This window comes from Orcinus orca, chromosome 8 (assembly GCF_937001465.1).
Source record: "Orcinus orca chromosome 8, mOrcOrc1.1, whole genome shotgun sequence".
In the NCBI taxonomy this organism is placed as follows: domain Eukaryota; kingdom Metazoa; phylum Chordata; class Mammalia; order Artiodactyla; family Delphinidae; genus Orcinus; species Orcinus orca.
This window is the reverse complement of record NC_064566.1, coordinates 42612576-42684664: the sequence shown is the minus strand read 5'-3', so window position 1 is coordinate 42684664 and position 72089 is coordinate 42612576. Positions and strand designations below refer to the sequence as shown.

The 72089-nt window shown below is 44.0% G+C and overlaps 1 long non-coding RNA gene across 1 annotated transcript; it reads right to left on the bottom strand.

Annotated features, from left to right (window-relative positions):
• Positions 1–45338: 45338 nt before the first annotated feature.
• LOC117196369 (uncharacterized) lies at positions 45339–57161 on the bottom strand. Its single transcript, XR_004476510.2, has 3 exons — positions 55370–57161; positions 55047–55200; positions 45339–51528 (listed from the first exon to the last, which is right to left on the bottom strand). It is a non-coding gene; the product is annotated as an uncharacterized LOC117196369 (long non-coding RNA).
• Positions 57162–72089: the final 14928 nt, after the last annotated feature.

The window sequence follows — 72089 nt, the reverse complement described above, 5'->3', positions numbered from 1 at the left end:
CATGTTCCATGTTACCACTTGTAGCTCAGTGAGCCACCTGAACCACTAGCCCTGCCGCTGCCTGCAGGCAAGAACATTGATGGCTCTCTCAGGGGTCCCAGGAAGACTTTAATCTCAGATTCACCAAACACAGCTGCCTTCTTAGACTGTTTGAAACTAAGATTACATCTGTATTTAGCGTCTTTTAAGCCACTGCTCTAAACCTCTGAAGATAAACACCACAGATAAATTTATGATGCTCCATTTATCAGTCAGTCTTTTGAAATCTCCAGATTACAGATGAATTCGCTGAGTTGTGTGCCCCTTTTGGGCCCCACCCTTCCCTTCTCTCAGCCCGCAGGCTGCAGGGACAGGTGCTACATCAATTTTTTCAACAGTTAGAATGACAGAGTTGTTAGTCTTGCTAGAGTTATTTATTAATATAGGCATGGCTCCATTACAGTCTCAGTTTCTGGAGGTCAGTGGCCAAGTGCTGTACCTTTTAAAAATTCCTCAAGCTTCCAGAAGAGTCAAGAAGTGTTTCTTGTTTATTTGTTGTTTTTTAAATTAAATGCTGTCATATTTATTAAGGTGATCTGGGCCCATGGAGAGTAACATGATACCTTTGACAATTTTTGGATAGTTGCTAAGAAACCTTCCTACACAAATCTCATTGTAGAGAAAGGGAGAAAAAAATGGAGGGAGACTCCACTTTTGACCAAAATAGAGTAATAGGGATTGGATATATTCTCCTGCCTGAAACAACTAAGAAAAGGCAAAATATATAAAAGTTTTCAAGATACTGATAGCAGGCAATGAATGACAGCGATCCCTGAGATATGAGAGACAAACTTGGTGAGCCCTATGACTGCCCAAGTTTATTACCTGCCCATAGCTCAGGGAAGGGAAATCCAAGTAAAGCTCAGCATACTTCCAGAGTTGAGAAGATGAAGCTAAGGCAGCAGGGAGACTAAGGCAGCTACGATATGCAGTACAGGGAGAAGTACCAAAGAGGAGAGAGCTGCACAGAGAGAAAACCCTTAAGATCTGCATAGAGTCCCTCTCAAGTTTTAACAGGATATGATCAGCACATATGTGGGAGAAAACTGTCAAAGGTTGGAGAAAGAATCATCCAAAAAAGATTAAAGGAAGAGTTCCCAATGCACACATAGGGCCAGAAATAGTTCTGTTTCCATCAGCCACACAGGAAAAACACATAATTCATGGGGCATTGACCAGAATACTCTAGAAGTTCTTGCCTCAGTAATGGAGAATAATTACCCCTAGACTGAGTCTTGTTCTGAGCCCATCTAATGAATCAAAAAAAGCAAGATTTGAAATGATCAAACTGTTTCCAAATAAGTTAACTCTTTCCTAGAACAAAGCTCAAAAATATATTTATAGGATTATAAAAATATCCTATGCCCAATAAGATGAATTTACAGTGTCTGGCATCCATTAGAAGTTTCCAGGAATATAAAGAAGCAGAACTTGACCCAAATGAGAAGAAAAAGCAACCTAAAACTGACACAAATGTTGGAAATAGCAGAGAAAGAAATTGAGTTGTTATAATTGCATTCCATATGTTTGAAAAATTAAGTAGAAAAAGACATAAAAAACACTCAAATCAAACTTATGAAGATGAAAACTACAGAGTAAGATGAAAAATCACTATATGAGATTAACAGCAGATTAGAAACCTCAGAAGAAAAGCTTAGTAACTGTGAAGACACAGCAGTTGAAACTATCCAAAATGAAAAACTGAGGGAAAAAAATTAAAAAGTAAGAAAGAGCATCACTGATTTGTAGAACAACCTCAAGAAACCTCATATACATATGACTCTTATCCTTGAAGGAGAAGCGAAAAAGGAAGGGAGAAAGCTAAAGAAATAATGGCCGAAAAACTTCCAATTTTGATGAAAACTCTAAATCCACAGATTTAAGAAGATTAATGAACTCCAAACACAAGAAACACAAGGAAAACTATACCAAAGCTTTTCACAATCAAATTGCTCAAAATTAGTGATAAAGAGAAAAATTTAAAAACAATTGGGGGGGGAGGGAAAGATACATTATACACACACACACACACAAAACCAAGAGAAGGATGACAGCAGAATTTATCATCAGAGCAACACAAGTCAAGAGACAGTGGCGGGCTTCCCTGGTGGTGCAGTGGTTGAGAGTCTGCCTGCCGATGCAGGGGACACGGGTTCGTGCCCCGGTCTGGGAGGATCCCACATGCTGCGGAGCGGCTGGGCCCGTGAGCCATGGCCACTGAGCCTGTGAGCCATGGCCGCTGAGCCTGCGTGTCTGGAGCCTGTGCTCCGCAATGGGAGAGGCCACAACAGTGAGAGGCCCGCGTACTGCAAAAAAGAAAAAAAATAAAATAGGCAGTGGCGTAACATAAGTATTGAAAGAAAAACCTGTCAATCTAGAATTCCATACCCAGTGAAAATACCTTTAAAAAAAAAAGTAGATGGGGCTTCCCTGGTGGCGCAGTGGTTGGGAGTCCGCCTGCCGATGCGGGGGACACGGGTTCGTGCCCCAGTCTGGGAGGATCCCGCATGCCGCAGAGCGGCTGGCCCCGTGGGCCATGGCCACTGGGCCTGCGCGTCCGGAGCCTGTGCTCTGCAGTGGGAGAGGCCACGGCAGTGAGAGGCCCGCGTACCGCAAAAAAAAAAAAAAAAGTAGATGAAATAAAGATATTTTCAGACATAAAAAAAGGTGAAAGAATTTATTGCAGGCAGACCCACACTCCAAGAAGTATTAAAGAAATTCCTTCAGATGGAAGAAAAATGATACTTGATGAAATATGGATCTACAAAGGAATGTAGAGCACAAGAAATGGTAACGTGGGTAAATGCATCATTTTCTTACTATTGAAATCTCTTTAAAAGATAATTGGGGCTTCCCTGGTGGCACAGTGGTTGAGAGTCCGCCTGCCGATGCAGGGGACACAGGTTCGTGCCCCGGTCTGGGAGGATCCCACATGCCGCGGAGCGGCTGGGCCCATGAGCCATGGCCGCTGAACCTGCGCGTCCGGAGCCTATGCTCCGCAACAGGAGGGGCCATGACAGTGAGAGGCCCACGTACCTCAAAAAAAAAAAAAAAGATAATTGACTGTGTATAAAAAAATAATAACAATGTATTATGCGTTTTATAACATACATAAGTGAATTGTATGACAACGATAGCATAAAAGCCCAGAGGGAAGATTACTACTGTAAAGTTCTTATACTATGTGTTAAGCTGTGTAATATCACTTGAAGGTAGACTATGACAAATTGTTGATGCTATATTATAAATCCTACTAAAGAATCCTACTAATCCTAAAGAGTCTACTGAAATAACAAAACAAAGTTATAGTTAGTAAGATAACAAAGGAAACATAATGGAATTATAAGAAAAAATAATAATACAGAAGAAGACAGCAAAAGAGAAAAACAAGTACAAAAAATAGTTGGGACCTAAAAAACAAGTAGCAAGATGATAGACTTAAACCTAACTATCTCAGTAATCACGTTAGATGTAAACAGTCTAGACACCACCAATTTTAACTGGGAAATTGTCCAACTGTATAAAAAAGAAAAGCCTAGATACATTCTAGGTACAAGAAACACATTTCAAATATCAAAACACAAATATCTTAAAACTAAAAGGATAGAAAAATATATACCATGTTAACCCTAACCAAAAGAAAGTTGGAACAGCTATGTTAAATCAGACAAAATAGATTTCAAAGCAAAGAATGTTACCAGGGTTTAAAAAAGGTCATTTTATAATGATGAAAGGATCAACACATAAAAAGGAAACATTAACATTAAATGTTTCTGTACCTAATAACAGATTGAAAATATATGAGACAAAACTGATAGAAATGGCAAAGAGAAACATACAAATCCACTGGTAGAGTTAGAAATTTCACTACCTCTGTCTCAATAATTGGTAGAAAAAGTAGAGAGAAAGAGTGACAAATAAAAGATCAATTTTCAAAAATATGTTGTATTTTTAAGTTGCAACAATTGATTTGAAATTTAAATTTAAAATGAAGACAATTTGAAAAATGCTATCAACTGATTTGACTTAATTGACATTTGTAGAATACTCCACCCAACTACAGTGGCATATACATTTTTTTTCAAGTGTGAACATAACATTCACCAAGATACAGCATATTCTGGGCAATAAAAACAAGTCTCAATATACTTAAAAGTATTCAGTCATAAAAAGCATGTTCTCTGATCACAATGAAATTAAATTAGAAGTCAATAACAAAAATGATAACTGAAAACATTCCCAAATATTTGAAAACTTAATAACACACTTCTAAATAACCCATGGGAAAAGGAAAAATCAAAAGGGAAATTAGAAACTATTTTGAATTAAATAAAAATAAAATCACAACATATCAAAATTCATAGGATTCCACCAAAGCAGTACTGAAGGGGAAATTTATTGCACAAAATGCCTGCACTAGAAAAGATAAAATGTCTCAAATCAGTGACTTAAGTTTCCACCTAAAGAAATCAGAAAAAGAAGAGCAAATTAAACTCAAAGTAAGTGAAAGAAAAGAAATAATAAAGATTAAATTGGAAAACAGGGACTTCCCTTGTGGCACAGCGGTTGAGAATCCACCTGCCAATGCAGGGGACACGGGTTCGAGCCCTGGTCCAGGAAGATCCCACGTGCTGCCGAGCAACGAAGCCCGTGTGCCACAACTATTGAGCCTGTGCTCTAGAACCCGTGCTCCACAACAAGAAGCCACCGCAATGAGAAGCCTGCGCACCTCAACGAAGAATAGTCCCCGCTCGCCACAACTAGAGAAAGCCTCTCACAGCAATGAAGACCCAATGCAGCCAAAAATTAAAAAAGAATAATAATAAATAAATTTTAAAAAATAAATAAAGTAGAAAACAATAAACTATTGTTTCTTTATTTCCTAGAGAAAATCAATAAAACCAAAAGCTGTTTCTTTAAAAAGAGCAATAAAATTGATAAAACTCTAGCTAGACTGATCAGGAAAAAAAAAATCCATAAACATCCACAAATATTAATAGGTTAATAAAGGAATATCATGAAAAACCTTGTGTTCATAAGTTTGAAATTTTAGATGAAATGGACAAATTCCTTAAAATACACAGACTAAAACAGCTCATCCAACAAGAAATAAGTAATGTAAATAGCCCTATAGCTATTAGAGAAAATTGAATTTGTAGTTTAAATTTTTTCCTACAAAGATACTTCCAACTCCAGATGGTTTCACTGATGAATCCTACCAACTATTCAAGGAAGAAATAATACCAGTTCTACATAAACTCTACAAGAAAGCTAAAGAAGAGAAAATACTTTCAAACTTGTTTTATTTTACCTCATTACCTCATACAAAGACATTACAAGAAAAGAAAACTACAGACCAATATATCTCATAAACATAGATGCAAAAATTCTAGCTAAGATTTTAGCAAATAAAATTGAATAACGTATAAAAAGAATATGCATCATAATTATGTGGGGTTTATTGCAGTAATGCAAGGTTGTTTTAACATTTGAATACTAATTAGTATAATTCATTCTGTTAACAAATTAAAAAAGAAAAATTATATGATCATCTCAATAGATGCCAAAAAAAAAATTTCTAAAATTACAACATCATTCCTGATTTTAAAAACTCAACAAAGTAGGAAAAGAAGGGAACTTCCTCAACCTGATTAAAGGCAGCTACAAAAAAAGTATAGCTAACCATATGCTTAATGGTTAAATGCCATTGTACAGCAACATTGTACTAGAGGTCCTCGCCAGTGCATTGTGGCAAGAAAAAGAAATAAAAGGCATCCCGATTAGAAAGAAGTAAAAAAATTTTTACTCACAGATAACATGTTTGTTTGTATAGAATCTGAAGGAATCTACAAAAAAATCTACCAGAACTAATAAGTGAGTCTAGCAAGATTACCTGATACACAATGACTATTCAGAAATCAATTGTGTTTCTATGTACTTGCAACAAGCAATTGAAAATTGAAATGAAAAAACAGTACCATTTACATTTGTCTCAAAAAATATGAAGTACTTAAGGATACACCTGACAAAAGATGTGAAAGACCTATTTATTGAAAACTACAAAATTCTTCCAAGAGAAATTAAAGAACACCTAAAATAAACTGGGAGATATACCTTATTCATGGATTAGATATATCTTGTTCATGGGTTAGAATATTGTTAAGATGTCACCTCTACCCAAATTGGTCTATAGCCTCAACATAATCTCAATCAAAACTGTATATAATTAACACAGATAGAAATGTAAATGGAACAGAATACATAGTATACATATAGATCCACACATGTTTGGACAACCAATTTTTGCCAGAGGTGCACGGGCAATTCAGAGGAGAAGGGATCATCTTTTCACAAAGTAGTACCAGAAAAATTAAATATCCGTATGTAAATATAATGCACTTTTCCATACTTCACACCATATACAAAAATCGATTCAAACTGAAATACAGACCTAAATGTATCATGTAAAATTGTAAAACTTTTAGAAGAAAACATAGGAGAAAACCTTTCTGACCTTTTGCTAAATTGGACTGATCAAAGTTAGAAACTTCTGCTCTTTGACAAACACTATTAAGAGAATGAAAAGACAAGCCAAAAATTGGGAGAAAATATTTGCAAATCATATATTTAAAAAAAAAATATATATATATAGTGATCATGATTTCACAGGTATATATTTGTGTTGAAAGTTGCACACTTTAAATATGTGCAGTTTATTGTATGTCAATTATATAATACCTCATAAAGCTGTTACAAAACAATGGAAGAGAAATAAATCCTATTAATGATTTCAGTTCTTCCCCAAAGGATTTTCAGCCTAACTGCCAAGGCTACTATTAGGTGGTTGGTGGGAACAAAGAAAGAAGACATCTATTTCATCCAAATACTTGCAATCCATTGGCCAGAGGTAGAATGGATAGATGAGGATGTACATACAGAAAACAATGTGTAACTACCTAAAGTAATGTACTGATGACATGTAAGATGTCATGACAATGATTTATTTTTACATTTAAAATTTTAAATTATTTTCTTATGGAATTGTGAAATAGCTGCTATTGACTGACACCCAACAATTGTCTGTTCTAGCTTGCCTTTGAAAGGAGGCATCATTCTTAGCTAACTGGCTGTGGGACTTTTGGCTTTCATTCATTCATTTAACCAATTTCTTGAACATCTATTGTGTGCCAGGCAGAGTGCTAGACATCAGGGACATGATGGTGAGTAGAATGAGCCAGGGTTCTTCTTCTCCTTGGATTTTGCAGAGTCAAAACTCTAAGTTTATTGTGAGGTCAGCAAGTCACAACTTACCTGGGGTCCTGTAGTATGCCTGGGCTGAAGGTATGGTACAAGGAGGCATTTAGACTAGATCAGTGTCTTTCACGCTATAGCAACCCATTGGTGGGTTGTGAAATCAGTTTAGTGGGTTGAGATCAGCTCTCAAAAAAATAAATAAATGGAATAGAATATATCAGAGTGCAGCACATTCATCAAGGATAAGTGAGACTTGTTTCAATTAGGTGTTTGTGTGTGCGTGTGCGCGCGCGCGTGTGTGTGTATGTATTGAACTGTGACGTAAAATATATTTCTTATTGTAGGTCATGGTCAGAAAGTGTGAGCAATTATGGCTAAATGAATTCTTAGGTCCCTCACCTCTGTCATTTTAAAGATTTCTTATAATGACTGACTCAAGTATCTGAGGATTGTATTTGGAACCATTATTTCATTCACTGATCTGGTCCCAAATTTCCCTAACTTGGTTGGATTCAATTTTGTTCTTTGAGTGTACATTTTCTACTCTAATTTATGAATGTAAACTTCTTAAGGGTAATTCTTATGTCTTTGTCTTTTTTAAATCCCCACTGCACCTAACTCAGAACTTTGGATACAGTAAGTTTTGAATAAATAATAGATTTTATTTCTTTGAAAATAATTTTTTGGTTTAATTTCCAGTATATATCAAGTGCCTGCTACATGAAGGATAAGTACCTTCTTTTATGCTAGACATGAGAGTACTATGAATATAAATAACTTGGCTAATCTTTATTTATAGCTCTTCAATTATACTTTCCAAATATTCAGAGCTTCCATTCAGAGTGTGAGGGTCCAGGCAGCCTCTTGGGCCACAGCACAGCTGACATAGCAATGCTACCTACTTATGGTGTACTATACAATAGCCAATACTATGAAACTGAGCAACTGGGTAATGTCTACTGTCCGGGAAGAGGACTCCTGCCTTCCCCCAAACTCCCCATCATCTGTGGCCTGCGGGAGAAGTAACACTGCCTGTTTCCCTGAGGCCCTTGACCTTCCTGACTCTGACCTTAGAGCTCGTACCTGGATTCCCACTCTGAGTTCTCTCCAGTCCTCTGTAAACTTAAGAATGCCCTCCCCTGGCCTCTCCAGCTGCCATCAGCAGAAATCAAGGGAGTGCCCTACAGCCATCCTTGTTCTCTGTGAGATGCCCTCCTCCAACCTCCATACCTTCCATTATCAGGAGTCCAGGTGGCAGTCACGAGCTCTGTGCACTCCTGACACAGCCCCTCCCTATCCCTGTGGGATAGTTAATTTTGTATGTCAACTGGACTGGATCATGAGATGCCCAGATAGCTGGTTAAACGTTATTTCTGGGTGTGGTTGTGAGGGTGTTTCTGGAAGGGTTTAGCATTTCAATCTGTATACCGAGTAAAGTAGATGGCCCTCCCCAATGTGAGTGGGCATGATTCAATATGCTGAGGGTCTGAATAGAACAAAAAGGTGGAGGAAAGTTGACTTTGCTATTTGCGTGACTGCATGAGCTGGAACAGAGATCTTTCTAGTTTTCGGGCCTTCAGACTTGGGCTGGAATCTACATCATTGGGTCTCTATCTCTCAGGCCTTCAAACTATATCACCAACTTTCCTGGCTCTCCAGCTTGCAGATAGCAGATCCTGGGACCTCTCAGCCTCCATAATTGCATGAAGTATATATTATAATAAATCTCTGTGTGTGTGTAAATATATATAATATATATTTCCTGTTGGTTTTGTTTCTCTTGAAAACTCAATTAATACACTCTGTCGACCCTTGACATTCAAGCTTTACCGCTATTCTCTTCCTTGAAACCATCAGAACTTATCTTATTAGTCCTCTTTATATCAGTCACCACAAAAGGCCCAAGGCTCCCGGGTTATTCCTCATCCCCCAGACTCTCATCCCCATGTGGCTCAGGTGTCACCTTACAGGTGAGGCCTTCGGAACCACGATAATTAAAATTTCAACACCACCCCTCCACACCACCTGGTATCTTCCTCTACTTTAATTTTCTCCATAGCACTTAACACTATTGAACACCCTATATACTACTTATGGTCTTGCTCACTAGAATGTAAGCTCCATAAGGGCAGGATGGATGCTGTATGCCCAGTATTGAGAACAGTGTCAGGCACGTAGTAAGCAGTCAGAAATTATTTGTGGAATGAGGAATGCACACTGTGTCTGCCTTTAACTGCTGAAAGTTGTGTCTACGATTTCCTCCTTCAAGAAAGGTGGGAGGCCCAGTTTTGGAACATAATCTGGCACTCAGTCCATGGGGCTGCCTCTGAATTGCTCACAAGGTGCTCTTTGGGGAAACATCTTAACAACATCTCAGGGATGATGTGTCAGCTGTCCCTGAGCACTTAGTCAGATCTACCCCCCCAACCCCTTATCCCCCTGTCAAAGTCTTCTAGAAGACCAAGAAGCTAGAATGTCCCTGTGGCCAAGGATGTTCTCCCAGATCTGCATCTCTTTCAATCCCCACCTCAGTAAATGGCACTACTCTTCACCCAGGTGCTCAGGCTAAACACTGGGAATTATCTGTGATCTCTCTGATCACTCACATTGAATTCATCTCCAAGACCTGTCTCCTCTTCCTTCCCAATACATTCTGATCCTGAATGCTTTCCTCCATTCCCACAGAGCAGACACCTTTCTATTTGTTTACTACTCATGTTTTCAAGAATATTTTAGAGACTTAGGAAATTGATGAAAAGAGCAAGATATAAAATGGAATAAACAGTACTATCCAGATATGAAAATACATGCACAGAAAAAGGGCTAGAAGGAAACACATGGGTATTTTAAGAGTAATTATCTCTGAGTAGTGGAATTATGATTTCAGTTTCCTACTTTATACTATTTAGTATTTTACTAATAGCCTACAATGAGTATGCATAGTCATTAAAAAAAACAATAAGGGGCTTCCCTGGTGGCGCAGTGGTTGAGAGTCCGCCTGCCGATGCAGGGGACACGGGTTCGTGCCCCGGTCCGGGAAGATCCCACATGCCGCGGAGCGGCTGGGCTCGTGAGCCATGGCCGCTGAGGCTGTGCGTCCGGAGCCTGTGCTCCGCAACGGAAGAGGCCACAGCAGTGAGAGGCCCGCGTACAGCAAAAAAAAAAAAAAAAAAAAAAATAAGAAAAATGCTGAGTGGTCAGTGAAGCAGCACTAATGATGGTCAAGTTTATTTAATAGATTTAGGATTTTTAGTTTAGGAATTTAATTAAAATCAGACTCAGCTCAGTTTTACAGGTCTCTTCTTGCATCCCAGTCACTGTGCTAGGTGCTTTTCTCATACTTTATTTCTGAGAAAGGATTTATTTTGGTTTTACAGATGAAAGAATGAGTTCAGAGAGGTTAAATGGTTTGTCCAAAGTCACTCAGCTGATAAGAGACATGGCAGGTGCTAAAGCCAGGTCTCTAGACCAGGTTCTTTTCACTGCCTCCCTCCCCCGTTCTCTTCCCTTACCCAAAGGCTGGGGTCGAGGCAGACATCACTGGAGAATTGTTGGGGGAGCTGAACGAAGATGACAGGAGTGAAGTTATTAGCATAATTAAGGGGAGGTTATAGTTTGGTGAAAACGTTGACAGTCAATATAAATCAAGTAACTAGAGCATCGTTTCACAGACATATTTGAACTTGAAACTTACTGGCAACATGGATTTAACTGTCACCTGTAAAAGCAGCATAAAGTTAAACCTTTACTGTTCTGCCTCCTTGCCCTATAAAAACAAAGCCCACGCTCTTGGAGTTGATGAGTCTGGAAAGAGGGACAAGGGCCTCTGGCATGTCCCTGACCATGTGAGGACAGAGGGGAGGCGAGGGGGGAAATGAGAGGGGCAGTTGTTTCCTGTGGTGCTCCTGAGAGACTAATCTTTTAAAAACAAAACCCACCACCCATTACACTTGGAATAATATCCACATGCCATGAGCCCAGTGTCCCAAGGTCCATGCACCCAAGATCCATGTGCCGGGTCCATCCTCCCTACTCAGCCCGCCTCCTCCTTCCCTTTCTCACTCTCGGTGAGGGCTCCAGTCCTTCCAGTGTCTGCTGCTTCTGGAACTCCCAAGTCATTCCCTGCGGGGCCTTCACCCTCCCTGTCCTGCTGTGAGCATCGCTCCTCCTCAGACCTTTGCACCGCGGGCTCCCTCTCATCCTTCTGATTTCAGCTTAAATATACATCTGGGGAGAAATCTTGTCTGATGACTTCATCTAAAACACCCGCCGTGCCCCATCACAATCTCTCTCCGTCCTCTTACCCCAATCTTTTTATAAGCACAACTTTTTTATTCTATAATACTGAATTAGAAGAATATATTTACAAATGTTAATCAACTATACTCCAATATAAAAAAATATATACAAAGAAAATATGTATGGAAAGAAGAGGTATGTTATAAAACATGATAATGCAATGAATACTTATGAACCCACCAACCAATTTAAGGTCTAGAATATTAACAACACTTGATATTTCTTGCATAGCATTTATTAACTATCTAAAATTATATTATGTCCTTACATGTTTATTTTCTGTCATAGCTACTGGAAGGTAAAGTCTGATGCCTGCCTTTTTCATTGCTGTGTCCCAGAGCTCAGAACAGTACCTAGGAAACAAATACTCGTAAATGAATGAATGGCTAACTGAGGGCAAGGCAGAAAGGCCAGTGGAGCGGGGTTGTTATTGGGGGCAGTCGTGCATGGCCTGCACTGTCTCCAAGCAGAGATCCGCAAGCCCGCAAGACATGACTGCTCTCTCCCCATATTTCTCTGAAATCTAGTTAATGTGTAGTTACGTATCATGAGGTACAATGTCTAGCTAGCTGTGCAGACAGAAGCACACAGGGTGGGTGATTTTGCCATTTTGAGAGTCAGTTTCTGTCTCTGGTAAAATAGGTAGTAATAGCTACCTGTACAATGCCTGGGTTAGAGCTCAAAGCATTCTCACCTCCTCCGCCCTGGTAACACCTGAGAAGGGTAGGACCATCAGGGAAAGGGCTGCTGCTGGCAGCACATAGCCTCAGACCTGGGGGGAGACAGGCAGACTCTGGGTGGGCAAAATTGTGGCAGACAGACACTCAGGCCATCCTGGAAGCGGTGGAGAACAGCTCCTGTCCCCAAATGGCCCACTGCCTGTGCTTTAAGCCTCACGGTGACGCCCAAGGCCAGGATCAGGCCCCTAGAACAATGGGATGGCCAGGCCTGGGCACTGCCTGCCTGGCAGAGGTGGGGCGTCCCTCAGAGAACATATACGGTCTTGATGCGTGAGTGGAGGATACACAGTCACTGAAAAGAAAAATGAAACATATTTTCTCTTCAGTGAATCAGGGAAAAACTAAAGTAGAGCCTGTTTTTTTTTCCCCCCTCCAATACAAGTGCCCTGTTTAAGCCAGTTTATTCTAAAATTTTATCCAAAGGAACCAGGCCTTGGAACATTCTTCAATGCGTCCCTTTGCCTGGCAGGTTAATTAATTATTTAGTTTAACCAACATTCACCAAGCAACCGGGCGAGGATGAGGAGGGTGCAAATGAACAGGTGCAGAGTAGAGCTCTCAGTGCTACGCCGGAGGAAGGAGCGGCCAGCTCTGTGGAGGGCCAGGAAGAGTGGGCACACGCTACCCCTTGCAGGAGGGAGCCTTTGCATTGTGCCTGGAGGAAGATGGAGGGACAGTACAGGCCAAGCCACGGATGGTGGGTGGAAGGCAGGAAAGGTGAGGGTATGGTGCAGCAATGGGGAGTCGTTTCAGAGATGTGGGCTGGGGCCACACCTCGAAGGCCTTGCTCACCATATCTTGAAAGTAGTAGAGCAGCAAGATCAGATCTGTGCTTCAGACAATCTTGGCAGACAATCTTTTGCCCCTGCAACCCTCACTCGCCCTTCAGCTAATCATAACATCTCTGTTTCGCTTTGGGGAGTCACCCCTCCATCACTGTCAGTTCATATGGTTCCTTCTGGTTCCTGAATGGACCTACGATTCAGGCCTGGCCAATCAGTGTAAGTTGTCCCTCAGTACCCACGGGGGACTGGTCCTCCCACCCCCACCCTGCAGATACCAAAATCCTCAGGTGCTCAAGTCCCTTATATAAAATGGCATCGTGTTTGCATATAACCTACGTACATCCTCCCGTATACTTTAGATCATCTCTAGATTACTTACAATACCTAATACAATGTAAATGCTATGTAAGTAGCTGTAAATGCAATGTAAGTGCTATGTTAAATAGTTGCTGGTGTGTGGCACATTCAAGTTTTGCTTTTTGGAACTTTCTGGAATTTTTTTTCCGAATATTTCTGATCCACAGTTGGTTGAATCTGCAAAGGTAGAATCTGCAGGCTGTATTGTGTTATTTGATTCTAAGGGATTGATTCAGAAATGGGCATACACTGCTGGTGGTCCAAGGAGACCCAACTCTTAGGCTACCATTGGCTCTGTTGGGAAGCAATCCTGTTTCTCGAAGCAGGAAGCCTGCTGACCTGTGGCTGTGGGGCCACCAGAGGGAGATGGCCAGCTTGAGAGTGAGGCCAACACAAAGGGAAACAGAGCCAAGACAGAGAGATCAAGTCCTGATGCCGCTGCTAGCGTACCTGAATCCACCTCGGCCTGACATGAGATCTACCGGGCGCAGGACGTGTTAGAGGCTTCAGCCAGGGAGACCAGTTAGTCGGGAGACTGTGCAGTAGAACTGGGGAAGCTTGTGAGGGGCTGGCTTAGAGCGAAGGCAATAGGGCTGGAGAGGAGAATTCAAGACCTGCTCAGGTGATGGAAGCGGCAGGTCTCGGAGACCTATCAGATGTGGGTGTGAGCAGATGGAGGAGTCATTCTCAAGAGCACTGGGCCTTGTTTTTCTCTAGTTTAGGATGTTTCCAGCTTGAATATTGCTCCTACCATTTCAACACAACTCAGTTCTTCTACATGAAACATCTCTGCCTCTTGATCGCATCGTCCCCTTGATAATTCTGATGCCTACTTCAAGACTCATCGGAAGAGTTACCTCTTCCAGGAGTCCTTCCCAGGCTACCCCCACGAAAAAAAGAATCACTTTCTTCTCAGTCCCTTCTTTAAGGCTCCATCGGGGCACTCATGGCTGCCTCATAATTATCTATTGACGATTTGACTCGCCCCTGGATTGTGAACGCCTTGAAAAGAGCATGTTTATCCAGGTGTCCTCTTATCCAGTACCATACCTGATTCATAGTGCATGCTCAGAAGTCGTCTGTGGAAGCAGATGGAATGTTTGAGCTAAACAAAGTCCCGCACATTTTATAAAGTAAGGTGTCACTGGTGAAGGCACGTGTCGCAATCCGAGGAGGCGTATTTGTCAGGATGAGAGTTTGGCTGATTTGGCTGAGGATTTCCAGAAAACAAAGTTATTTTCTCAGACAGGTTCCCTTGCAGGTGAACTGCTTTCCCGTGGTGCACTCTTTACCTCCCGCATCTGCAAGTTCAGCTTTCCCAGGAGCAAGCACTCAGCTGCCAGCCGCCCCTGAAATGCTGACCTCATGAGCTGTTAACACTCCTCGTGCTGCCTCCACGTCTTCCCTGCCCAGCCTGAGGGTCCTGTCAGTTACCATGACAGGGTAGTCCTGTACTACGGAAGCCATCTTTCTTACAGACAGAAAGGGTGCTTGTTGCTGCTCTGTCTACTGGGGAGTGATCGTTTTATATTACTCTGGTTGCATGAGGACCCTGAAAACAAACCCCTCTGAAAACAAATGGGTCATTCTGGAGGGATTTTCCAGTTCCTGTGATCATTCATTCATTCATTCCACAAATATTTACTGAGCATCTACTTTATGTCAAGTTTTGTGATAAGCCTGCAATTGTGAGCAAAACAAACACAAACTCTGTGCTCATGGAGGTTGCAGCCTATTGAAAAAGAGAGATGATGAACTAGTTAAAGGTAGAATCAGAAATTGTGAAGAGTCTCATGAAGGGAAAGGACAGTACCTGTGAAAATGCATTCAGAGGTACCTGATCTTGTTGGCAGTGGGGGTGGGTGGAGGTCAGGGAAGTTTTTCCCTAGGAAGTAACAAATGAAATATGAGCGAAAATAGGTGTGGTAGTTGGCTGGGGGATGGACTGGGGGTGGGGGACATTCCAGACAGAGGGAACAGCATGTTCAAAGACCCTGGTGTCCTGTCAAACCTTAGGAAGCGCTCGATCATCCCCCCAGTCCTTCCCAGATGGTAAGTGGGGAGGGGAGGGTGAGAAAGGTGGCCTTGGAATCTAGTCTTGGCCTTGCCTGGCCCTTGGGTGCAGATGCAGGACACATAACAGGCTGCTTCATTCCTAAACATCTCAGTCCCAGTACATTTTTCCACACTCCTCTCTCTTATCGTAAGCCCCACCCCACCCCCACAAGTATTTTGCACTGGTGATGGTGAGAGAAATGGGGTTTTAGCCCCCCTCAAATGCCATTCGGCCAGTTTGAAAACTCCGTTCTTTCCCCATTTCTTCTATAACAAGGTTTCAGTCAGGTTTATTCCATTATTGTAACTTGTTCAAGACCATAGTGATGATCCATTGCTTTTTCCTAATTTGGATTTAATGCTAGATATTTAATATCAAAATTTTATTTAAATAATAGACTCGTGTTTTAAAAGGCAGAGCCCACTTAAGAAACAGACCTTAGGGCTTCCCTGGTGGCGCAGTGGTTGAGAGTCCGCCTGCCGATGCAGGGGACGCAGGTTCGTGCCCCGGTCCGGGAAGATCCCACGTGCCGCGGAGCGGCTGGGCCCGTGAGCCATGGCCGCTGAGCCTGCGCTCCGCAACGGGAGAGGCCGCAATGGTGGGAGGCCCGCGTACCGCAAAAAAAACAAAAAAAACCAAACAGACCTTATATGACACCAAAAGCATTAGAGACAAAAGAAAAAATAAATTGACTTCATCAAAATGTAAAACTTTTGTGTTGTAAACAATATCATCAAGAAAATGAAAAGACAACTCACAGAAGGGGGAAAAATATTTGTAAATTATATATTTGATAAGGGGCTTGTATCCAAAATATGGAAAGAACTCTCACAATTCATAATAAAAAGACAAATGATACAAATTTAAAATGAGCAAAGGATTTGAATAGACATTTCTCCAAATAAGATATACAAATGGCCAATAAGCACATGAAAAGATGTGCAACATCATTAGTCATTAGGAAAATGCAAATCAAAACCACAAGGAGATATCACTTCACATCTACTAGGATGACTGTAATCAAAAAAACAATAACAAGTGTTGGTGAGAGTGTGGAGAAATTGGAACGCTAGAATACTGCTGGTGGGAATGTAAAATGGTGTAGCTCCTTTGGAAAACGGTCTGGCAGTTCCTCAAAATGTTAAACTTAGAGCTACCATATGACCCAGCAATTCAACTCTAAAGTATATACACAAGAAAAATGAAAACATATGTCTACATAGAAACTTATACACAAATATTCATAGCAGCATTTTTCATAATAGCTGAAAAATGGAAAAAACCCATGTCTGTTACTAATGATTGGATAAATAAAATGTGTTTTATCTATGAAATGGGATGTTATTCATCAATAAAAACGTGAAATACTGATACCTATTACAACATGGATGAACCCTGAAAGCATTATGCTAAGTGAAGGAAGCCAGTCACACAGGACCACATATTGTACAATTCCATTTGTGTGTAACATCCTGAGTAGGCCAATCTATAGACACAAAAAGACTACTGGTTGCTTATAGTGGGGAGAGGGGATTGATAGGAGGGGATGAGAGTGACTGCTAAGGGGCATACAATTTCTTTTAGGAGCGAGGAAAATGTTCTAAAATTAGAGTTGGTGATGGTCCTACAACCCTGTTAAAATAGTGAAAAACATTGAATTGTACACTTTAAATGGGTGGATTGTGTAGAAAGTGAATTTATATCTCAAAAAAAGTAGGCTAACCAGAGTAGCTCAACCAATATTGTCTGAGCCTGCTGTGCAAAGAAAATGTTACTCAAATTCCGGCACAATGCACAGGTCAGGCAGAGAAAACTTCCTGAATGGAAAAGTGTAGCAATAGTAATAATAATAGTCACATTATTAACAGTAAATAACTAAAGTCGATATGATCTTTATGGTTAGGAAAGCACTTTCACGTTTATTTGAGTAAATTCTTCCACTCATTGAATCCTATGAGGGTGGCATCACTGCACACATCTGACACCTGAGGGAACTGAGGTTCAGAGAGTTTAGAAAGGGTGAGATCATCCGAATGGTAAATGCTTGGGCTGCGATTAGAGCCCTGGTCCATCTGCCCTACATCTCATGTCACTCCACTAAGCCTGAGAGGGCAGGGGCCTTGAGCTGTCTCGCTACAATGGTAATCCCCAGTGCCAGTCAGGGTGAATGAACGAATGAGTAGTAAACTGCTTCTCTTCAGACTCTGCCACCAGGTAATACAAAGTGTGGCTCTAGCTTCTCCTAGAAAAAGGAGACCAAGAAGCGCAAGTCAGAAAGTCCACCCTGAAATGCAACGATGCAGAGTGCTGGCCAGCAGGCTGGTCTCCAGAAGTAACACTGACTTGATCCCTTTACAGGCATAGGAAACAGGCAGGAATATCTCAGAACTGCAGGCTTCACATTCCTGTGGGTCTTGTTCATGGTCCTCAGCCAGCCAGTGTCCTACTGGGATCTCCCTCAGGAGCACATGGATTACCTCAGCCCCACTCTCCAGACTCCCACTTGAATTCCTGGTCAGCATTTGCACTCCAGAAAGAGGCTGTATCCCCCAAGGCTGAGGCGTTCCCATAGCCAGTCTGTGCTGTCCAGAAGATGGGATGGGGTCCCACAAATAAGGTACAATCGCCCACCACCTGGGTTGTCTCTTACTGATGGAACTTGAATGGGACAGAGAGCTTTGCCCTTCTGCCTAACTTGTTGAGTTGGCTGATGGTTGAATTTGGGTGGTTGTATTTCAGATGGTAGTAGGAGAAGTAGCAAAGATACTCTGTTTGCTGAACTTTTCCTTTCTCCATGGACCAGATGTTTTTTTTGGAAAGAGCCTTGGATTTGGAATCACACAGATCTAGCTACAAAACATATTTTGCTATTTACCCTGGTGCCCTCTCTGAGCCCAAGTTTCTCACTTCCCCAGTGAAAATCTCACAGGGCTGTAGTGAGAGAAATAACTTAGACAAAGCCCAGAGCCAGTAAATGGCAGAGTTTTGATTTGATCCCAGGACTGTTGACTCCACCTCCACATGTGGTGGAATGAGATCATGGATGGGAAAGAGATGTCTAAAGTGCACGCACAAGTGCTGGCTGTGATAACCGCCGACACTTTCTCCCAGAGCTGGAACCTAGGAGAGATGGAAGGGAGCAGATGAGGTGTGCATTTCCCATTGGTCAGGGTGGAACATGTGCTCTGTGCCCTTAAGAGGATTTATGACTTGGAATTCTCCTGCTTGGCAGCCTGGCCATAGTAAAGGCTGGGCTAGGGTTCTGGGTGTAATGGAGATGCTGCCCAGATAAGTGTCTGCCCAGGTACATCCTCGGCCTGGTTCTGTTAATAGCCCTTCCATTTCACAACCATCGCTGTGTCCAGGCCACACCAGGAAGGGATGGGATGAAAACACTGACCCTGTTCCTCACACACAACCAGTCTGGTTTATTTAGGTCTAAAACACTCTCTGTTTCTTTGGCAATTCCATCTGGAAGGCCACACAAAAGTGAATGACTTACTTTCCTTCTGTGGGCTGTTCATCACAGGGGTGGCTACTCCTCTCCACCCAGGGATGGGAGGTTTTATGTGATTGTGGGGTTAGAAGTAAGGGCCCAGACTTTGGAATTAGACAGTCCCCCATTTCATTCTGGCCTCCTGGTTATTTCTGTGTGAACTTCAATCATGCTGCTTGACCTCTGTCTCTATTTCATTTTACATTTTCTGTAAAGTGAGGGCAATGATACCTCCTTCTAGGGCTATGAGGACTCTGCCAGGCAGTGTAATTATGTGGCTGGTGCTTGGCAGGCCTCAGGGACCAGAAGGTCTTTCCTCCTTCCTGATTCTGACTCCACTAAGTTCTCTGATGTATATCAGGGAATATTTAACTGTCTCGGACAAATCTTTGAGGGAGAAGGACTGGGAAGTGCCGGAAGTATTAAAAGCAAAGAGAGAAAAGAGACAGAGGGGGGTGTGATAGTAAGTGTAATAATAAGTAGTAATAGTGATAGTCATAGTGCCTCTTTTAAATGAACACTTACTATGTGCCAACACTCTGCTTGGAGTTTTACGTATATTTCTTAACTTATTCTTTCTCTTATCATTTCCTTTAATAGATGAAGCAACAAGTTGACAAATGTCTTGATAAGCTAGTAACTGCAGTTTAAAACTTCATATCACCCCAGAGCTCTGGGGAAGCACATGAGTAGTAGAGAGGGTGGCGTCTTGGGCTGGGCTGGCCTGGAGTTTCTCCCTTCACCCCCCCAGGAGGGAAGCTCAGGTTTTCCCTGGTTCTTGACCAAACCTGGGTGAGGCAAGAAGTACGAGGCCTCCTTGGCCAGAGGACCTGCCTCCTCAGATCAGAGGTGAGCACCTCAAAGGCAGGGCTGCATCTGCCTGCTCCCTCCAAGCAGGGGCCCACTCTGTGTTTAAAGGAAGCGGCAAACACTGCAACCTGATACACATTGTGGAGTCTACCCAAGGTGAAACAACACCTTTGAAAGGTGTGGAACCTGCCACTGTGGACAAAGCACAGCATTGTTCTGGAGACCTCATGCTACCCGAGACTCCACTCCTCCCCACTGCTGACACCAAGTCCAGCCAATTCCTCCTTTAAAGTCAGACTTCTGGTCCCTCTGCTCCTTCCCTGTGGCCACTGCCCAGATTCGGGTGTCTGCACCTGCTCTCCTCACTTCCCATCTCACCCTGCACTGAGCCCCGTTTCCCACCCAGGAGCCAGAGAGAACTTTCTTAAATGAAACTCTGCTCAGGTCTCTCCTCACTGCCCTCACCCCCTCCACAGGGCATGAGCCCTCCACAGTCCTGTCCTCGTCTCCTCAGACCCACTTCTCTTTTTCTCGCCAGGCCCCAGTTCCACCTGGCTGGTCACAGTGCCAGGAGCGACCCATGATGCCACATTCCAGAGTCACCAGGACAGGGGAGACGGACCTGGAGGCACTTTTCATTACTCCCTCCGTTATCCCCTTGCCCCTACAGACACGTCCGTCTCACCTGGTGATGTCGCAGGCCTGGCCGCATGTGCAGTAGTTTGCACCAAGGCTCCAAGGCAGGGGGTGAGGTGGAGAGCGATGAATCCCCACCCGGTTTCTCTTCAGAGAGAGAAGGTTATGGCCTGAAGGAAGATGAAGCAAGACTTGGCAGGAGACACAGTGGGGATCGTCCTCAGGCCTCTTGTTTTCTAGCTGCCATGTGGCCCCCAAAGCCTCCCAAGTAAGAAATGAACATGCAACCGTTGATAAATAATGTCACTAAAGCTAATATAATATTTGTTAAATAAAGTACTTGTATGGTACTTTCTTCATGCCAGGCACATTGTAAGCAGCCTGTGTGAATTTATATATTTGATGATTTATCCTCATGACAAGCCATTTACAGAAAACAGGCATAGAGAAATTAAGTAACTTTCTCAAAGCAACACAGCTAGTAAGCAGCAGAGCCAAGGTTTGGCTCTTGACTGTGTGCTATTAACCTCTATGCTATTTTGCCAGCTTGCTGGAGTCAAGCCTGCCACCTGCCTATGGGAGCGTCGTCCTCCTGTGGCCCCTCACTCACTGGTGCTTGAGAAGTGTCTGTAGAACATCTAGCCCCAGATGTGCCCTCCTGGCCTTATCTCACTGTGCTGTCATTTAATATTTCATCACTGTGAGGCCTCATCTGACTTCTCAGGTGGGTTTTATTACTCCCATGCTGTGGGTGAGCAAACTAAACTCAGAAGATTACTGCACGGCAGCACATCCACAGGATTGCCAGGATTTGACATTGAGCCTGTCTATCCATAGTCTATCTTCTCCCACTCCTCTGAAACAAGCCTGGGGCAAGCAGACATTCTACCCATGCCACGTGGGGCATGTTGATCTGACGTGCCGCTGAGGCACGCAGGCTGCAGAGCCTGGCTTGTGGCTCCGGAGAGAGCGTAGGGCTGGAGATGTGTTTGTAGTCGACAGAAGAGGAAGCAAAGGGAGAGGTCAGGAACTGAAAGGAACAAAAGACAAGCCTTGGGGAAGGTCTGTTTAAAGAGGATAATGGGGATGAGATACAGTATAGAAGAGCAAGCAGGGAGGAGAGAGAAAAGTGACAGTAAGTGCAAAAGAACCAAAATACTCCTATTTGTGTATCTTTTTTTTTTTTTTGCGGTACGCGGGCCTCTCACTGTTGTGGCCTCTCCCGTTGTGGAGCACAGGCTCCGGATGCGCAGGCTCAGCGGCCATGGCTCACGGGCCCAGCCGCTCCACGGCATGTGGGATCTTCCCGGACTGGGGCACAAACCCGTGTCCCCTGCATCGGCAGGCGGACTCTCAACCACTGCGCCACCAGGGACGCCCTGTGTATCATTTTATAGTTCACAGTGAGTCTTTGTGTCCTCATCTCTTATCATATAAACACACACGTGCACACACCTACACACACATCCAAAAACCACTACAGAGTCCAGTGTTGGAAGCAAGCTAAGTACTGTTATTACTGCCAGTTTACAGATATGAAAACTCAAAGAGGGTAAGGGACGTGCCCAAGATATAACAGCTAATAAACAACAGAACTGGTATGGGAACCTCTGTATCCCATAGACCCAGCTTCCACTGTGTCGGATGCCACAGAAGTAGAGGAATCAGGGAGGGAGCTGCAGTGTCAATCTGGCCCATAGAAGTCTTGTAGGAGCAGCGTGGGAGTGGGCATCCAAACTGAGGCATGGTGAGGGGGTGTAAGGAGTTGAGGGATGGGCAGTGTGGAAGTAGAAGAGTCTGGACTAGACCCTTGTTGGAGAAATTGGTGAGTAGGGAAAGGAGAACCAGGAAGCCTTGAGAGGGGTTGTGCCCTCTGCCCGTTTCCTTCCTGCCCTTCCTGCCCTCTCTCTACCTGGTGTCTTTCTCTGCCCCGCCCCCCATCCCTGCTGTCTGCCTGCCCAGGCCTCTTTCCCTGCCTGCTGTCTCTCCCTCTCTTTTCCCCTCAGTCCATCTCTCCGTCTCCATCTCTCTCCCCTGTTTTCCATGGGTTCTCCTCTGTTGCCAGGGCCCATCCTGTGTCCTGTCTCCATTCCTTTCCTCTCTTTTTCCTCTTCCCCTGCTCAACTACCTACATCTGGAAATCTAAGACATGTTTAGTATTACGTTTACGTATTGAATCAGGTTTAATGCTACTTGTTGTTAATTTAAAAAGCAGGAGATCTGAAATGTTTTTCCCTTTCTTTCTAAAAAAGAAAAACTCTCTCCAAAAGGGAGGCACCTTTAAAATATCCTCCTCGATGAAACTTTTATGGGCAAACCAGTGCTCTCAAGACAAAAAAAGCAGGCTCCTCATATCTCTGTGAAGGTGCCAGGGAAAGAGGAGAATTTCTCGATGAGCAGGAGGGGGAGGCTCCTTTCCCACTTTTGCTCTGAGCGATGCAGGCACTCATGGGCTCTTCCCTGTGATGAGATCACCCAGTATGCCTAGCAAGGTGCTAAAAAATAATTGTCCTCAATGAAGACATACAAATAAATCATTCTGCCTGGCAGAGAGAATTTGAGTGTGTCTGCAAAACGTGCAGGCAAAGGATCCCTCCAGCTGCTGTGCTCTGAGGACAACCATGCTTGACCCACCCCATGTAGATGGGGCCAGGAGCCCTGCTGCACACACACAGTGCGGGGTAGCAGACACCACCTGCTCCATGGGGAATTGTTCAGGGCAGTGCTGTCATGGGGATACCTCAACCTGTCCTTCATCCTGTACCCTGAGGGCTACGATGCCATACAGTCAGTAATAGTGGCTTTCAATGGCTGTGATTCTGCTGCCCTTCGGGCTACCTACACCCCAGTTAGAGGGCATCTTAGAACCCCAGCGGGGTTTCGCCATGAACTCATGCATCCAGTGACGGAGCAGCCTCATGGGCTTCTGAACCCTTGGAGGGAGGAATGAGCACCGCCCTCTCGCCTGCAATCACTGCTACAGCGTGCCTTTTTACTGGCTTCTATCTGAAGTCCTTAAATCATCTTTACTGATATTAAGTAATGAGTTAGTCACTTTCTTGACACAGTTGACAGAGAGATAAGAGGTTTCCCATCATCTACTAGGAAAACAAGTGCCTAGGTTTGACTGAATTTATTTCCTAAGACCAGATTCTTTCATCAGTGAATCATTTTGCTGACTTCTTTCCAAAAGACCTGAGACAATGGTTGGCTCTTTGGGGTGTGCTCACAGAAGGTGGCACGCTGGTTGCTCTCCAGGCCACTCACAGGACAGAGAAGGGAGACGGGCACCCATACCCAGCTCAGCTCCAGGCTGCGAGCTCTAAAAGGAGGAAGGAATGGCTGAGTTACAGAGCCAGGGGTCATACTCTAAATGTGAGAGGCCATGGAGAAAGAGGAGAAGGAGGTGAAAGAAGAAAGGAGAAAGAAGAGGAGCAGACAGAGGAATAAAATTCTCACCCTTTGCTGCATGTCTGCTGCTAGGTGTACGCTCTTAAAGGTGTCCTGGCTATATATAGCCTTACATTGAAAGATGCAACACAGATGTGGCATGCACCTGGGAAGACTTGCTTAGTCCTGGGTCTGAGTCTACCGGTCCTGCCAATCTGTCCACAATGTTTTCATTTCTGTCTCAGAATTGTTCTTAGTTGAGATTCCCCTAGAAGGGTACCCTGAGACAGCGTCCTGAAGCTGAGAGTTTAACAAGGAAGGAAAGGCAGCCCATAAAGCTGTGGCAACTGGAGCTTCATCCCTCTGGGGGAAGCAACTCTGGGAGCCAGTGTAGAATATGCACTTTGGAGTTATCCCACCAAGGGAGCAAGGGAAATGAGTTCTTTAGTCACTGACTCCTATCAGTCATTGGCTGCATGCTGCTCCTGGGGGAAAGGGAGGGTGTTAATTCCTAGCACCTGACCTGCTCCAGGTGTGCTCAGCAGCTGGATAAAGCCCCCAGGCATGGGGCCAGGAGTCGCAGTTGGAAGTAGGCTGGCATACACGGAGATGGAAAGGGTAGAGGCATATCGGTGGGACATCAACAGCGTTTGCCAATGTGACTGCAGCATATAAATGCCCCAAAGCTGGGCATAGGGTCCCCAGTCCAGCCAGAAGGACTGAGACCACAGAGCATTTTGGATCCATTAGATGCAGCCATTTTCAGCTTTTAGTCAGGGCTCACAAATGTCTTTGGTCTTGAGGGTCTCCTCAAGCATAACTGAGGCACAAGTAGGAAAAATGAAGAAAAAGTAGAAAAAGAGACTAGAAGAAGAGAATAGGGAGGACAAAGAGAGAAAGAAAAGCAAAAAGTATGTAACCCACAGAAAAGTAAGCATGAAATATATATCAGCAAAACTCCCAAGAGACGTGGAGTGGGCCACACAGGAGATGCAGCTGGTAGATATTTGGGAAGGTGACTCAAGGAACAACCGTGAAGAGAGAGATTTCTGAGGAGATGGTGAAAGGATTCTAGGCAGCCTTTAACCCAGGACATTTCTCTTTCTTTTTCTGGCTAAATCCAAGAAGATCTCTTAAGGTCTATTTTAAAGCGAGAGCTACACCTCCAGTATATCCATGGTGAGACATTTAGCAACTAAGAACAGAAATTGTTAGAGAATCACAATAGTCCGTGCGGCTGAGAAGTCTGGGCAGCAGCATTTCAGCTCAGAACGCCCAGTGTGTCAGACTAGCAGTGGCTTCCAGGGACTCAGATCATTGTGGGTCCCCGATGTGTATCAACAGCATATAATCACAAAGGGGGTCTGGGTGGGTCATCATGGTTACTACCAACAGTTTTTCCTTATTTGAGGATCCTGGGGAGTTGGATTTGGTAGCATAAAATGATATAAAATGGAACTCTTCCTGTTGATTCAAAATTTTGGCATGGTGAGAAGTATCCACATACTCTAGAGAGAGGTGCTTAACATATCTGTTCAGGACTTCCCAAGGGTTAACAAAAATAGGTCAGCAACCATTAACCCAACTGGGCTTATATAGAAAACAAGAGATTTGAAAGGAGCTCTCTGGAGAGTCACTGAGGTAAGGAGTTGTCAGCTTAGCTGGGAGAGCTGTGATGTTTCTCTTCTCTTTCCCATCACTCCCAAACCAAGTGAAGGGAAACTGATGAAATTGAGATTTGCAAAAAAGAGGGCTGGTATCTCACAGTCCTGGTGAGCTGCAGAAATTGTGGGTCTATCTTGAGAGGGTCATTGGGAGAAAGTGACGTTTGTTCCCTTGGAGTTTGGAGGTATATTTGAACGTGGACACTGGTACCCCCTCCTAACCTTACCTCCTACTAAATTTGGAAGGCAAGAGGGTGGCTGAAGTCATCCACTAAGGCAGGATAAAAAGAGTGAGCAAAAAGACCAGCTTTAGTGTGAAAAGAAAGCATGATTTTCCTTTGGGATAAACATGCACTGGGGAAGATAATTAGGCTTGAGATCAATTGGGACTTTGTCAGAGAGGATCGCCTACCAGTTAAGAGGTGACAGGAAAAGGCTGCACAGTGAGTTGTTGGGGGAAGTTGCTAAGAGTGTTGCAAGATGTTGACTAGACAGTGCACCCCGCCGGTTGGAGAACCTGCAGTGGAGCCAGTCTTTGAACACTTACAGTTCCCAGAAGCTGTCAACACTCAAGAGAAAAGCACCTGCAGGACAGGTAAGACACCAGACACTCTCTTCCCCAACCCTGGAGGAATCTACAGCAGGAAGTGGGAAGGAAATGAAGAAAGAGTGAAGGAACACAGCAGTCCTCACCTCCTCGTTGATGATTCCCAAGCCACACGTCCAGCCTGGGCTTAGAGGAAGGAAAGTAGGAGTGAGACATCTAGAATTGGGAGTGTTTCAAGCTCTTTTTGTTTTTGTTTTAACCAATTAATCATTTTGGTTTTTATTATTTATTTTGTTTTTTTCTTTAAATTCTTTCTGTATCCATTGCATTTCCCCCCCAGTCTTCACTTCCTCTTTATTCAGAATAAGTTCCCATCTGTGTTCTGGAAGAACCTTCTTCACCCTTGTTTATTTATTTATTTATAAAAATTGGGGTATAGTTGATGTACAATATTATATGTTTCAGGTGTACAACATAGTGATTCACAGTTTTTAAAGGTTGTATTCCTTTAAAGGTTGTATTCCTTTATAGTTATTATAAATATTGGCTATATTCCCTGTGCTATATAATATATATTTGTAGCTTCTTTATTTTATACATAGTAGTTTGTACCTCTTAACCCCCTACCCCTATATTGCTCCTCCCCCTCCCTCTCCCCACTGATAATCACTAATTTGCTTCTATATCTGTGAATCTGTTTCTTTTCTGTGATATTCACTACTTTATTTTTTAGATTCCACATATAAGTGATATCATACAGTATTAGTCTTTCTCTGTCTGACTTATTTCAATCAGCATAATATCCTCCAAGTCCATCCATGTTGTTGCAGATTTCAGAATTACATTCTTTATGACTGAGTAGTATTTCATTATATATATATATATATGTATATACACACACATACACACACACACACACACACACATCGTCTTTATCCATTCATCTGTTGATAGACACTTAGGTAGCTTCCATAGCTTGGCAATTATAAATAATGCTGCTATGAACATTGGGGTACATGTATCTTTGCAAATGATTGTTTTAATTTTTTTTCTTTCAAATACCCAGGAGTAGAATTGCTGGGTCATATGGTAGTTCTGTTTTAAGTTTTTTGAGAAACGATCACAATGTTTTCCTAGTGGCTACACCAATTTACATTCCCACCAACAGTGTATGAGGGTTCCCTTTTCTCCACCTCCCCAACATTTATTATTTATGGTCTTTTTGATAATAGCCATTCGGACAGGTGTGAGGTAATATCTCATTGTGGTTTTAATTTGCATTTCTCTGATGATTAATGAGGCTGAGCCTCTTTTCATGTGCCTGTTGCTCATCTGTATGTCTTCTTTGGAAAAATGTCTATTCATGTTTTCTGCTCATTTTTTAATCAGTTTGTTTGTTTTTCTGATATTGAGTTGTATGAGCTGTTTATATATTTTGGATATTAACCCCTTATCAGTTATAAAATTTGAATGCTTCAAGTTTTAAATTGGACTGAACCCTTTAAATACACAAAAGTGACCAGAAAGCCATGAAAGGAAGGTAGTGCAGCTGAAGGTAGCAATAAGAGAAAAACTAACCTGTTTTCTGTTTGTGCAACCATTGAATTCATCCCATTCAATAAACTGGTTTACAGAAGTTAACATCAGATGTATACCATTGTTACACTTTATTTATCATTGGTGTGTGCACACGCATATGTGTGTGTGCGTCTAGGGGTGTGCGTGTGTTTATAAACACAGTGCATAGCTCATCCCATAGTGTGGGTTTATTTGTTAGCAACAGATAGTTTTGCTGTCTTTAATTTCTGGGTCTCGGTAAAGAATCCCTCTAGGCATCATTAAGGAGGCGGACCTCAGCCAGGTGAACCCAATCAATATTACAGTCCCTGTCTGGGAGCCTCAAGTGGGCAGAGTAGGTTCAGAGCGGTCCTGAATGAGCTGCTGAGTAGGTGTGGGGGAAAGTTATGTCTTTTTGGTGTCCATGTGAGGAGAGGCGAAAGGGGCCTCCTGCAGCAGCTTTGGTTGACTTAGGTTCCTACTAGGGAAGAAAAAGCCCATATCTTTACTTTGACTCTTTGATTAATCAAACTCAAAGAACGTGGATTTTGCAGGAATCCAAGTGAACTTGTTCCCCCTGAATACTGACCTCGTCTGGTCTCCCTATCCCATTCCCATTTTGTCCTTGGGGAACCATCCTTTCTTCTGTCTGGAGCAGTAGTTCTCACATTAGAATCATTTATTTTTCATTGGTATTTAAAAAAATATACCAATGCCATAGTCTTACCCCCAACCAAGTCTAGAGGTAGAGTCTGGGCTCTAGTATTGAATCTTATTTTAGAAGCTCCTCTGGTGATTCTTGTGTACAGTTAAGGTCTAGAAGATTGAGGAGGATATTCAGCAGAGGCTGAGTGTGTCCAGTTATTGTAGGTAGGGGAGGCGAAGTTCTGTGGAGAGCATGGCTCCAGGCTGACACTGGTGGGCCTGGCCATGTGAAGTGGAGAAGTTCATGCATTCATTCATCAGATATTAATTGACTGTCTACTATGTACCCCACGCTGTGGATACAGCAGGGAACAAAACATCAAATCTGGCTCCCTTGTGGAGCTTACATTCTACTAGAGAGAGCTTTCCTGATTGGGAAACAGGTGAGACCCAGGGAAGTCCCTCTCTGGCTCTCAGGTGAGTGATGTTGGGAAGCAGCATCAGAGTACTAATAGGCTGCCTGGTTTTATACACACTTTCACAGCTGATTGTACCCTCACACAGCTGATCACATCAGGCTGGTGATCATCTTGTGTCCAGGCTGATGTGGTCTCAAAGGCTCTGAGTGGTAAGAATCTGTGACATGGCATTCAAACTCAGTATGTTCTCTTCCAGCTTCAGTCCACTGACCCAGAGCAGCAAAGGGAAGACATGTGTGGCGCAGGTGCTAACAGCCATGTGCGTTGGCATGATCCCACTGTTGTGGGATGGTGTTTCCGATGGTGATGTTGAGTGTCTCCATTTTTAGTTTAATTTAGTACCTCACATGAGGAGCCTGAGGCAGAGACAGCCTTTGAACTTGAATCTTCCATTCCCTAGTCTAGGCAGGGTCCTCTCCTGACTCTCACTATGGCAATAGTTAAGCTGACCTTCTTGACACCAGAGGAAAGAGATTCTAGGAACCTGCTTTGTGTCCTTCGTTGCCCCAGGCTTAATGCCTTGACAGATCCCTTCTACTTGTCTTCCTCAGAATGAGTGGCTAACGCTGTGTTTTGAGAGGCTAGGATCAGAGGCAACTCTGACCCACAGGCCAAGGCTAACTGCTCTCATCACCACCCCATCTGTGAAATGTGCTTCTGCTGGGAAGCATAATTAGAGCCTCGTGAAGAGTTGGAGGGCTGATGAAAGCTGGGCTAAGTGCCGAGCAGATAGCATCAGTGTGGAGCAGCAGCGTCTTCACAGCTCAGCCCTGCCCATGAGTCTTGAAAGTGTGGACGAGAAAATGGAGGAGCAGCCTGGCTTTGGTGTGCTGTCATGGCCACTTGGTCCTAGCACAGAAGAGCCTTTAGGTTTGCTTCTGCCCTGTTTGCAGGGAGGCCCATTGCTGAGTGATCCCATTCTCATTTCCTGAGTCCTTTCTACTCAGCCACTTCCCCCACTCCATCCTCTTTCCCTCCTTTCTCCTTTTCCCTGGGTTCAGCTCATACCTAGAGCCTGGGAAGCATCTGCACCTTTGGTGACCAAGAGGTGGCTGAACCCCCAGACCACTCTGCCCAGCACCTGGGAGCACAGACTCTACCCACCTCAGACCCTTCCAAACTGTCCCTTGGGTCCCGAATACTAGTTGGGGACAGGAAGGGCTGTGTGGGAAAGGGAGCATCATTACAGTTTTCAAGGATCAATGAGAAATATGTGAACACAGAACTGTACCAAAAACTGAACAGATGTCTTTTTATACCATTGCTTTAAGCTCTTTGACGGTTGTTTTTTATTGATTACTTACTGTGTGCCAGGCAATGTGCTAGGTGCTGCCTGTGTATTATCTCATTGAATCCTCACAACGGGCCAGTAAGATAGGTCTTATTTTCCCATTTTACACTTGAGAAAACTGGGGCATAGAAATTTTAACTTTTGCAAGATCATACCACTGGCAGGTGCTGGATTCTCCAAAGCCTGAGTGTCTGGACTAAGTGGCCTGGGGGCTGGAGAAACTGTCCTGATGGAGAGACTCAGGAATCCAAACCCAGGTGGTTTAATCAGCCCCAAGGATAACAGAAGGAATATGGTGGCAAACAGTTTCCAAATCCAGCCTGAGCAGTGAGTAGGGACAGATCTAACCATGTGAGCCAGGGGTATGCAAATGGAGCAGTTGGCAGGGAGGTGGAAAGAGAGTTCAGCCTGGAGGAGGAGGATTCAGAATCTAGGTCAGGAACTGGAGCCTTGGCCACTGGCAGAGATGCAGAGCAGGGCCCCTGGCCTATGGAGGAGGAGTGGCCCTACATGGAAATTAAGGAGAGGAAATGCAGGCAGAGGTACAGTCTTGGAAGTAGGCGCACACAGGAAGGGGAGTGGGTGGGTGTGGTGTGTTAGGGTATGGGGGAATCCACAGATGCCCAGCCTGCTCTCTAGTACGCTGGTTCCTGCATCTAGCGGACAGAAAAGGAGACCTGGAGCAGGGGGCATGGGAGTTGCTCTTACCTGGCAGACCCCCATCCGAAGCTGAGTTAGCAACTGTACCCTAAGCCCTGTATGTTGGAGGGGCTGAGGCCACTGATAAACGTCCTGCTTCACTTTGGACAAGCTCACGACCTGGGGTAGCACGAGGCTGCCGAGCTTGAGAAGCTGGGGAGGGCACGTCTGGGACAACGAGCAGGCTTTTGCCCACTAAGATCCCCAAAGAAGGTACTCGGAAATTCTACCTCTTTCCTCTCTAAATGACGAAGTCCCTCTGTTCCCGGCAGATCAGAAAGCAAGATGAGAAACAACCTGAATACAGCCCAGACTATCTTTGTTGACACAGAGATTTTTAAATTCATATTGTTTTATTGCCTGAAAATTATAGATTTCTTTATTTTATGGGAGGAGTGGCTGGTAACCCAAGTGGGATCAGCATAAAATAATAACTAATAGATATCAAGCAGTTACTATATGTCAAGCATAATAAAACTCCACAAATCAGGTACTATCATGTTTCCTTTCTACTCAGGAGGAAATTGAGGCTCAGAAAATTAATAATTAGGTCAAAATCATATAGCTCATGAGTACGAATTCCAGAACTTGAACCCAGGCATTAGTCTACACTCATAACCACTGTGTAATGCTATCATTCTGTGGAAGCTGCAAGCCCCAGGGTAGGGTCTCATATATAGTAGGTCACAGGAATTATATACTGAATGAATGAATCAATGAATAGATGGATGAATGTACCCTCAAAATATATTATCCAGGGCTTCCCTGGTGGCGCAGTGGTTGAGAGTCCGCCTGCCGATGCAGGGGATGCGGGTTCGTGCCCTGGTCCAGGAAGATCCCACAACAGTGAGAGGCCCGCGTACTGGAAAAAAAAAAAAATATATATATATATATATATATATATATATATATTATCCAGACCCTGAGACCCAGGCAGGCCCAGAGGGGGATAGAGTTAAAATGAAAACTGGGTGTAGGGTCCCCTCATTACATCAGAATTCACTGGGAGGATGTCCCAAGATGAGGCCAAAGTTCACACGTCTATCAGCTCCCAGTGAAATGAGGACCCCCGGCCACTCTATATCCTTTATATTTCTTGCATGTGATTCTCCTTGGAGAACATGGGCCTGGTCATTCTCAGAAACAGCAGTGTTATCTTCGTGATGTTTCAAGTCTTGTTTTCGACGTTGTGTGTTGTCAAATATGAATGCTAAAACTGGAAGCCTCTACCTGAGTCTTAGAAGCAAGTTTCTGGTTCCAGAATAGGCAAAGCAGAGGAACAACCTCCTGGATAAACTTGAGCCTGAGGGATCCTTTCTCTTCCTGGAAGTGAGATTCTGTGCTCAGACACAGCATTGCAGGAATGGTCAGCATCTGGGCCATGGGAGATAAAGAGCAATGGGGATTCAGGTAGTGGCTGAACCCTAGAGAGGCAGGAAATCAGGACCCAGTCATCAGAAGGGGGTGGGTGAGTACATGCGGGGTCTGGGATTTAGGGTGGGGGTGGAGTACCAGGTAGTGTAATTGATCTAAGGCTTTGGGAGGGAAGCACATGAAGCTCAGTCTTGTGGACTGCTACCACGTGGCAGCCAAAGGAGAGCGAAGTGCTTTGAGGCAGTGTGGTATCATGATTAAGTGTATTTGGTTTTTGCCCCATTCCTTGCACAGAGCTCCTAAAACCCTTGGAATTTCCTAAGTCTGAGAGCAATCAAGGTGTCTTTGTTATGTTAATAAGGCAACTTTTGGAAAGCACCTAAGGATGGGGCTGGTTGCCAAGAGAACCAACCAAGTGATGGAAGAGTTGGATCTTCCACCCGCTGATGTCCTGGTAGTAAAGAGGGGCTGGAAGTTGAATCAATCACCAATGGTCAATAATTTAATCAGTCATGCCTATGTGATGAAGCATCTGTAAAAACCCAAAAGGACTGAGTTGGGAGAGCTTCCAGGTTGGCGAACGCATGTTCATTTCTGGAGAGTGGTACACTCAGAGAGCGTGGAAGCTTTATACCGCTTTACCCACATACCTTGCCCTAAGCATCTCTTCCATCTGGCTGTTCCTGAGTTATATCCTTTTATAATAAACTGGTAGTTCTGTGATCCACTCTAGAAAATTAATGGAACCCAAGAAGGATGTCGTTGGAACCTCCAGTATGTAGCTGGTTGGTCAGAAGCACAGGTGAACCTGGACTTGTGACTGGCATCTGAAGTGGCAAGGGAGGCTGCAGTCTTGTAGGACTGAGCCCTTAACCTGTAGAATCTGATGCTATCTCTAGGTAGATAGTGTCAGAATTGAGTTAATTGCTTGGTGGTATGGGAAAAAAACCACACATCGGAATTGGTGTCAGAACTGGAGGCAGGTATGCGTGATGTCGGGAAGAGAAGAGAGGTACTCAGGATGGGGTCAAAGTATCACCAAGTCACAGGATCTTGGACAAGGAGGCCAAGGCCAGTAACCCATGTCTTGTCTGGGTTAGGATTCTACATGACTTGGACCTGCAGGAGGAAGATGAGGGGACCCAGCTGCTTGTTGCTGGGGTACCCTGAGGCTGCATGGGAGGAGGAGGGTTCGCCCTCTCTTATGTTCCCCTCACCATTCTTGACTCCCTCACTTTGGAGCACGTGCTCAGCCAGCTCATGCCTCAGAAACGTAGTATTCTTGATGGTTGCTTGTTCCAGGGCAGCTGTGGGATATTGCCTCTTGCTAGCTCTCTGCTGGCCTTGGGTCTCTTCTCTCTGTGGATTGAGAGACACATAATATTCTCTCTGTGGACTGTGGGACACATAATGGCACTGGAAAGGAGGTTTACCCCTCTTTAATTGGGAAGGGTCACTTCCTTTTTGGAGTTGGAGCCAAAGATGGCTTCCACCATTATACAGAACATGGCCCCTAATCCTTCCTCTGCAGGCTCCAGAGAGCCCTCAATGCCCAGAGCTGGCAACCCAGCTCCTTTCTTTTTAATAACTTTCCGGGAATTCCCTGGCAGTCCAGTGGTTAGGACTCGGCACTCTCACTGCGGTGGCCAGACACACACAGACACACACACAGACACACACAGACACACACACACACACACAGACACACACACACACACACACACACCCCTTTCCATCTAGCACTGTGTGGGGCACACCTGCCTTGCCCACTTGCTTTAGTCCGGGCTGCGTCAGAGGGAAGGTCACTTTTTTGGCTGTGCTCTTTACCTTACAATCTCTGCCCAGTCTGGGTCTACTCCCTTCCCCTCCTCCCCCTGTTGTCAAGGGCCCAGAATGCTTCAAGTTCAGTGCAGAATGGTAAGTATCAGAGAAAATCACAAGCCCCTCCAAGTGTCTCAGAGGCAGACCTTTCCTTCCTTCCCTTCTTTCACTTTTATGCTGAATGGAGGCTCTTGGTTTCTTTGCAACTTATGCAGCACTGGATTATTTGTTTGGAAACATAGCATTTGGCCACACCTTTTCTTCCCACTCTCTCTTCCACCTCCCTTTCCTCTTTCTCCTCTTGGTGTCCAGATCACCCACAAGTCTCCTCTCTAGGTTGGGCAAGGCAAAATGCAGGCCAGACAACTGTGAGAGTAAAAGCTACAACAAGGAGCTAAAGAATTTGCAAGCCTGGGATTCTTTGTTTTGTTTTGTTCTACAGCTAATCACCCATGACTTAATTGGCTGATTTGCTAAGGCTGGGTACAATCAGCATGGTTAATTATAGTTGGTGCTGTTCAAGTCAGAACACATGCAGGTAAGCAAGGTATTGGGGCAGTTGCTCTACCTGGGATCTGTTCCTGATTCCAAATCCTAGGATTAGTTTCTTAGGATTCCTGTTGGGCATTAATTCCTGGCACAGTTTTGGCAGGGGGTGGTCCTTTCCTTTTTCTGAGTCACTTTCTAACCTCAGAGGTGTCCAGTGGCACTGATGGGATCCAGAGTGCTTAGAAGAAGGTGTAATACATTCTGTGACTCTAAGGAGTCTTGACCCCATTGGCTTCATAACTCAACAGCAAATGCCTCTGTAGTGGGAGAGTGGGCACCTTGTAAATCCTTCCTATTTCTGGCTTGGACTTTCATCAGGTGGATGTGGTTAAAGAACATATGTAGCTTGGGCCACAATGCCTAGACACAGTGCTTGCATTGGTGCCCTCAGTGGCCTGGGCAGGACAAATGCCTGACTTGTCTCAGTACAAAGAGATTCCTGGCTACCTGCTAGTCAGCCTGATTCTGGCTTGACCCACTTTTAAGACTCTCTGTCCCTGTCTCTGTCTGTCTCTGTCTCTGTCTGTCTCTGTCTCTGTCTCTGTCTCTGTCTCTCTGTCTCACACACACACACACACCCCCTAGGCTACTTGTTCACATCACCAGAACCACATTCCTCACAAATATTTTCTTTCTTCACAGCCGATAAAGAAGATTGAGAAAAAACTTCTAAATATTTTTCTCTTCTCACATTTCCTCCTTCCCGCCCCCTGCACCCTCACACCTCACACTCTTTTTTCCCCACTCTCTCTCTCTCTCTCTCTCTCTCTCTCTCCCCCCCCCGCCTAGTTCGAAAGCAGTAGTAGAGAGATGAAATTGTGTCATGTGTCCGGAAGGAGAGCCAAGATGTTTGTGGACAGCCCCTGCTCCCTCTAGAATTCCTCCCCCTCCTACAGCTATGCAACTCCACCCAGCCCTCAAGAGCCCCTGGAGTCCCTTCCAGACAGCGCCTCCGTCTCCAATTCCCTTCCACCCCAGGCTGCTATGATAGCACTGTGCACATGTACCTATGGAAAAAATAGATCACTTTAGGTTACAGTTATTTACAAGTGTTGTGAGAGCTCCTCAGAGGAGGGTCATTGAATTTGTAGGTCAGAGTGGAAATCTGCTAGGATGACAGATAGATTGGGAGTGGGTGGGGAGGGAATTAGGGCAAGGGAGGAAGGAAGGCTGTCAGAGTGCAGTGACTGGACAGTTAGGGTTGGGGAGTGTGCTACTGGCCTGGGGGCTCAACCCCACTCCCTCTTGGGAAGGATGGGTGTAAAGAGTTCCCACTGCTTCAGGGATTCCCAGGGACTGCTGGATTTGCCCACTAAGTTCTGAGCCCCAGGAGTGGCCACCCTTGATCTGGGCTTTCCTACATGCTCCTGCAATCCCCAGGTGTCCCTGGCCTGGGGGCCACCTCCTCTGCCACCAGCTCTCTGTCAAGACCCGCTTCCCCTCACCAAGGCTGACTGCTCAGGACCAAAGGGTTTTCTCTTTGTCTAGCAGGTGCCAAGCACAGAGCCAAGGTAAGGTCTTACGCCTTCTAGGTACACATCTGCCTTGTGATAGAAGCTCCATGGAGACATAATGCCCTAATGTAAAGGCTTAGCTCAGTGGGAAAATTCCAGATTTGGAATCCACAAACATTTACAGAATACCTACCCTAATCTGAGGCTTGGACTGAGAACTGCCCCAAGCATTATTCTGTTTGGTACAGCAAACCATGGTAAGTCTAATTGTCCCCATTTTAAGATGGAGAAGCCAAAACTCAAACACAAATTAAATGAATCACCCAAGGATACAAAACTGGCGAGTGGGAGAGATAGGATTAAAACTCGTCTCTGTCAGACTCCAAGTCAGAAGTTCTGATTGCTTCCCCTACCCACATAGCAGCCGTGGCTCTCTCCCCAAGCCTGCACCATGCCTCAGCTTCCTGCCACCATCTGCCCACGACTGGGGCACCCTCAAGTGATGGGACCTAGGGCTTTTGATTTAACTTCAGCAAAAGTAGATGGACCACCCACTACATTCTGGTCTCCTTTCTCTCTCATGCTTTGCCTTATGTGATGCTATGGCATCCCTGTGATAGACCCATTCCACCTGGGATTTCCAAATTGGATATGCGGTGGTGGCCAGAGGGCACGTAATGCCACAGAAGAGCCATCTTACGTTTTCCTAGCCAGTCAATTTTATTTAAATATTGTTTTATACAAATTATATACATATATATTGTTATATACATATTTTATATATACATTAATATTTGTATTATAAATTATGTTTATAATATATAACAATATATTATGTTATTATTTTGATATATCATATATTATTATATAACTATACATAATATATAATTATATACTATACTATATAGTATAGTATAATAAACAATCTATATTATAAATATATATGTTATAAATTTACATACAAATTTAAATAAACATATTTTTCAAAACAAATATACAATGAAATAGACAAATAAATTTGACTGTGGTAGGCATAATTCTAAGATGTCCTCGAGATTTCCTGACCTTGGTGTATGTGTTCTGAATAATCCCCAAAACTGTGAATATGAAAAATTTTCCTCCTGGGTTTGGGTTATATGACCAGTTGACCTTAAGGAGATTATCTGGGTGGGCCTGATATAATCACTTGAACCCTTTAAAAGCAAAGCATTTTCTCTGGCTGGGTGCAGAAGGGGAAGTCAGAGAGATGTAAAGCATGAGAGGGATTCAATGTGTGGGGAGGGTCTTCATTGCTGAGGTGGAGAGGGCCACATGGCAAGGAGCCAAGAGTGGTCTCTAGCAGCTAAAAGCAGTCGCTGTTCTATAGCTAGCAAGACAGCAGGGACCTCAGTCCTATAACCACAAGGAACTGAATTCTGTCATCAACAGGGGGAGCTGGGGAATATATGTTTCCCCAGTTAAGTCTCTGAGTGAGGACACAGCCAGCTGGCACCTTCATTTCATTATGAGACTCTGAACAGAGAAGCTGCTAAAACATGCAAGCTTCCTGACCAGCGGAAACTATGAGATAAAAAATTTGTGTTGTTTTAAGCCACTGAATTTCTGGTCATTTGATATACAACAACAGAAAACTAAATACACTGACCTTTTAGAATAAAAAAGATTTCATATTAATTTTTGGTGTGCTGACCCTTGCTGGGTCAGCTGTTTGGGCCTATGTTTCATGGCCCTTTTGGGCTTGCTGTTTATGCCCCCTACAGAAAGAAACTTTAGAAGGAAAGCTTGAAACAGCCTGGCTTACTGGTATGCTTTTTTTTTTTTTTTTTTTTGCGGTACGCGGGCCTTTCACCACCGCGGCCCCTCCCGTTGCGAAGCACAGGCTCCGGACGCGCAGGCCCAGCGGCTATGGCTCACGGGTCCAGCCGCTCCGTGGCACGTGGGATCCTCCCGGACCGGGGCACGAACCCGTGTACCCTGCATCAGCAGGCGGACTCTCAACCACTGCGCCACCAGGGAAGGCCTGGTATGCATTTTTAAACAAATGTTTATTGAATGTCTGCTCTCTGTCTGGTATTAGATTAAAGCTATAGTGATATATAAGACAGGTAAAATTCCCTGCTCTCATAAAAGTTCTAGTATAAAAGAAGGGAGTCTGATAATAAATAAGGGAACAAATAAATGAACAAGATACTTTCAGGAGTGGTAAGTGCTGTGAAGACCGTAACAGAGGGAGAAGAAGGCACGACTGGGGTGGCTCTGGGGTCGCAGGTTGTGGCATTAGCTGGGTGCTCAGTGAAGGCTCTCAGGATGGTTTTGAGCTGAGCCCTGTGTAGTCAGGAGCCAGCCATGTGAAGAGTAAGAAGTGTCAGATCCAGGGATTTGTGATCCTTCCTGACGGTGGTACTGCCAGTGTGCGTCAGTGCCCAGGGTGGAGGCAGTCAGAACCCCCAGCCTGGGCCTTTCTAGCATCTCAGGGCTGCCCCCTTGAGGCTTTCCTTGGGCCATGGGTGAGCTCAGTACCCAGCACTTCTAAGGCTCTAAGGAGGCTGCCTGTACAGCCCTGGACTCTGGGCTTGTGGTCCCACCTCCAACCCCCTTTGGGATAATAGGTAAAGCTTGAAGGACTGGAGACAAGAGTTTCCAGATAATGTGCACCTTTCAGGGCCTGGAGAGTAGATCCTTGCCAAACTGAAAGTGCTCTGTCCTCACCTGTGAGAGTTTTTCTTGGAAAATGTTTTTTTCCTTGGGGCTTGCTGGTCAAGGGCCTGCAGGCTCTTCTGAGTTATCTCAGTCTCCCCATGTATTCAGGCCAGGTTCCCGTCAATCTTCCCAAATCATTACAGGGTCCGGTTTTCCCATTGTTTGGGGAGTCCCCCCTACCTTTTTGAATGAGGAACAGGAGGCGGTGGTAGTGCCAGGTCTATGCAGGCAGGCTCCTCTCGGCTTCCTATCCCTCATCACACTCCCACCATTGCAGGACCTGGGGAAAGAGCACAAACGGAAGTCTGCGTACCATATGTCTAAATTCTTGAAAGTTATGCATCAGGCTGGCAAACTGTATATAAAATGCATTTTATCATCTGACTTAGACATATCGAACTTCATAATGACCTACAAGGCCAGATCTGAATTTGGACTTCTCAGACTCCTTGGAGTTCCACCCTGAACAGGTGGTGTGGGGAGAAGGGGCCTCTGGCTCCCACCCTGCAGCCTGCTCCCTTCTCTTCCCACTCCTGGCTCCATCCTGCAGTGCAAGGGCTGTCCCCTGAATGCATATGGTTACCCGGCCCGCACATCCTAGCTTCATGCAGTGCGCCCTGCAAACATCTGTCACTCAGGGATGTACACCGCAACAGCATGGTCCATTCTTAGGAAGATGGACCCAGGCAACAGGCACACACAGGTCTGGAAGTGGGCTCTGCATTATATGGCAGGGAATTCCAAGTTCTGGGAACTTGTAGAATGCTCTAGAATGGGATTGATGGGCCCTGAGGGTACATCCCTTTGGCCCTGCAGCCTTCTTGTCCTGTTGGGAGGGGCGCAGCCAGAGAGGGGTAGGATATGGCCCTCTAAACTGCAAGGTGCAGGGCAGGAGCCCCTCTTACCTGGATCTTCTAAGGGTGCTACTATTTAAAAATGAGAATCAGCTGGCACTTTCTACACTGCTGCCTCTCATATGCTTTTCAAAAAATTTATACTTAAATTTTTTTTTAACATTTTACTCAAAATATTTTAAAATTTATGGAAAAGATGCGAAAAGAGTTCAATGAATTCCTTTTTGCTTTCTCTATATATACATACATAGATATATACCTACAATAACTTTTGCTGAAACATTTGAGAATAAGTTACAGACACTGTGATCCTTTACTTCTAAATACTTTTCAGTGTACATTTTCTGTGAACAAGGACATTCTCTTAACCACAGCACAATGATCAAACTCAGGAAATGTAACATGGAGTCAATATGATTTTATGTCCATATTCAGATTTTGCCAAATGTCCCAGTAACGTCCTTTAGAGCATTTTTGAAAATGTGGCATTTGATTGTTAAATTCCTTTGATCTAGGATCCTTTCTCAGCTTTTCTTTGTCTTTTATGATGTTGATATATTTGGAGAGTACAGGCTAGACTGTCCCTCAGTTTGAGTTTGTCTGGTGTTTCCTCCTGATTAGATTCGGACCATATATTTTAGGCAGGAATACTTCCTGAGTGATGTTGTGTTCTTTTTGGTACATCTCATCAGGAGGCCCATGATGTCAGTTTGCCCCATTACAAGTTTGCAGGTTGGTTTGCACGTAATATTAAACCATAAAAACATCCTGTCACATGATATTGCTTGAAACCTACTTTTCCCCATCTTGTAACTTTTATCAAGACTAGTGTTGTCCCATAGATATATACTGTAAGCTATATATTAATTTCAAATATTCTAATAGCTATGTTAAAAAAGAAAGAAAAATCAGGTCAAATTATTAATATACTTTATTTAACCCAACATGTTCAAAATGTTATCATTTCAACATATAACCAACATAAAAAATTGCCAAGGGGATATTTTAAGTTCTTTTTTTAATTCCAAGTCTTCAAAACTCCAGTTTTTTTCATATCTATACCTCATCTCAATTCAGACTAGCCACATGTCAAGTGTTCAATAGTCACATGTGGCTAGCAGCTACCATACTGAATGGCACAGATCTAGAACATGTTTTCAAAGTATGATACATGTACCGTAATTTGTTTAACCATCCCCCATAAATAGAAGTTACAATTATTCTTTAAAATTTGCCATTATAAATGATGATACAATTAAAATTTTTGTACATAAATCTCTCTGTGCATCTGATTATTTTCTTAGGATATCTTCTTTGGCATGGAATTGATATATCAAGGTATTCAAAGATATGACAGTTCAGTTTTTCTCCACTGGATTGTTGCAATAGAAATGATTCTTGCCTCCAACCTTTCCTTCATGAAGCCATCATCTACTCTGCAACCACAGTGACCTTTCTTAAATTCAAATATCACCCTGTTGCTCTCCTGCTTACAGACTTTCAGTGGTTCTCTTCAGCTTTAAGATGAGGCTTGGTGTCTTTGGTTTAGCTCACAAGGCTCTTCTTTATCTGGCCAAGACCAGTTCCTGCTCCCTTTGCTCCTTCTTGATGGAGCTCCTTGCAATTTCCTGGACATAGCACGCTGTTTCACGCCTTTGTGCATTTGCTAACATTGCTTTCTCTTCCCAGTAAGCTCATTCTCCTATTTCATCCAGCTAATCACTCCTTGCCCTTCAAAACTCAGCTCATACAGACTCTCTGCTGTGAAGATTTCCTTGCTTTTATCCTTGCCCTATGCAAAACCCACAGTCTCCATCTGCCTGTGAAGGGAATTTGGGCAAAACAGCAAAACTTTATTCAGTGCCTACTATGTGCCAAGAGTTGTGCTAGAGACAGAGTTTACGTAGCTTCTCTTAAAAACTTACGGTTTGGTAGGTGAACCAGAAGGGAAAACAGATCATTTCGTCAACATGGGATTGTTGAGATATATATTTGGTGCTTTTGGAATACAGAGGTGGAAGCCTGAATAAATTAGAAAAGGTGTGACAGGGAAGGTTAGGGTTGAACTGACCTTGAAGGAGGTTTTGGTAAATTTGGAGCAGGAGGGGCCTGGAGAGGTTGGCAGGAGCCATACAACAGGGAAGTTAAGGCTATACTCTGGGCAGTCACAGTGAATACCTGTATTTGTGACACCACTTCTCCCTTCCCCATTCATACAGACCTCTCAAATCTGTGACACTCAGCTCAAACATAGACTCAGGACTCATCTGCATACAAATGCTCCAGACATCAACAGTTGGTTGATCCCAGTGCATTCGCCAACATCCCTCATCAGATTTGCATTTGAGAATAGATCCCTCTAGCAGCCATGGGGAAGGTGGATTCCTTATAAGCCAAGGGGCCGTGGTCGGCCTCAGTCTTAAAACACTACCTTAGGCATCGGGAATGTAGGTTGTGAGCAGCTGCCATGATAGTTACTGCAGACAGTTGGTCTCTGCAGAAAAAACCTGAGCCATGGCGCTCTGGAAGTGGATTGCCCCATTCTCATATTATGCCTCATCGCTGAGTCAAGGTCAACCAGAGATTGTCATGAGAATTTGCGGTCATCTTTGTCCTGAGATGGATTTATTTTTCTTACTTAGGATCAAGGAAGATCAGCACTATTCATTTGCCAGTTTACTTGGGCTGATCTTTCACAGTCAAGGTAACTCAAAGGAGTAAAATGATCTGTTTGTACAGCGAGATCGTTATAAGGAACCTCAGCTAAATACCAGTGTCCACTGGGCTTTGTACAGAAGCTCAGAGGACACATTCCCCAGGATCCTGTGGTCTCTTTTTCAGCTACCACCACACATTTTTTCAGATACAAGGAGAACTATTTCCTTTCAGTGTAACTTACAAGGCAGTGTTACATTTCCCTTTCATTGTAGGGTGAGGACAGAGAAAGGAGATTACTTCATACAGCCTGCTCACCTTAATACTTTCCTTTTAAAGAGCCTAAGAAGGGACTTAGGAAACCTGAAGAGATTTCTCCTCTGTGCTAATGAGCAGAAAATGATGAAAAAATAATAGGGTTAGAGGATTAAACTATTGCCCTTCAGACATCAAGGCTGGTGCCCAGCAGGGCCTGGAAACTGTCTAAAAATGTATTTGTTCCAGTGAGTTCCATTCTAACTTAGGTTTTTGTTTTCTTTTTTAAACATCTGTCCTTTTTTGTGGGCTGTGTACATTAAGACAACTTGCCTTCTTCACGATGACCGTCATTCCTCAAGGGCTACTGGCTGCCTACATAATGCTGGATCTTTCTTTTTTCTTACTTACTAGTTGCCTCCCAACAGCTATCCTTTTCCCCTCTCCCTTAGATTAGGGGTCCACGAACTTTTTCTGTAAAGGGCAAGATGATAAACATTTTTAACTTTGAGGCTGTATGGTCTGTTGCACCTACTCAATTCTACTGTTGTAGCAAAAGCAGCCATAGACAATATGTAAATGAATGAGTGTGGCTGTGTTCTAATAAACTCTGTTTATAGAAACAGGCATCAGGCCTGTGGTCCATCCTTTGCCAGCGCTTCTTTAGTATGTTCCATGCAACAATGTACCCTTTTAGAAATTGTCACCTTCTTAGACTCCCTTGCACTTAGGGGTAGTTATGACCAATAAGACATCAGCAGACTATTATGATGGAGTTCTGGAAAAGCTTCTGTTTTCCTAGTAAAGGTGTTACCGGTTCCTCCTTCCTTTTCCTTTTTCTTTTTTCCTTGAACATGAGCATGAATCCTAGAGGAACAACAGCCATCTTCTGATGATGAGGTTACAGTCATGAGGATGAAAGCCTACATCTAAAACAGAAAGTGTGTCTCTGACAGCATTGTGACACTGGCTCAGCCCAATGACTTCTTTTTCTTTTATTTTTTTCTTTCTTTTTTTAAATACATTTATTTATTTATTTATTTTTGGCTGCATTGGGTCTTTGTTGCTGTGTGCGGGCTTTCTCTAGTTGTGGTGAGTGGGGTCTACTCTTCATTGCGGTGCGTGGGCTTCTCATTGTGATGACTTCTCTTATTGCGGAGCACGGGCTCTAGGCACACAGGCTTCAGTAGTTGTGGCACGCAGGCTCAGTAGTTGTGGTGCACAGGTTTAGCTGCTCCGTGGCATGTGGGATCTTCCTGGACCAGGGCTTGAACCCATGCCACCTGCATTGACAGGTGGATGCCTAACCACTGCACCACCAGGGAAGTCCTGACTTCTTATTTTTGAGACAAATAAATCCCTATTTTTTTTAAACCACTGTTAGTCAAATATTCTATTTTTGCAGCTGAACATATTCCTAATAGATACATAAACAAAAGCAACACGTGTACTATAGAAAATTTAGAAAATTCAGAAGAGCTGAAAGGAGAGGGGAAATCATATACAGTTTCACCACCCATCAACATATCATGTCACAGAATTAGGAGGACATCTTCCCTTACCCTCAGTCTCAACTTGCTTGGACCATCGTGAGGTAACTGTGGTTATATTCCCGAGTACAGAGCACAGAAAGGTTGAGTTTGACTTGCTCCCATCACCTCCTTGCAAGAAATCTGGACGTTGCAAACCAAGATTCTTATGACATTGGAGCTACAGCATTCCTGAAATTCCTGCAGTTTATGGAGTATGCCTGTTGCTTTGCTCCCCAGTTCTTGGCACGTGTGGCCCTTATCATAAGTATTCTTAAAAAGTGGGCAGCCTTCTGATAGCCCAGAAAACCTTTCAGACCTGAAACTCTACCCCGGGATCAAACCCCACCCATCTCTATCAGACACACACACACACACACGTATGTGTGTGCATGCACAGCCTTCCATGTGATTGGGCGAGTTGCCCTAGAAGCAGGAAGAGACTGATAGATTGGAAAAACAGACTAGAAAACCTGGAAACGAAAACACAAATGACAGGAAACCTAGTATAATACAGCAGAGGAGATATAACAACCAAGCGTGGGGACTTTCCTGGCAGTTCAGTGGTTAAGACTCTGTGCTTCCACTGCAGGGGGCACAGGTTCAATCCCTGGTCAGGGAACTAAGATCCCACATGCTGCAAGGTGCAGCCAAAAAAAATTAATTAATTATTTTTTAAAAACCCAAGTGCAGAAAGGAAGAATAGTCTCTAAGTGGCTTGGGGGCAATTGGATTTCTAAGTGGAAAAAAGTGAAATCAGACTCCTACTTCACCCTTTATCCAAAGTAATTCCTAGGAGGATTAAAGACACAAATGTAAAACACAAACCTTTAAACCTATTAACAGAAAATATATGTTATATCCTTATATTATATCTTTATGTCCTTGGGGTAGGGAAGAATTTTTTGACAAGACCTACCATGAGGAAAAGAGTTATAAACATGACTATATTAAAATGAAAAGCTTTGGTACATCAGAAGACACATTTTTAAAATATGAAAAGGTAAGCCACATGATGGGAGACATGTTTGCACATGTTACAAAGTATCTGTATCCCAAGCATAAAGAAAGCCTACAAATTAAAAAGGAAAAGACTGCAACCCAATAGAGAAATGGGAAAAGGCATAAACAAGTAAGGCACAGAAAGAGAAAAATTGAATGGAGAGTAACATATGAGAGATACCTTCATTATTCAGTCAGGGCAAAGCAGATATAAATAAGTTACAAGTTTTCATCATTTGTGCAAGGATTTTAGAAATGATAGTGATGGCAAGGGTATGGGAAAATAGGAACTCTGCAGGTGGGAATGTATGTTGGGTAGTAAATCTATAGTGAAACCTTTATTGAATAAGCTGAACTCAATTGGGTACAGGCAGAGATCAACTTTTATTCTTCCCCATGTCTCCTCTTTTTTTTTTTTTTTAATTTATTTTATTTTTGGCTGTGTTGGGTCTTCGTTTCTGCGCGCGGGCTTTTCTCTGGTTGTGGCGAGCTGGGGCTACTCTTCATTGCAGTGCACAGGCTTCTCATTGCGGTGGCTTCTCTTGTTGTGGAACATGGGCTCTAGGTGCACGGGCTTCAGTAGTTGTGGCACACGGGCTCAGCAGTTGTGGCTCATGGGCTCTAGAGCGTAGGCTCAGTAGTTGTGGTGCACGGGCTTAGCTGCTCTGAGGCACATGTGATCTTCCTGGACCAGGGCTTGAACCCGTGTCCCCTGCATTGGCAGTTGGATTCTTAACCCACTACGCCACCAGGGAAGGCCCCCCCCATGTCTCCTCGTGACTCTGCTCTGCTGAACAGTTCTTTCTCTGTTCATACTATCTTCAGATACTATGAAATCCCAATAACAAGCCTAATGCTACGGACTGAACTGTGCCCCTTGCGCCCCTCACAATTTATATGTGGAACCCCTAACCCCCAGTGTTACTCTATCTAGAAACAGGGTCTTTAGAAGGTAACTAAGGTTAAATGAAGTCATAAGGGTGGTGCCCTAATCCAATAGGATGTGACCTTATAAGAAGGGGAAGATTTCTCTCTCCCCACCCTCAATCACGTGAGGACAAAGCAAAAAGGCAGCTGTCTGCAAGCCAGGAAGAGAATTCTCACAGAGACCAAATCGTCCAGCACCTTGATCATGGACTTTTCAGCCTCCAGAACTGTGAGAAATAAATTTCTGTTGTTTAAGCCACCCAGTCTGTGGTATTTTGTTATGGCAGCCTGAACAGACTAACATACCCAGTAACAAATGTGTATGGCTTAATATGGAGAAAACAATAAATCTCTCTGAGAGCTATAAAAAATGACCCGAATAATCCTAGATTGGGAGGTTCAGTATTGTGAAGATGGTGATTCTTTTCCTAAACAATAGGTATTTAATGCAATCAATCCTATTCAAAACTACAGAAGGTTATTCTTTTACCCTTACAAGCTGATTCAGTAATGTCCAAGAAATCATCTGAAAATAACAAAAATTTTTGGAAAGCACAAAATCAGAAGTGGGTGGGGCTGTCTTCCCACATAGCAAAACACAACGGAGTTGATGACTTTGGTGTAGAAATAAACATATAGTGACCCAGAAGAGAAGCAAGTCCAGAGACCCACACATGTGTGTCCGTGTGTATATGTGCACGTGTGTTAAAAGTGGCATTTTTAATAACAAAACCATAACTTAATCAATAACTGGTATTAAAATTAAGCAAATAATTGATATTCATTAAGCAAATAATTTGATATTCATTAAGGGGGTGGTCTTTACCTAGCACCACGCGCAAAGTAATTTCAGGTAAAGAGTCAGACATGAAAAATTTCACAAAGAGTTCGTGGTGATCATTGTGCTTGACCACCCCCACCAGCTGTGCACCCCAAAGGATTAATCTAAGGTATTCACAGTCACCACGTTTCCCTGGGCCAAGACATGAGGGGAAGTATTTTGAAACTTTGGGAAAAGATTTTCATGTTTCCAAGGAAGAGAAACATGGGAATTCCCTGGCGGTCCAGTGGTTAGGACTCTATGCTTTCACTGCCGAGGGCCCAGGTTCAATCCCTGGTTGGGGAACTAAGATCCCACAAACTACGCGGCCAAAAAAAAAGGGAAAAAAAAAAAAGAAAAGGGAAGAGAAACAGGAAAACACAATCCCTTTTGTTCCTCTGGATTTGCTATGAACTCTGCATATGAAATCTGCACCTGCACTAGCCATCTTGTTGGCAGCCTGAAATAAAGCCAGTATCGACAATGGAATGAAAAGAAGTCAAGTTCAGGAAAATGTCATTGGGCCACTGACCATACCAGCCTAAATCCACCTTACTTCTGGACATCTTAAGTGAAATAATACATTTCTTTATTGGGAGAACATATAGGAGAAGACTTCAAATGATTTGGAATTAAGTGTTTTTTAATCAGGATACAAACCCTAAAATCTGTGAAGGAAAAGATTGACATAATTGATTATATCTATTTGATATTCCAGATAACAGATTTCATCATAATAAAGTAAAAATAGCAGCACAGGGGGAGAAAATATTTGCAGTGTACATAATGGGTCGACAAACTATTATCCTCAACACTAAGGAAATCCACAAATCAAGAAGAAAAAAACACTCCAATGGAAAAATGAGCAAAGGATATAAAAAGGCAATTCACAGAAGAAATGTGATGAGCAATAAACATGATAAGTTAATCAACCTCTCTGGTAATCAAGAAAGTGGAGATGAAAACAACTTACCAAATCAGCAAAAATGTATATAATGATAACAATACCCATTTTGATGAGGAAGCAAGTATTAATGGGACAATAAACTGGTATGGTCTTGGTGGAGGACAATCTGCTAGTTCTACCAAAGTTTTAAAGGTGCTTATACTTGAGAGAGCAAGTTATCTATTCTAGAAAAACGGCACACAGATGCTCCATAAGAATGTGTAAAGTGATCATTGAAGCATTTTGTCATTGCAAAAAATAATGGAAATAACCTAAATATTAAGTTTAACATTTAAAGAAAAGAACTAATAAATGATGATACATGCAAGTTATGAAACACCATGTAGCATTTTTATTGGGGTAGATAGTTATGACGTGAAATAGAACAATCTACCAAGTCATATCATTAGGAAAAGAAATAAAATGACAGAAGATAATATTATAGATAGACAAATAAGAAAACCCTTATATAAAGTAAGTCAATTCTTATAAAAATACGTTAGAAATAAATCCATTGTTAAGATTCAAATATTTTTTAATATCTAAAATTGGGATGCATCTCACAGTTGCTAGCATGTCATAATTTAACTCATAGTGTTTTCCTTTCTTGGATGTACAGGAAATAATGGAACTTTAAAAAATAGATACATCTTAGAGTCAATATAACATAGATGATAGATATATAATCAATAAATGATAGAAGACTAAAAGGATAAGCAGCAAAATGTTATCAGTGCTTACCTTTACCTCTATTTAATTCTGTATTGTTTGGACTTTTTACAATGAGAATGTAACTAGGTGTCTAAACGTTCTAAAAATTCTAATTATCCTGTTTAATCTTTGTTACATTAAATTCTTTTTGATTTCTTTTTGTTTATGTTTGCATGACATGTCCATACCCCATCCGTTTATTTTCAATCTTTTAGTATCATTTTAAGTCATCTTTGGTAAGCAGTCATTGAATCGCTTTGTTGTTTTTGCTCCAACCTGAATCTTTGCCTATTTTTAAAGGGGTTTAAAAGTGTTAATGTTTGTTGGCGTAACTGTTATGCCTGATGTTACTTCTGACATCTTGCTTTATGCCTTACGTTTTCTGTTTACTTTCTATTCTGTTTTTTGCTATAGGGAGAGTATTTTGTTTGCTTTTATCTTCTGCAATGATTTGGAAATTAGATTTCCTGCTTTAAATTTGAGTGGTGACTAAATCATGAAGTAATTCTTAAAGTCAAATGTATCACTAGGCTTCAGTCAGGAAAACCACTGTCTAGGTATTCCAGGAATGAAAAGTTTAAAACAGGAACTAGGGCTGGCACAACTTTGGAAGAGCAGGGCTGGGAAGGTCAGTGAATCCATACCAAGATCTGAGCCTGAAGGTCTAAAGCAGGTGATTCTTGGGACTCACTGGGAAGCCACTGTGAAGTCACAGGACTACCCACTTTTGTGGTCACAAAGACCTCTCCTTCCAGACTTCTCAAGAGCATCTCTCCTGGGCAAAATCTAACCCAGAACCATTCAGGGAGGGTGATTCTAGGAAAGGTAGTTCCTGGCTTCTCTGCAGCCATGCAGAATGACAGCAAGTTGATAACAGACAACCAGAAGAGCATATTTATTATTTTATTTAAAAGTAAACATTTAATTTTTTTACTCCTCTTTACATGGAATGAGGAACCAAGTGTTCTTTCTTTCTCATCTATTTTTCCACATTTCCAATAATTTTAACTGAATAATTGGTTTTAATATTTATTTATTTGGCTGCGCCAGGTCTTAGTTGTGGCACGTGGGATCTTTAGTTGCGGCATGCGGGCTCTTAGTTGTGGCATGTGGGATCTAGTTCCCTGACCAGGGGTTGAACCTGGGCCCCCTGCATTGGGAGTGCATAGTCTTTTTTTTTTTTTTTTTTGTGGTACGCAGGCCTCTCACTGTTGTGGCCCCCCCCGTTGCAGAGCACAGGCTCTGGATGCGCAGGTTCAGTGGCCATGGCTCACGGGCCCAGCCGCTCCGTGGCATGTGGAATCCTCCCAGTCCGGGGCACGAACCCATGTCCCCTGCATCGGCAGGCGGACTTTCAACCACTGCACCACCAGGGAAGCCCCAAGGAGTGCATAGTCTTAACCACTGGACCACAAGGGAAGTCCCTTAACTGAACAATTAAAAATATAATTATCCATTCAATTTACTTTTTATATTCAAGCTCCCATAAGCACATTGATAATAATTGTGTGTGTGGAAAAACAAAACAAAACAAAACTACAATCATCCTTTCCTCTGGGAGTTCCATGGTGGCCTAGTGATTAAGATTCCAGGCTTTCCCTGCCTTGGTCTGGATTCAGTCCCTGGTCAGGGAACTGAGATCCCACAAGTCGTGTGGTGTGGCCAAAAAAAAAAACCCAGGGTAATTGTGTGTGTGTATGCTGGTACTGGTTTCAGTACTTATTTCCAGTTCTTTCCTCCTTCTTGTCCTAAGATCTTACTTTGGACTCCCCTCATGATTTTCTGGTGGACATTCTCAGGAACCTTCAGGAGGAGTGATGAAATATACATTTTCATAGTTCTTACATTTCTGAGAACATCTTTCTATTGTTGTCACAGATAACAATTTTTTCTGAATTTGTAGGTAATAACCTCCTCTCTACATATCTCTGTAGACATTTCTTCATCACCTTTCGGCATTCATTGTGATGGGAAGACCTAGGAGGGTCATTCTTTTGTTTTCTCCTGTCAATAGCCTCTTTCTTTTTTTAAGATAATTCCTTCTGTTTTAAATTTTTTTAATTGCCAATATTTTTGTACCTGTTAATATTTTGGATAAAACGCACTGAATACACACTCAGTTAGGTTGATTTTGTTTGTAAAGTCAACAATATTTTCGCTTATTATTGCTTCAGCTTTCCTTTCTCAGTAGAATTAATAAGATAGATCCTGGGACCTGTTTTCTATACTAGCTATTCTTTATCTCTCATTTACATATATATTTTTTCTGTTCTCTAGTATAGTTTCTTCAGTTTATCCTTTCATTAATATAGTTTTCTACAGTGTCATATTTATTATTTTTCTATGCCCAACATAGATGCCGAATGGTACTGCACTTTAAATTCCACAAAGTCTCTTCTTGTTTGGCTGATTGTATTTTCAGTACGTCCTGTTCCTGTTTAGTAGGAGAATTTCAGTAGTAGCTACTAAAAACACAAGGCGAAGAGTTTCTAAGAGTATTTTGATATCATACAAAAAAATCTACATCAGAGAGTGAGAAATCTACATTTGATTCCAGAATATTGGGCCATTTTTCTCCTTCTCTTGTATAAAATAATAGATTTTCACAGGTCTGTGTTAATTTTTGTCTCTTTGATCATCTCTTTAGAGTGAGAGATGAGCCTATTCAGGAAAAGGCTGGAGACAAATATAATGCATCCAGTTCCAGGCTGGAAAGAAAGAGGATAGTAAGTTTTCTGTTCAGTGAATAAGCAGGCACCAAATAGGAACCATATTTGTACATTTTGCCTACTTTGAAGACCTCTTAGTGTTACAAATAGATGCTTAGGGGAAAGGAAATGGATTATGAAGCACATAATCCACTAAATGCTCACAAGTCAAATGGTGGTTTCTGTCCTGGAGTACAAATGAAAATATCTGGAGTGACTGGAGCTGGAAATCTGTGATACGTGGCAGGCAGTGAGGCATTGCGAAAGAACTTGCTGTTGACTGCTGAGAGAAGCTGAATGTCATTCCTGACTCATTGTTAAGGCGATTACTTCATTTTCTCCAGAATCTGGAGAATGCATACCTCTTGCTCATATACAGCATAGACAGGCTGAGGTAGTAAGTGTCTAAATTTTGGGGGGTCAAATGCGAAAAAGATGTGATTACCCTGGAAGAAATGGATGGCCATTTATTGGCGCTCCTAGAAATATGAAAGAAAGACAAATAGGATTAAAAACAAAGTGGAATCACTTCCAGGCAGAGACTGAGCCAGGAAAGGGCCCAGGTCCTCCCTTTTACCCAGAGCACCTTTGGCCTTGGCATCTGGTCCCTTGAATCGGAGTCATTGTCTGACTCTAGTGCAAACCGTGGCTCCATTGTGATTCTGCAGAGAGGCTGCCCCACATGCACTGATTTCCACCCACCTGGGGCTTCTTTGGGCTTATCCCACTGAGCTGTGACTCCTGCTGCCAGCCAGGAGGGCCTCTATCCAGGGTGGTATCTTGAGATTTGTGCTTATTTATCGCACAAGAGCTACCAGGTAAATCCCTTTGCCATCCCATGGGAAATGTCAAGTCAGAGGCAAAGTTTGGGTGCTCCCTGTTTGAATCCAGGGTTTTGGGTCAGAGTGGATGGTGGCCAGGACCTGCATGCTTATTTATATCTGCCTTTGAGGATACTTGGATGGACCTTAAACTACCTGGAAAGTTCTAGAAAAGAAATGTAGGTTCTGCATATCAGGTGTTCTAAGGGATTTTCATGAAATCTAATGGAACAGAATAGTCTGAAATAGACGAGGTTCATAGGGTAGCTTAGTGCAACGCTTCTCAGACTCACTGTGCGTTAGACTTATCTACGGAGCTTGTAAACATGCAGATTCTTGACCGCATTCCCTGGGCTTCTCACTCATAGGTCTGCAGTTGGGACTAGGAATTTGCGTTTTTCGTGAGCATTCCCAGCTGATTCTAGTGCAACAGGGTGACACAACAAATTCCACTTAGAAAAACACTGATTTCTGGCGATGCTGGCAAAGTAAGCACTTAGATCAACCTGTTGTGATGAGTACTGAGCCAAGAATGGGTTTGTCAAGAACTACAGAAGGAAGACTGTCTGCGTCCCCTCCCACTGGTTGAGCACTGCCTCGCGCCTAACCAGACTTCCTCGGCAAGCAGGGTTCCTGCAGTCTCCAATTATATGCATTGTTGTTAAGAGAGTCTATCCCAGAGGAAAGGGAAGTAGCAAGTAAAGGGAAGAAACTTTCCTTCTGTCAGGGTCAGACTGATGCGCTCAACTGGAAAATCCCAGTGACAGAGAGAGAAACAGTGTATTGTGATATCATTCAGTGCCTGTCTGCCCACATCTCCTCTAAGGGAAACTTCCCCACTCACAGCCCCTGATTTCCCGGTGGCCACATTGAGTACTAGAAGAAGGTGCATCCCTCCCCACAGCTGAATAGGCCAAGGATGGGCACCTGAACCCAAGGCAGGCATTTCTCAGGTAAGGTAAGACATGAACTGGCATGAAAAGATGAACCAGGCCAATCGGATTACCTCTTGGGAATTTGTTGGGAAACATGGAAAACCCAAACCAGTTATTAGTCGGTTATAGTTTATCAAAAGATCATGTCATAGCAAGAAAGGCTGGGGAAGCTATGATGAACTATGAGTAGACAAAAGAAGCTGGTCAGTGGGGAGAAGAAAACACAGCAGATATGCAGAGAGAAAAGAAATTTCAAGAAAAGTTGAGAAATGAGAAAAACAAGAAACCTGGTTAAGAGCACCAGATAAAAGCAAATAATAAATGCTCTTCAGCTCAAGGAACATGTAGCCTTACTTGAGCAAGCTTGAGAGGGTCTCCAGTCCCGCAATGAAATACCCATAAACAATGAAGAGGGACCAAAGTTAGACCGAATGTTTATGTCCCCTAAAATTCATGTGTTGAAACCTAATCTCCAATGTAATGGTATTAGGAGGTGGGGACTTTGGGAGGTGATTAGGTCATGGGGTTGGGGGGTGGGGGTCTCATGAATGGGATTAATTCCCACATGGAAGAGACCCCAGAGAGCAGCCTCACCTCCTTCCACCATGTGAGGACACAGCAAAAGACAGCCATCTGTGAACCAGAAAGTAGGCCCTCACCAGACACTGAATCTGCCAGTGCAGATCTCGGACTTCCCAGCTTTGTTTATAAGCCACCCAGTCTATGGCACATTTTTTATAACAGCCCAAAATTCTCAGACAAACATTTAATGAGCTCTTATTGCATGCAAGATACTTGCTGAGTGTGTAATGTATTCTTTCTCATTTTGCACTCACAATAGCACTGAAAAAAATGCATTATAGTGCTTGCCTGTTCTATTACCCTTATTATTTTTTAATTTAATTTAATTTTTTTATACTTTATTTATTTAGCCCCACTGTGCAGCTTGCAAGATCTTAGTTCCCTGACCAAGGATTGAACCTGTGCCCCTTGCGGTGGAAGCACGGGCTTCCAACCACTGAACCACCAGGGAAGTCCCTATCACTCTTATTTTAGATATAAGGAAAATTAATAAATTGTTTTGCTCTGAGCTGTCCAATAGGGTAGCCACCATATGTGGCTCTTAGGCACTTGTCCAAACTGAGATGTGCTGTAAGTGTAAAATCCACATCAAATTTTGAAATTTAGTAAAAAAATTTTTTAAAGAATGTAGACTATCTCATTATTCATTTTTGATTGAGAACATGCTGAAATGATATATTTTAGATATATTAGATTAAATAAAATATAATATTAAAATTAATTTCACCCATTTCTTTTTACTTTTTAAATGGAGTTATTAGAAAATTAAAAATTGCATATGTGACTTACATTTGTGAGTCACATTATATTTCTTTTGGATAGCACTGGTCTAACCTGTTGGCTTATGAGACAAAAAATAGTGATGCATGAAAAGGAGAAATATATAAGCTTCCCTTCATGATGTCACACTCACCAGTCCTCACATTGGAAAGCAAATTCAACAATTACTGACCAAGTGCCTGTGGGAATCTCCAGACATAGCCACCACAGTTTTCCCCCTCCCTAGATAAGCATGTCCCTCCCACATCAAGAAGCAGAGCTTAATTCCCCTCCCTTGAATCTGGGCTGGCCTTATAACTTGCTTTGCCCAACAGAGCACGGTGGAAGTGACATTATATCTGTTTTGAGTGTAGCCGTTAAGAGGCCTGGCAGCTTCCATTTCCACTTTTATTCTTGGAAGCCACCACCATGGTATAAAGAAGCTGTGGTTATACTACTGAATGGACAGATAGAGGCCAGGTGGAGGAGCACCTGAGAGCCAGACATGTGAGCAAGGCCTTCTAGGACCTTCCAGCCCAGCAGAATGCAGCCTAACTAGTGACCCTGCCAATGCCATGTAGCATGAACTGCTCCACCAAACACAGCCCAAATGGCAGAACCATGAGAAATAATACATCACTCTTGTTCCAAGCTGCTAAGTTTTGGGGTGGTTTGTTATATAGCAATAGCTAAAGACTGTGCCTTCTGCAGGCAACACCCTGTGATAGACAGAGCCTGGCAGTGACAGCATAACTAAGGATGTCTCCCACCCTCCATGAGCTTAGAGTCTAAGGGGGACATCATACACTTGTATACAAAAACAAGTTTAATATGGGATATAGGAATCAAGGGGATAGGCATTTTAAGTTGAGTATTGCAATGGTTGTTGAAGCAACTCACCCAGAACTTCATACTGTTTGGAAGTAGCATCTTCTCGTAGGTCCCAGGGTTCTTAAGGCCCTTTTCTTCCCCATTCAAGCCTGATGAGGAGGGAAGCAGCCGCTCCAGCTACCTCTCTTGGCTCTCCTTAAAGCCAAGTCCACACGTCTAACCGCTGTTTCCAGCAGCACAGCCAGAAAGAAAACAAGATGCAAATATGGGAAAATAACACAGATATTGAACTCTTACAAAGTTTTTATTCTCCGCTGGTCTAGGCTTCCTCACAGCTCCCCAAATGCAGTAAACAACCACTATCCACTATCATTTCCAAGGACAGTGCTCACCTCCTCTCTTCTCCTTTTGACTCTGTACCAAGGGTCCTCTGGGCCATTTTCCCCATTGAAGTCTCTCTGCCTGAAGGTGACATCCAGGCACAAATAGGTGCTCTTTGTCTCAGGTTGGCCATTTGCATCTCTGTAGTCTTCATGCCCGGGTGACACCCACTTGACTAAGCATTTGCCCCTTGTGGGCTCAGAGTCCCTCATTTACATTTCCCCACAATAGTGAAAGGCTTACAAGCTGTTGAAATACAGTTGCTAAACAGCTAGTAATTCAGCCAGAAGACAGCCCTTGAAGGGTTGGAATCAGAGCGATTCTGAGAGCTCTAAACCCCTAGGCATTGGCACTATGACCAACCAGTGAAAGTAAAGGCAGAGTGAGAAAACTAAGAGCATCTCAGCCATGCCTAGGGCAAACGTTTTGCTGACCACTTTCCCCCAGGGCTTCCTCAATAAACCCCAGGAGAAAGGATTTAGTGGTTAAAACCAAACACACAAAGTAGAGTCACTGTTTAGATTCTACGTGGAATCAGTGCATGAGACAAAAATCACATATAGTCACAATTATCCTTCAACATCCTTTAATGCTTGTGAATAGAGCAGACGTTGTTTTGTGTTTACAGCCCTGGACAGTAAATCTTATAACCATTGGATGTTCAAGACCACTGAGATACAAATGAAAGGGGAGAACAGAAGTAAATTTTATGTGTAGATGTCTGTTTTCAAAGCACTTTACCTTGAAGATAACTGCTAAATTTTCATTCACCATTATTATTATTATTCACACGTTCCTAGTAGGGAATGGGGGAACGGGTAGAGAATAATAATAAAAAACCATCAATGCTCATGATAGGCACTGTTCTGACTGCCTTATGTGTATTAGCTCATGCAATCTTTACTGTGTTAGGAATCATTATCCCTAGTTTACAGAAGAGGAAACCCAAGGATACAGAGGTTGTTGAAATTATCTTAGATTTTCTGCTAGAACATGACAGCGCTTTCAGGAGTAGGTGGTATAAAGCTACTTGTGAAGGAAATATAGGATTTCAATAAATGGAACTGAGGGACAGGGAAGGGTATTAGGGGTGGAAGGCACTGCATGAGCAAAGGAATAGAAGTTGGAAAATACAGGGCAGGTATGGGGAATATTCTTTTGTAGCTGGAGCAAAAGATGAGTGAGATCTGTAATCTTAGGCTGGATAACTACGTGTAATGGCTAATTTTATGTGTCAACTTGGCTGGGCCATGGGTGACACCATGTACCTCAGATTGGGACTCAAACCCACGTGGCCAGGACTCCAACCCAGCCAAAACCCACAGTCTTCCAACTGAGATCACACACCTGGTTTCAGGACTTAATGAAGCTCAGGTTCTTGATGTCTCATCACAGAAAGAATTCAGTGAGAGACAAGGTGATAGGTAAGAAGTGGATTTATTTAGAGAGAAACACCCTCCACAGACAGAGTGTGGGCCATCTCAGAAGGTGAGAAAGGCACCAGGGTAGGTGGTTGTCAGTTTTTATAGAGGTGGGTAATTTCATAGGCTAATGAGTGGGAGGAGTATTCCAGCTATTTCAGGAAGGGGCGGGGATTTCCAGGAATTGGGCCACCACCCACTTTTTGATCCTTACTGTCAGTCTTGGAACTGTCATGGCGCCTGTGGGTGTGTCATTTAGCTTGCTGATGTGTTACAGTGAGCATATACTGAGGCTCAAGGTCTAGTGGAAGTTGACTTGTCTGCCATCTTGGACCCATTTGGTTCTAATCAGTTTATGTCATGTCCTTGGGCTGTGTCATTCTTTCAAAGGTTGTGCCCTGCCCCCTTCCCTCCTGTTTCATGGGTACCCAGATATTTGGTCAAATATTATTCTGGGTCTTGCTGTGAGAGTGTTTTGGGATTCAGTGGACCTTTATTAAGACAGGTTGCCCTCCCTAATGTGGGTGAGCCTCATTCAATCAGTTGAAGGACTGATTAGACTAAAAGGACTGGCCTCCCCCATGTGACAGAGAATTCTCCAGGCACCTACCTTTGCACTTCAAGAGTAACCTCAGTTCTTCCTGGGTCTACAGCAGACAGCCTTCAAACAAATTGCAACATCAACTCCCCTGGATCTCCAGCCTGCTGACACACCCTGCCAATATTGGACTGACCAGGCTCGATAACCACAAATTCCCTGTAATATGTCTGCTTCTGTATATACACATTCCTATTGGTTCTGTTTCTTAGAGGAAATTGTGGGAGTCTCATAGAACTTGAGATCTGGAAGGCACCCTTAACCCCCCTCCCTCATTAGAAAAGCAGAAAAGAAAGAACACCACGTCTTAGAGAGTTTCAATGGCCAGTGAAGCCCACAGAGCCGGTAAATGGCAGAGGTGTGGGCTAGGAAGCTCCTGGCTCAGAACCCCCTTCCCCCTCTCTCTTTCACGGCAGTGTGCCGTCTCCTTTAGGTCACACACGGGATGCAGGTGGGGTTGTTGAGGGGACAGAGCTCTCCTGTGTGCTCCCCGCTACATGCACGTGGGGTTGGTGAGAGGATAGAGCTCTCCTGTGTGCTCCCCTCTACATTTCCTGCTTTCCTTCTCCAAACATGGTGTAATAGGTGCTGGCTCCAAACATGTCATGACACAGGCCCATCTGTCATTATCCTGTACTGTCCAGCACCTTTCAGGTAGGCTGCTTCCGAGAGCGGGCCAGGATCGAAGTGGGGCAAGCAGGCCTCACTCTTCCCACCTGACCAGCACTGACTGCTTTCTCTCCTGGCACGATTTTGGGATTTCCCATTCCCCTCCGTACTGCATTTCCTGCTTACAGCAACTTTTTTTTTCTAGGTCAACTCAGCTGCTCTCTGATTCAGGCAAAACTAGAAAGGCAAGGGAAAATGAAAACTGGTCAGAGCTCTTTTGCTCTACTGTTCACACTACAGAAACACCAAATAATTACCTAATCCTGCACCTTATCCACTCTGCCTCTATCTCACAATCCTGAGTATTTTGCTTACATTGTTCAAAGATCCCCTTAATCAAGTTCAAATTTACACCTCCTTGATGGAAAAGACAGGTGCAGGCGGCATTGGGGCCCTTGTATACTGACCACTTTGGGCAATAGTATGAGATATCTCTGCATCGTCCACGGCTTGCCTCACCCACACTTCCAACCTACTTGTCCTCCCGGATGCAAATCCTTTCCTCCAGTCAAACTGGCCTTTTGATTGTTCCCTGAACTTGCCGTGTGTTTTTCCACCTTCAAACCTTTACTCCCACCTCCTGCCCCCATGGAATGTCCTCCCCGTTTCTTTCCACCTATAGCCAAATCAGATTCGTTTCACCCTGATTCAACGCCAACGGCAGGTGGGCGTTGGGCCAGCACTTTCACATGTGTTATCTCATCCTGCAAGGCCCAGCATAAAATTCTTTTTATCCGTGAAGCCCTCTGGGGCTCTCCCAACTGGAAGTGACCGCTTCCTCCTTTCTGTTACTCTTATTGTCTGTACTACTCATTTGGCACTTAATACCTCCTAGTACTCTGTAATGAATCATTCACTCATTCATTTATTTAAACAAGTATTTACTGAGTGATTATTATTTTCCGGTGGGTGCTAGAGATTCGGAGATGAGGAAGACACCTTTGTTGTCCCCATGAAATTCAGTCTAGCAGTGAAAACCGACACATAAGGAGAGGATTATCATACAACGTGAGTGCAGGTTCGAGGAGACTTCCTGTGTGATCTCTGTCCAAGTTAAGTCTTGGTGAATGAGTAGAAGTCGGCCAGGTGAAGGTGGGGAGAGAGTACACTTTCCACAAAGACAAAAGAACGGGACCCAGAGCCGAAGAGCAGCCAAGTGTGTAGGAGACTCTGCAAGCAGCCCCTTCTTGCTGGAGCAGAGAACATTGCTAAAGCATAGAATGTACAAGATGTAGCGGGAGGTCCTGGAACACCAGGCTTAGATGCTCTGATTCACCCTGATGGTCGTGGTATGCCGTTGAGGGTCTTAAGCCAGGGATAGACTCAAGATCTGTGGTCCCAGATCACTGTGACTACAGTGTGAAGAATGGTTCAAACCAGGGAGAGACTTGAAACCAGGAGCTGTAAGGAAGTTGTGGCAAGAACCCAAGGCAAGAGATAGGAGGACGGTGACCTGCCCCAGGAATGAGGAGGCTAAATACGAGCAATGTACACGATGTGAAATTACACCACACTCACGGCTCTGGAAGGCCTCACAACTGATCATGTAGAAAATAAGTACAGTGCAATGCAGGGAACCTATAATGGAGATAGAGAAGGTGCTATCAGGGGAGATGATGGCTGACACAGTCTAAAAGATAGGGAACAGGCCATCAATTTGTCAGTCATATAACCTGAATATTTATGCATACGCATGATATCTCTTCTCCTAGACTGCAGGCTCACTGAGGGCAGGGGCTCTGAAAATACTAAAGCACATCAGTTCTTGTGACAAACCAAGGCCTCTGCTCTCACTGTTAGAGGTGGGTAGATTATGTCCCAGAAACCATGTCCTGCAGCAGGCAGGCCAAGAGTTTCTGCAGCGGGGGGCAAGGCAGGGAAGAAGCATTGAGACACGTTGCCCACAGGCCATGAGGGTAACGCCCAGAGCATGGAGTTGGAGCCAGGCAAGGCTGAATTCACATCTCCACCCTGCCATTAGCCAGTTGTGATCTTGGACAAATAACTTAAAATCTTAGTCTCATCTCCTTTATCCATAAAATGAGAATATTATTACCTGCTTCACTGTATTGACCTCAGTATCATGCGAAATAGTGAATGGATATCTCTAGGCACATATGTAGTACCCGGAGAGCACTCATTGTTATTGACGTAGGTGTCACAGATGTTGGTGTCTTTTCTGGTCTGTTCCCCTTACTAACCCATGAGATCCCTGAAGGCAGGGACTATGTCTTACTCATATTTTTTTAAAAAATAAATTTATTTATTTATTTATTTATTTTTGGCTGCGTTGGGTCTTTGTTGCTATGAGTGGGCTTTCTCTAGTTGTGGCAAGCAGGGGCTACTCTTCCTTGTGGTGCACGGGCTTATTGCAGTGGCTTCTCTTGTTGCGGTGCATGGGCTCTAGGCGCATGGGCTTCAATAGTTGCAGCACATGGGCTCAGTAGTTGTGGCTCACGGGCTCTAGAGCGCAGGCTCAGTAGCTGTGACACACAGGCTTAGTTGCTCTGCAGCATGTGGGATCTTCCCGGACCAGGGTTCGAACCTGTGTTCCCTGAATTGGCAAGCGGATTCTTAACCGCTGAGACACCAGGGAAGCCCCCAGCAAAATTCTTTAGTTTCGGATTCACTGTGACTCTTTAACGGCCCTCTCTCCACCCCCATCCCAACGCACAGCTCCCACATTCTGTTACCCTTCTGCAGCACCTCTAGGGCCGACCTCAGAGCTTGGTGCACAGAACACAGTAGATATTTGTTGAATGATTGTGGTAAAGGCTGTGAGAAAGAGAAAAACCAGGACCTAGGAGAGTTCAAAGGAGGAGAGATGACCCGTGAGTGACAATGATAAAACATTTGATGGAAGCTTTGAAAAATGGGTGGAATGGAATCAGCTGAGGTGCGTGAGACTATAGGAGTGGGTGGAAGAGGAGCTCTCCAGGTGGATGGACAACCTGTTTGGAGAAACCAGGTGGTGTCTGAGAAATGATGAGTAACCAGGATGTCTGGAATATAGGGCTTGGGAAGGGGAGAAGGACTAGAAAGGGCATGTCAAGAGCTGGCTTCGGGACCCATTCTTATATCTCCAGGAGGTGCTCATGGTAGCTAAGATGCTTCCCCGGCACAAAGGGGTCCTTCTTTTTCTGGAGTGCAGGTGCCTGGGTTAGTTCACAAAAATTTGCTTCTCCTTAATTAGCTCTCACTCAGGAGTTGGGGGCAAGAGGGCCTAACACCTTTCAGCCCCCGAGGCTTCCCACCCCACCTGAGCTCCAGGCACCTGGCTGGCTGGTAGGCTTCAGCCAATTCCTCTTTGCAGTGGAAATGGAATATTGCTTATTCTGTGATGTTAATTGTTTAATCTAATTCCACATTAGGAAACTTGGGACTTTGGACAATTTATAGGGAAAAAAATTGGGACAAAATTCAAACAGTTCTTCCATAGGCACTTGACTCATGTTTGAATCACATCCATGTGTGGATCGTCTCTACTCACCATGGGGGCCACTGAAAAAATTCAGCTACACAGGACTGTCTGAGCTTGTGACCCACTATTGAAAACACATGCATGGCTCCTCTATTCAATAGATTATGGTATTAAAGGGACATTTTGTGCTTTATCATCTATCCTGTTAGGTGCTTTCCATGAGTTACCTCATTTAGTCCTCACACTCAATCCATCAGGGAAGCACTAAGATTTCTCTCCTAGATAAGGAAACCATGCTCAGAAGGATTAAGTAACTTGCCCAAAGTCACACAGCTTGTAGGCGTAAAGCCTGCATTGGCACTGAGATCTGTCTGGCCTAAATCCTGTGCTCTCAGCTATTAGACTCTGCACCTTTTTCAAAGGTAAGGTACATTGACTAGGCTTTGGGGACCCATCAAGATTACTTTTGAAAGAACTTTTTTACTTTCAAATAATTACAGGTTCACAGAAAGTTGCAAAAAATTGCACCCTTGCCTAACTGTAGTGTAATATCAAAACCAAGGAATCGACATTAATACAATCCAGAGTTTATTCAGATTTCACTAATTTCACCATTGGGGTTATTTTTAAGTTTAACACAGTTTGGGGGAAAACAAACAAAACCAAAACCACAACTATCTAAAAGGCCCTTTGGCACCCCTTCCTCCCTGGATACTTAAATGCTCAGTCACCTCTGGGGCTTCCTGAGACAGCAGGATCAGAAGAGGGGACAAATCAACACACATGGAGAGCTCCGTTTCTGCCATTATGGGCCCCAGGGAAATGGGCATTATATAGCTTGAACACCAAGTGAACTCACTGAATCCCTGCTGCTTTAACTGGGAAAGGACCCCTCGCCTAGAACCTAGAGGGACCTGGTGAGACTGCCGGAGTCTGGTTATTTGGAGACCTCTAAAACCCTTGGGGCCACCTAAGACCTGGCCCAGCCAACATGCCTCTTTGCCCCTATTGTCTGTGTCCTGGAAGCTGATGATGAGTGATAAGCATGAGAGATAAAACAGGTGTGGGGCTGTGAACCTGCCTGAATCACTGGCAGCCAACCAGGCCATTTTTTATCTGGAAAAACTCCCTCCAGGACAGCCCAAACCAGTGTATGGGAACATGACTGAGGGAACAATGGCGGGAAATGGAGGCCCAAGCTTGGGCGTTAGGGCCCTGACACCCACACTCCTTTGCACTGTTATTCCTGGCGAAAGCAGGCATTTGCTTTCGTTCACAGACTCTGTGGGAAGAGGCACTAACGAGGCTTGGAAATTAAAAGGAAGTCGTATGATGACAAAGGAAGTGATAGGAGATTGTTTTCCAGGCTTTAGAGATTTCATTATAAATGATTCTGAGAACTTCCTCCCTGGGTTTATAATATGACTGCTATCCTAGTAACTATGATAGCTTGTTGCCCACCAGGCCAAATGTTGAAGCCAGTTGGGGGATAACTTTTTCGCTGAACTGTTTTACTTCTGAGTTTTAGAGACCTTGGAACAAATGAGAGGTCAGTTACGTTATATAGGCAAATGTCGTCTCCTTTTGTGTGGCCAAAAGGGCGCTTGGGCTCTGGCCCCTGCCCATCCCTGCAGGTAAATCTGGTTACTTGTGTTTAACCCTGTGACAGTAGGAAATGGTTAGACTGACATGGCTTGTTCTTAGTGGACTTACATTGATTCCTAGAGATGACTGATTATTTTACCAAATGCTCAAAAACTCTCTCTCTCCCCCAAAGTTCATATGTTGAAGTCCTAACCCCAGTGACTTAGAATGTGACCTTATTCGGAAATAGGATCATTGCAGATGTAATTACTTAAGATGAGGTCATACTAGAGTAGGCTTCTAATGCAATATGACTGGGTTCCCTATAAAAAGGAGAAGCCTGGACTCAGGCACGTGCACAGGAGAATATCATGGGATGATCAAGGCAGAGATAGGAGTGAGATTTCTCATGGAACACTGCAGATTGACAGCAAACCACCAGGAGCTAGGAGGCAGGCGTGGAGCAGATTCTCTCCTAGAAGGACCAACTCTGCTGACACCTCGATCTCAGACTTCGAGCCTCCAGAACCGGGAGACAATACGTTTCTGTTGTGGTACTTCCTGTTTGTGGTACTTTGTTACAGCAAAACTTTTGTACCCATTTCAGGGGCTATTTCCTGCTGGTTCTTAGTCCAAATGGTTGTGGAAACTGGTGGCGGCAAAGGGCTACTGCGTTCTCAGCTGGCACATTACACCTGCATTAGGAACAAAGCCCACCTTTTCCTTGGATCTCAGATGCAAACAAAAGGGAGAGTCACATCAGAAACCCTGATGAGCAATTAGTGCTGGCAGAAAGATGAACTAGGAAAAGAAAAGAAGCTGCATAATATGATCCCCAGCCCTGCTGGACAGGGGTGGGGAGTGATGGGTCCTTTCACTGCATCCAACCCAGTGGTGCCCTTCAGACAGGGACAACCAGACATCTGCGCTCCAGCAGGCCCAACAGAAATCCCTAGGACCCATGGATCACTGGGGTTTGCTACACATGTCTCCTGGCCACGGGATCCTGGCACTTCTGCTCCAGCTCCAAACCCTACTTCCTCTGGAGTGCTGGCTGCTGTAGATGGAGGTCAGTTAATCCTGAGGACACCGCTTAGAACCCCTAGTTCTTCCTCTCCTTCCTGCAATGTTCTTAGGGCCTCCTCTCGGAGTGTAGGTCAGGCTTGGGCATTTGGCTGCAAGGGAAGACCATTCCCCTTCCTCCCGTTTCCCGTCATTTTCTCATGTCTGACACACAGCCTTGCTTGGTCTTTGCAAGATCCTCTGCTTTCCCTGCCTAAATGTGAGTGGTTTTGTTGCACGTGGAAGGAGAGAGAGGCACAAGGGGGTGGAGATTGGGGGTAGGGGCTTTGCCAGGATGCTGGGCCTGAACATTCCTCCAAGTGGTACTGGGTTTAGAAGATCAGGGCTGGAACCTTTGAGGAACCAGCCAGAACTCTCTTTCCCTTAACTGGGCAAACTCTAGTCCTCACTGCAGCTGCCCTGACTCAGCTTGTCCCCAGCCTGACCCTCAGCTGACCCATTCTCTAAAGGGTGCCCAAGGCAGAAGGTGAGGAGGAGGTGGGTGGGAAGGGCCTAGGGAGCTGCCTGAAAAGCCCGGATGCCAGGTGCTCACCCAAGTGGAGGACTGACCTCCATAAATGGTACCATCCCTTTGGTCCCTTCATTCAGTCACTGATCCAATAGGGTCCACCTTGGAGGCATCCAGAACCCCTTCTCTGACTGGCTTCCCTCTCTTTTCACCTCCCCTGTAGTCACCTCAGTCTCCTTCTAACCTCTCTTCTCCCGCGTGGCCCCAGCTCCATCCCAGGAAGGTGTAGATCTCATCCACAGACTCCTAGGCACCGCAGGAAGAGGTTCAGATCTTTCAGATTGTTCAGAAAAGAACATTGACAAAACAAGCCTTTCTGTTAATATTGACTGCCTTTCCTAGCTCAGCTCAGATGACTTGTTAAGCCAACAAAGTCTGTTTGTTTAAACTGTCTTGCAAGGAAAACCCAGGAAGAGGTGAGAAGGGAAGAAAACCCTGTTCTGCCACAGAAGCAGAGCAGAAAAGAAAATCCCCCAGCCCAAGAAAGCAGGGGGCGGGGGGTGGGGGGGATGAACTGGGAGATTGGGACTGACATATATACACTAATATGTATAAAATAGATAACTAATAAGAACCTGCTGTATAAAGAAATAAAAGAAAATAAGATTAAAAGAAAAGAAAATCCCCCAGCCCAGCTGCACACTCTGAGGCAGAGAACAGTGCTATAGAGTTGGGCTGGACACACTCACGGTGCCCTGGCAGCTGCAGCTGGGCCTTTCTGGCAGGGTACATAAAGAGTTAAGGAACTGCGCTTGGACAAGCAGTGTAGCCTGAAACTCAAGCTCCAGAGGTCTCTTTCAGAGTCCAGGGCCAGGGAAGTATCTATTGTCAACAAATGCCACCACTGAACCAATAGCAAGCCCGAGTGTGGTTCTGAGATAGGGGCCTCTGGATGTCACCAGGCAACAGGCACAAAGAAGGCTGGATCAAGCGCCCAGCAGACAATTACACCACCCACAGCTCCCGCCTCCTGCAGTTCCCACTCCAGCGTGACCAGGCCAGAGTGACTCTGCCCCAGATTCCCCCAAGATCAAATTACCATCAGTCTTGGGATTTGGAGGGAAAGGAGATGGTGTAGGAAAGTCTTTATTTAGAAACTTCAGTACAATTTAGTTTATTGAAAAGCTGGGCTGATGGCAAAGGTGAAGACTTTCAGGTAAACGGAGATGTTGCTGCAGACTGCAACAAGACTCGTGTACCTTTCCTCTGGTTCGTGTTCCTACAAGTCAAGAGATGGGCACAACCCTAGGATCCCTCACCCTTGACCTCATGGCTTTCCCTGGGAGATGTAGGGTGGGAAGCTTTTGACAAATTTACTAAATTAGAGCCAAGGAGAATATAAGGTAAAACCTAAGGACGCTTGTTTCTCATTCCTACAAAGTATACTCCCTCCATGTCACAGAGCCAGAGGGGGGCGCACCGTCACCCATGCAAAGCCTTCTTGTCTCAAACTAATGGCGAGCTTAAGAAACATTTTCATTTCATCAGGCACTTATTCATTCAACATTTAGAGCAATGGCAGGGGCTGAGCTAAGTGCTGGGGTTTCAAAGATGAATTGTTCATTTTCCCCAGGTGGTCTGACCCTCCCCAGAGATTCACCATCTTATCTACCCCATATGCTGAAGACTCTCAGATGTATATTCCCAGCCCAGGCCATACCTCTCTTCTAAGTACCAAACCAATGTATCAAAGAGTTTTCTAGACATCTCTTCATTGGTTTCCCACAGGGCCACTGAATGCAACAACCCCCAAGCTCAAGGCTTCATCTTTCTATCACCAAACCTGTTTTATCACGAGTTCTTTGTCTTAGTGAATGATGCTACCCCCACGCCCTGCAACATGGGTTGAATTCCCCTCCCCGCAAATTCATTTAATGAAGTCCTCATCCCCTATACCTATACATAATAATAATACATAATACCTATACATCCCCTATACATAATGGGACCTTGTTAGGAAATAGAGTTGCTACAGGTATAATTAATCAAGATAAGGTCATATAGGAGTAGAGTGGGCCTACTCCAATATGACTGGTGTTCTTAGGAAAAGGGGAAATTTGGACAGAGACATGAGTACTGTAAGAAAGCCACGTGAAGAGACACAGGGAGCAGACAGCCATCTACAAAGCCGAGGAACACTTGAGGCTACCAGAAGCTACAAGAGAGGCCTGGAGCAGATCCACCCCTAGAGCCTCAGAAGGTACATGGCACTGCCAACACTTTGATGGTAGACTTCTGACCTCCGGAACCCTGAGACAATAATTGTCTGTTGTTCTAAGCCACCCAGTTTGTGGTACTTTGCAAAGGCAGCCCTAGGAGGTTAATACCCTCCATTAAACATTGTCCAAGAAAAAAGCCTAGAAGGCTCCACTGAGTCTTCCCCTCCATTACCATCTCTACCCTCCATCTGTAGCCATATATAGTAAGCCACAAGCTCTGTCCATTCCACCTGTGAGACACCACTGTCAACAACCCACTTGTCTTTATTCCTGCTGCTACCATCTTATTTCACCAAATTATTTCACCAGAATCCTTCCTCACTGCTGGCCCTGCCTCCATAACAAGTCCTGCCTATCTATTCCTCAAATTGCAGCCAGAGTCATCTTTCAAAGGGCTAATCTGAGATGCCACTTCCCTGCTTAAAACTCTTCAGATGTTCTTCTTTGCTCTTAGGATAAAGTTTAATCTTCCTAAAGGGCTCAAAAGGCACAGGGTAACGTGGCCCCTGCTCTCCCCTCTGTCCCCATCTCTTGCCAGTATTATTCAACAGCAGTACTGAGCTTCTTTCTCTTCCTTAAATGTGCCAGGTTCTATCTGGCCACCACCATTTACATATGCCTTTCCCTCCATCTGGAACACGTATCCCCACCCTCTTCTTCTACAGGACTCTTACTTATCAAATTCATTGTAATGCCCTCTTTATCTGTTAGAGTCCTACCCAGATCGTAAGCTCCTACGGGGGAGTAATCCTGTCTGTTTCATTCATGGATGTATCTGCTGTGCCTGACACAGTGCTTGTGACATAGTAGGTGCCCAACCATCATTTGTTTACTGACTAACCGACTGATAGACTGAAACACGACTCCTGTCCCCAGTGAGCTCAGTCCAGAGGGGAGGCAATAGTGTGGACCAAGTCATTCAGCAATGCAGAGGCAGGACTCAGTTTGCTTCAGTTTGAGGGAGGGTGGGGGAACATTTCACAAAGGTGATGACATCTAAGCTGGGCCTTCACTGATGGGTAGGAATTGGCCAGAATAGAGAGAGCGCAGGGAAGGGAAGCTCATTTCCAGCAAAGAAGGTGCTATGGGTGAAGGAGCAGGGCGTGTTTGGAGATGGCGAGCATGTTTGTTGTGCCTGGAGCTCGATGTGCAGAAATTCAGCTGATGTGGGCTGTGGGTCAGACTGTGAATCCTCTAAGGAACTTATTTTGCATGTAAACCTCAGTGACTTTTCCTAGACATGATAGAACAAAAGAAAGTCTGTAATCCCTTTTTACAGGCAGAGAGGTGGAGGCACACCTAGAGGTGTTTGTTTAGTCTAGAGGTGCTGCTCTGCTGCTCAGGATACCCCTGAGAACCCAGTTCCCTTTGCTCCTGGGCTTGAGACTTAATAATCTCTTCAGGCCTACCCGCCAAACACTGTACACATCTGCTGAGGCTGAGAACCTGGATGAAACCACTGGGACCACACCTGCATCCTTCCCCCTTCCTCCACACCCCCTCTCCCCCAAAACCCTGAAAATTCTCAGGAAAACACAAGCTGAGTGAATCGTTGTCTGATTTCCTTCATATGTCCCCCAGGGTAGGGAGGCTTTCTCCGATCACCCTTTATCATTCTGAAATCTCTCCAGCTCTAATTTAATTTCGTTCCCTCTTGTTAGTCTTTTCAGACATAAAGAATAATTTTTCTATATTCCTTGCGTTAAATTATTGCCTATACTTAAAGGCAAGAATTAAACCATCCATTTACCTTCTCTTCTCCAAAGAAAACAAATTTGATTCCTTAACTGTTTTCTTACTGAATCCATTCTCTCTCCCCAAACCTTAATTCCTTAAGGTCATTTTAATCTCTCTTTCCCTGAACCCTCTGGATCAAACGCATGGACTAGAACTGAAGATGAATCATAAAACCAAGAAAGTTTTTCCTAAGATAGGTGAGGGGTCCATGGCAGAGAAAGAAAAATAGTCTCTTCTGTACAGGAACTTCTGCGTGGTCCAACACAGGTCCAGGGGAGCACCTGTCACCATGTTGGCTAGAGAGGACATCATCTATCAGAAGATCCTTTGATCTTTCAGAGTGGCAGTTGGTCTCAAAAGCCCCAGAGGAGATAAGCACAGCCACCTGGGAATACTGCTGATTCACATGGTGTGAAGCCTGAGGAGGCTTGTGCAGGGTGTGCTATCATCCCACCATCTTTGAGTCTGTAGCCTGAAGCCAGTACTGTGGTCAGAACATGGACAAGTATACCTAAGTACACGCACACATGCGGCTCAACCCTGAGGGCCAGCGGTGGACATCAGTAGCCCAGGGCCAGGAACTCATTCTTAGTGGTACATTTGTGAGAGTAGCAACGTCAGCATGTCAGTACTGTTTGGGCAGCTACATCTCATGCAAAAGAAATGCCATGCCAGCCAGCAGAAGCTTGGATTGCCAAGCTGCTGTCCTGATAAGGAAAAAGGGGACATCTGGTTGACCCCATGCATGGGGTGGAGGGTCAGAGAGAGCTTCCAAGGGGAGAAACAAGGTAAGGGCTCATGCAAGTCCCATCTGGGATCAGGGCACCCACCTGGACAGCACTGCCAGCTCTGCCTGGTCCTAAGCACCAGAGAGGCACTTAAAAAGTTTTAAGAAAGTCACTCGATAGTGTTTGTGTATATGTACGTGTGTGTTTGGGAGCGGGTAGGATCCTTAGTACATGTGGGTCCTGGCAGGAGCCCCTTTTACCTGGGTGTAAGAGAAATACTGGTTTGAATTCAGGTTGGCTTGACCTCAAACCCCTAATCCTGACCACTAAACAATATTGGGAATAACACAAACCTTTTTTAATGACAAAGTTAAAATTTTTTGTTGTTTTTTTTTAAAGAATTTCCTTTTTGGATGTGGACCATTTTTAAAGTCTTTATTGAATTTGTTAAAATATTGCTTTCTGTTGTGGCTTTTTGGCCGCGAGGCATGTGGGATCGTAGCTCCCTGACCAGAGATCGAAACCGCACCCCCTGCATTGGAAGGTGAAGTCTTAACCACTGGACCACCAGGGAAGTCCCAAAATTTTAAGTTTTAGATAATGAAGATACAGATGTGAACAGACCCACTGCCTTGCCCCTTTCCTCCTTGTCCTATCAAATGTTCTATTCCTGCCCCACAGCTGGTCTTGACAACCTTGCCTTCTCACTAGGTCCTGCCTCCTTCATTCTTCCGACCCTCCTTTCTTCTTTACCCTGCTGTGTGTGAGACCATCTCATGACTTGGGAGCTGGGTGCAAGGCACTAACACTTCCTGGTAATGTGGGGCTGGAATGCGGAGCATATAGGGCTGGATTTGTTGAGCAAGCCACAGTCAGGCAGAGCCTAATTGGGGCAGGGCTGGGCTTCCTAGAACAAATTGAAGATTAGAGGTATTTATGTGTCCATTTCCAGCCCTAGGCAGTGAGCTACTCTGAGGGAGGGGCCATGCCTTTTATAGTCTCTTATCCCTTCATTCCTTGAACAATGCCTATCACCATGCGTATGCTGAATAAATGAAAGGAAAATAAGATGAATGACTGAAAGGCCCTGCCTTTGCCTGTTGAGATTGGCTTGGAATTTGGGACAGGCTTGACCCTGAGTTAAAACCATCAGCAGATCCAGCTGCCAAGGAGTAGAGAAAGCAGTAAGAGACGTGGATCTGAGATTAATTGTCCCCTTCTCCCATACCTCAGAAGAATTTCATTAATTCGATATTTTAAGAATTCAGTTTGTGATTCAGTGTTGCTCTCATGCCACCATGTTATTGAGGGGTACCTCAGTAACAACAGTGTTGCCCAGAGGCAACTCTGCCCCCCATCAGGGACACAAAAATCCCTAGGGTTCCCTCTGAACCCCATCACTGTCATAGTGTGCTGCTTTTGAATTATGAAATAATCTAATGGGTCGCTCTTACTTTTTTAAACAGTTCCCAAGTAAGTCCCCCACTAGCAACAATAAAGTCATGCCCTATCTTAGCCACTCCTGGGATTTATTCATTGCTGTTTGCAGTCACCCAAGCACCCTAGTTTCAAATAATTAACAGCTCCCTCGGAATGCTTACCTTTGCAAAAATACTGCATGCTCATTTGAGCATAAAGAGGCTCCTGATAGGAATATCAAAATCACCTTTGAATACTGGATAATTTATGGATATGTTCATACCCTTCACTAAGCTCTAGGTGACAGCTTGGCATGCAATTAACAAAACAAAACAAAACCTGGCCTCTGATCTGTAAAAAAGCATATTGAATAGGCCTGTCTCACAGATGGTCACTCTTGGTGCCTTTCAGCTGAGAGTGGTTGTGTGGAAGGGAGTGTCATTGGAGAAGAGGCCCAGGAAATACTAAGGCAACTGCTGCCAGCTGTGTTGGGAAAACAAGATGTAAAACAAGATGTAAAGGGGCTTCCCTGGTGGTACAGTGGTTGAGAATCCGCCTGCCAATGCAGGGGACACGGGTTCGATCCCCAGTCCAGGAAGATCCCACACGCCGTGGAGCAGCTAAGCCCGTGCGCCACAGCTACTGAGCCTGCGCTCTAGAGTTCGCGAGCCACAACTACTGAGCCCGCATGCTGCAACTACTGAAGCCCACGCACCTAGAGCCTGTGCTCTGCAATGAGAAGCCACTACAATGAGAAGCCCACGCACTGCAATGAAGAGTAGCCCCTACTTGCCGCAACTAGAGAAGGCCTGTGTGCGGCAGCAATGACCCAACACAGGCAAAAGTAAAATAAATAAATAAAACAAGATGTAGAGGGAGATCAGACCCCATAGCTGGTGTAGGGGTGGAGGTGGGGGCAGGGAGGTGGCTAACACCTCTGTCCATGAAGGCAGTTTCTCCTGCTTATAGAATACTCCTACCCCAGCTCAGTGCTGCCAGCAAGCAGACCTCAGGATAAACTGGCCATAGTGTATTTCCCTATAGCAGGACTTTGGCCAATGCTCAGTACTACTTTTGTATCAAAATTCCAAACAGAATTCTCATGCTTATAGTCCCTTCCATGTCCCTCCAGGATTCCTTTCATGTAGAAACTTCTGTATGCTATCTCCCTCACCCCAAGATATAAGACTCCATTAAAATAATATTAATAGTAACAGCCAATATTAATCCTGCCCTTAATAAGTGTCAGAAACTATAGTAAGTTGAAACTATACTAAGAAACTACACCCAATATTTCTATAATTATAACTGACTCAGTATGTGCCTAGTTCTGTTGTGAGTACT